This window comes from Odontesthes bonariensis, chromosome 3, assembly GCF_027942865.1.
Source record: "Odontesthes bonariensis isolate fOdoBon6 chromosome 3, fOdoBon6.hap1, whole genome shotgun sequence".
Taxonomy (NCBI): Eukaryota; Metazoa; Chordata; class Actinopteri; order Atheriniformes; family Atherinopsidae; genus Odontesthes; species Odontesthes bonariensis.
This window is the reverse complement of record NC_134508.1, coordinates 3110994-3183082: the sequence shown is the minus strand read 5'-3', so window position 1 is coordinate 3183082 and position 72089 is coordinate 3110994. Positions and strand designations below refer to the sequence as shown.

Genomic DNA, 72089 nt, shown 5'->3' with positions numbered 1-72089 from the left:
ATCTACAGAGATCCTGTTGTTCTGTCATGTAGCCACAGCTTCTGTAGAGACTGTCTGAGGAGCTGGTGGAAGGACAAACCAGCACAAGAGTGTCCAGTTTGTAAGAGAAGATCTTCAAAGAACAGCCCACCTATAAATCTGTTGTTGAAGAATCTGTGTGAGTCCTTCGTACAGGACAGAGATCACAGAGCTTCAGAGGCTCTCTGCAGTCTGCACTCTGAGAAACTCAAACTCTTCTGTCTGGACCATCAGCAGCCGGTTTGTCTCATCTGCAGAGATTCAGAAAAACACTCAAACCACAGATTCAGACCCATCGATGAAGCTGCACAGCAACACAAGGAGGAACTTCAGAAATCTCTGGAACCCTTAAAGGAGAAACTGGAGCTCCAGAAGGAAGTTACAGAGAAGTTTGATCAAACAGCAGAACACATTAAGGTCCAGGCCCGACACACAGAGAGGCAGATTAAGGAGCAGTTTAAGAAGCTTCAGCAGTTTTTAGCAGAGGAAGAGGAGGCCAGGCTGGCTGCACTGAGGGAGGAAGAGCAGCAGAAGAGTGGGATGATGAAGGAGAAGATGGAGGCTCTGAGCAGAGAGATGGCAGCTCTTTCAGACACAGTCAGAGCCACAGAGGAGGAGCTGAGAGCTGAAGGCGTCTCATTCCTGAACCACTACAAGGCTGCAGTGGAAAGAGTCCAGTGCTGCCCCCTGCTGGATGATCCACAGCTGCCTGCAGGAGCTCTGATAGACCAGGCCAAACACCTGGGCAACCTGGCCTTCAACATCTGGAACAAGATGAAGGACATGGTCCAATACACTCCTCTCATTATGGACCCAAACACTGCTGGTTCAGAGCTCATCCTGTCTGAGGATCTGACCGCTGTGAGTGCAGGAGAGGAACAGAACCTTCCTGATAATCCAGAGAGGTTTGATTATTACTGGTCTGTTCTGAGTTCTGAGGGCTTTAACTCAGGGACTCACAGCTGGGATGTCGAGGTTGGAGACAGTACATTCTGGGCACTTGGTGTGTTAGCGGAGTCTGCTGAGAGGAAGGGAAGAGTATCGACTGGATCGTGGGTGATTGGGCTCTTAGAAGGTAAATACAGAGCATGGTCACCAGCAGCTGAACTCACTGTTCTGTCAGTACCAAAGAAGCTCCGGAGGATCAGAGTGAATCTGGACTGGAACAAAGGAAAGCTGACGTTCTCTGATCTTGATACAAACACACACATACACACCATCACACACACTTTCACTGAGAAGATGTTTCCATATATTGACACTTATAATAAAGCTAAGATGTTACCTCTGAAGGTCTCAGTGACGGTTAAACAGATCTGATGTGTTCAGGATGAAGAACACAGTTCACATGAGACTTTATTGATTTGTTTGAAACTCAGTGTTTTCATCTTCAAACAGGAACATTTTAGATGTATTGATCTTTTGAGCGAACTCGATCGGTGTGCAACAACGTTTGGCTCTCATTACTCTAAAGGAATTCCGGCAAAATCGGAAAAAACAGGAAAATGGTGGATGGGAAAATGCATTAAAAATGAAAAAATAGGGCAGTTTTTTGCAGTTGGCGCAAAAACGACCCTATTTTGGAGGCCTCATAACTCAGGTATACAGCATCACACAGACATCATTAAAAGTTTATATGTGACAGGAGACTCTCGGCTTTAACTGAACAAAAGGGTTTGTTGATACATTATACAGCTTTGACACAATCGTAGTTTATGTTTTAGGAAGAGTAAAGCTCGGCCGAGGTGCTTCTCCCACTTAAATCCTCACTGAAAATTTGATACTGCACCAATTCCTCGAACAAATGCCTCTCATGTCAAAAATATCTGCCCGATCTGGACAAATTTTACTTCAAAACGTAGGAATATTTGTCCTCTTTCACCCAAAGTCACACTCATTGAGCTCTGCCTCACAGATTTCTCACAAATTGCCTCTGAGCAAAGAGAGTCCACCCTCCGGCTCGCATTCCGCCCATTATAAACTCATAAAATTCATGTGAAAACTAATTTGAAAACTGCCATAAAAACGAGCCACAAATAGTAGCCGAATAAAAATTGCACCGCTGGCTTCTGCTATCTCTTTTGAAGCTCACGGTTCAAGAATTATTCGGATATGACTTTTACTTTTCGAACAGCGACTGTTTGTTCGAGACAGTGCAGTCAAAAAAAAAACTCCAAAGTTAAAAACTCATAGTCTGTGTACAAATGTCAGTTGGAACTCACACGAGCCGCAGCTGGTGCCGTATCCGTAGCAACGCCTTGTGAGCCTGCTCTGTTCTAAGACTGCTTATGAGGGAGGAGCCAAGATGGCTGCCCTGTTATAACAGCTTGATGTTATAAATCTGATCTGCTTTTCTCCTTTAAACTGATAGTGAGGGGAATTTTGAAAATACCCACAATGCAATGGGAAAATGCACACTTAACGAGGGCATTTTGAAAATGCCACAAAAACTGTATTATAAACAGGACCTTGATAAAAATGACATAAATGTCTTCAGCAGACATGAATGCAATGGGAAAATTGATTGAAAAGCACTTAACAAGAACATTTTGGGGCTCAACGAGCATTTAAAAAATGACGTAAAAGCTGTATTTTAAACAGGACCTTGATAAAAACGACATAACTCTCTTCAGCAGACCTTTCTTCTGCATTTTGGGCCTCTGAAAGATATTCCAATGGGAAAATTGATTGAAAAGCACTTAACGAGGCCCCAAAATGCATTTTGAAAATGCCATAAAAGCTGTATTTTAAACAGGACCTTGATAAAAATGACATAACTGTTTTCAGCAGACCTGTCTTCTTCATTTTGGGCCTCGCAGATTGAAAAGCACTTAAAGAGCCAAAAATTGCCCTATTTTGGAGGCCTCATAACTCAGCCATACGGCATCATAGAGACATCATTCAAAGTTTATATGTGACTAAAGTAATATATGTGACTGAAGTAAAGGGTTTGTTGATGGGGTGGGCAGTAGATTGGCACCCATCAAAATTTTTTCAGAAATTTTCTAGTTTGTAGTTATTGTGTATTTTTACTGTAATAGCTGCTGGTTCTGAAGGTCAGAGTTCAGATTCAAAGCCTTTATGTCTGTTCTGTATGTCTCATATCTGTCCCAGATTTATAAATAGTTATAAGCGCCTGCCTGTGGCAGTGGTACCACACGATTGAAGAGTTTCACTAATCATTTTGTTTATTATCAATAACTGTTATTGGACATTAATTAATATTTGCTAATGACCAAGTCAGCTGCTTCTTGATCCTAAACACAACCAAAGCAATGACTTTGCCACATTTTCACCAAAATCTTGCGTAATGGGAAATTTGGGTTCTTCGTTCATATGTTGTGTTACTCTTCGTTTCCCTGAACTGTTTTACAACAGAACTGCATGAACTGCTTCAGCTAATAATGTTTAACGTCATATGGTTGATTTTCCAACGTGCTCTGTACTAAAGATGTAATTTGAACTTTCTGGACAAATATGTGTACGTGATGAAGACTGTATAAAAGGACCGATCTTAGCTTCAGTGGGTTGTCCAGACTCCTGAACCCCCGCGGTTGAAAGAGGCTGCACCCTATTGGGCCGAATAGTGAGACTTGGTGTCTGACTCTGATTATTGCTGATTATTGCTGGTTGTTCATTCTGGTTTGATTTATTATTCTGTAATAAATTATTTAAATCTTAGGAGACTTATTGTTGTCTTTGCTTCCTCTCCACAGAGCAAACAGTTGTTGCCTCTACAAACTTGAACATTAGAAAACAATCAATGTCTCCATTTTAGCTAATGGAAACGTTCCACTCACTGTAAAAGTACAACAGGAAAATAAAGACTAGATTTGATCAAACAAACACACTTAGTTTGAAAGAAGTTGAGACCCTCAAAGGGGAAGTTCGTTTTTCTTTAACCTGGACCTTATTTCTGGCATAAACTACGTTCATCTACTCACCGATAACAGTTTGGTGAAAGTCGGCGTCCTTCTGAAGATATTTAGATCACTCGAGATCCGTGTATATCCATATAAAGGGAAATACAGGGCATAGACAATACAGCCTCTAAATAAGGCATTATCTGTCTTTATTTCCCAAATACTTTAAGCCGAATGAATGAATGAACACGTATTATTGCACTGTTAGCTCAGAGCTGCTGTGTTGTTGTTATCTGGGGCTATCGGTGGCTTATAGGAAGCTTTCTACACATGAGTCTAGTGGGATGACTTCAGCAACGTGCCGCATCGTTTAACTTCAGACCTCATGGATGTTGTTAACACATGTTATCTTTCAGGTGTTTGTCCAAAGACTCTAAAAGCAGTGATCAAGCCTTTATTAAATAATTGAAGTGTTTGGACTCCTCATAAAAGAAGGATGTAGCAAAATAAAATCCCCAGAACTTATTTCCAGAGTCAGAATCAGAATCAAGTTTATTGCCAAATAGGTTTGCACTTACAAGGAACTTGACTTGGTGTAGTTGGTGCAGAGTATTAAGTATAGACAATATAGATATATATACAGAATCTCAAAAAATCACAAGCTGTAGTGCAAGCTGGATGCTATAAATACTATAAATGTGCAGATAGACAGGATGAAGTTGTTCCAAATAAATAGACTTGTGCATTAATGTAACGCAAAAGGTCTGAAGATGCTATGTTAATGTAGCTTGTAGGTCTGGAAGGAGAGAGGAAGAGAATCAGTGTCATGGGGGGCTCCCGGCCTTGTTGATAAGGTTGGTAGCGGATGAGAAGAAACCTTTCTTGTGGCGTGAGGTTTTGGTCCTGATGGACCGCAGCCTCCTGCCAGAGGGAAGTGTCTCAAAGAGTTTGTGACCGGGGTGGGACGGATCAGCCACAATCTTCCCTGCACGCCTCAGAGTCCTGGAGGCATACAGGTCCTGGAGAGATGGAAGATTGTAGCCAATTACCTTCTCTGCAGTCTGTCTTGCTTAAGCTTGCTGAGTTCAGCTGCTTATTCTTGTTTTTAACAGTTTAAATGTGAGCTGCATCACAACAAAATGTTTTACATTCATCATAGTGTTTGTTGTTCTTAACTGTGCAGATAAAGTTATGAATGTCATCCTGCTGGCAGGCATGGAATGAAACACACCTTAGTTACAGGTGAGGCAGCAGGTCTAACAGGTTTAAGCTCCACCCGACTGACCTGAGACGGAGCAGGAAACAGTCAGAGATTACACACACAGACGATCAGATTCACCTTCAGACCAAACTCACAGCTTCCTCTAAGGTCATGTGACTGTGGAGGAAAGTCCCGACCCAGGCGTCTCATGTTTTGGCTGTGATGTAACTCTCTCTGACTCTTACAAACATGACACTTTACAAAGTGACCTCAGGAGGATACTGAATTCATGCACATCTCAGAGTGTGTTTACCTTGATAAAATCTGTTCTGCTTCACTCAGCTGTGAACCCCACCTTTGCACGGTGAAGGTCATGACTTGAAGAAGCCAACAGAACCACATCATCTGAATTGAGCAGAGATGCGACCCCAAGGTTACCAAACCAGATGTGCCCGTCCATAAATAAATCTCAAACAGGATCGTTACAAGGGGCCTCATGGAGTCCAGCACCCACCATAAAGAGTTTAATAGCCGGTTTTCAGTCACGTGACTATGATGATGTGCGAAGGTGGCGGCGCGAGTTCAGATGGAGGGCAGGAGGTAAAAATGGAGAATACGTCTATGGAGGAAACAGTTGCAGAGAGTCCGTATTGTACGAAATTAGAGCCAGTTTCGAGACAAAGTTACAAACAATTAACCAACAAATATATCGGACATGACCCGTATCTCATCAAGATGAGTGACTTTTCGACAGAACCTAAAGATTTGCCGACAATTGAGGCTGTTGACGCCAGAAACCAGTCTACAGACTCAACGTCACCCAAAGCGCTAGGGCAGCCTAAAAAGTCCCAATGAAGTCCACATTAGACTACCGGTAACTTCATAGTCATTACTGAGTAAATGAGCATTTAACGACCAACTAATGCTTTAGTTGGTCGTTACACAGCCATAAAAACCAAGTTAGAGAGCTAACATACCTCTGACGAAGTGGTCGCTGCAGACATTAGCAGTCTCTGCTCCTCCCGACCGCAGACGTAGGTTTAAAATCAATAGGTTTATTATTTCAAGGATTATTTCACGAACTTTCCTTCAACTTTCCGGAGTACGAGCTCGGACTGCAGTCGGCTTTTTGTTGTTCCGCCGCTTTGTTTACCTACAAGACAGAGGAGGAAGAAACGAGGTCGACGTGCTGGAGTCCTCGTCCGTACTCGAAAAAGGTACTTCAAACCCACTCCACCAACCATCTTACTTGCCAACGTTCAGTCCATTGACAACAATTCAATTCAATTCAAGTTCAATTCAAAATACTTTATTAATCCCCGAGGGGGAAATTACAAACAGTTCCAGTACACCCATCCAGACAGACAACATAAAAACAAAACAAGGGAGACGGGTGACCGTGGCCATGCAGCTCAGTGATGAGCGCTGCCAGATAGGAGAAAGGAACCACATTAGGTGAGAGGAGGAGAAAAAAATCATATTTCACAATTTACCCTTACCAGGATACAGTTTGAGATTGCAAAACACCTCAGCACAAAAAAAGCAAAACATACACAAAACATCAAGCTTTTGGGACCGGTGAGGAGGTGTGGGAACTGCGTATGTTAATCAATGAGCGTGTGTGTGTGTGCGTGTGTGTGTGTGTGTGTGTGTGTGTGCAAGTAAGTCCATGAAGCACTGTCTCAGAGGCCATTGTCCTTGATAATTCGATGGAAAGTTTATCAGCCAGCCTAAACAGTTTCCACAGGAGTCCTCAGGAAGGGGAGGGAGCACATAGGGCAGAGCGTCTGTTTACAGAACAACCAGGAGAAAAAGTTTGCAGCTGGCAGCCAAGGCCAGCACAGGGAAGCCAGATTGAAATTACAAAAATTGTTTGGGTCAAGCAGACTCTTAATTTTTCCGCCTGCCTTGAAGTCTTAGCTGGTGCGTCTCAATGGCGAATCCAAACAGCCAAATTGTGGGATGTACAACGAAATCCAGGACCTTTCCGCCCGGTCCGAGCGGTCAGTTTTCTCCCAGGTTAATCCATTTCTCTTCTGAGTCCAGGAACCTCAGCCAGCCTGCGAACCTGTGTAAGGGTCGCATCCAGCTTTCAATTCTGCTCACGTAACATCTCAGTCTGAGTGTTGATTTCTCTGCCGACCCCCTCAAACGCTGCCCACGTCTTCTTAATTTCTTGATAAAGAGGGGCTAAAGGGGTAAAGAGAGGCTCCAAAATACAAAACTCAGAAACACTGAAGCAGGGCAGAAAAAAAGGGAGGGTGGGGAGACAGAGAGAAATGCAAAAGAGACTCTCGTACCCCGCAATCCCACAGCACCTCTCACAGAGTCCCTCGGAGAACACAGTCGTAAGCCTGAGAGGCGGAGCTTGAGGGCGGCTGAGCACAAATGGAAAAAAAAAAGTAAACTCCCTGAGGACCTTCTTGCCTTCCACTCTTTGCTTTCCACTTTCTCCTCCACTTTCTCTGCAGCTAAAAATGCCTTCTTCTGTAACAAAATTCAAACTTCTGCTTCCAACTCCAAAAAACTCTTTAAAACTTTCTCGTCCCTCCTCCAACCCCCACCCCCTCTTCCCTCCTCCTCCCTGACGATTTTGCCGACTTCTTTGAGAAGAAGGTTAACGACATCTTCCTTCCCTCCCCCCCAGCTGTCCACACAACCCACACTTGTCACACTCCCACTCCTCCCTCTCTGCCCCACTTCTCTCTGCAGATGAGGTCCTTCCCCTTGTAACATCTGGCCACCCCACCACATGTTCCCTTGACCCAGTCCCTTCCCCTCTCCTTCATTCTGCTGCACCTGATCTTCTTCCTTACCTGACCCACCTCATTAACACATCTTAGACATAAGGCTCTTTTCCTTCTGCTTTCAAGACTGCCAGAGTCACTCCTCTTCTAAAGAAACCAGCTCGTCAAGAGAGATCTACAAGAGATCAAGGACTACTCTTCTACCCTTTCTGTCCAAAACTCTTGAATGTGCTGTCTTTAAACAACTGTCCTCTTACCTCCACCAGAACAACCTTTTGGACCCCCACCAGTCCGGGTTCAAGGTGGGCCACTCAACTCAGACGGTCCTCCTAGCAGTAACTGAGTCACTGAAAACTGCTGGAGCTAACTCTCTCTCCTCTGTCCTGGTTCTCCTGGACCTTTCTGCAGCATTTGACACAGTGAACCACCACATCCTTCTCTCTACCCTGGAGGGAATGGGTGTTTCTGGTGTTGTGGAGAAAATGAGTCGAATCCCGCGTTGGTCAGCCGTCCATTGGGGAGTTTATTGAACAAACTGTCACAGCAAATGTGCATACAGAATGTACAAAATGTCCGACGAGCTCATCTTGTGACACCCTTTTATACCGTTTTATCATAACAAGTGTACGTGGCCCTCTCTGGAGGCGCCTAGCTTTCGCAGTTTATCATAAACACGCTCATTCTAACTATCAACAATATTCATATGAACCAGTCAACAAGGCCCAGGATGTAACTAGGCCAGAAGTCATGAGCATGTCATGACATCCTTCTCCCACACTGGCTCTGCACTCTCCATGTTCTCATCCTACCTGACAGATCGCTCCTACCAGGTAACACTGAGAGGGTCTGTGTCGAAGCCACGTAGGCTCACCACTGGGGTTCCCCAAGGTTCGGTCTTGGGTCCTCTTCTTTTCTCCCTCTACACATCATCTCTTGGTTCTATCATCCACTCCCATAACTTTTCCTACCACTGCTATGCAGATGACACCCAGCTGATTCTGTCTTTTCCCCCTTCTGACACCCAAGTGGACGCATTGCTGCGTGTCTGGCAGACATCTCGGGGTGGATGTCGATGCACCACCTTAAGTTCAACCTGGACAAGACTGAGCTGGTGTTTCTCCCGGGGAAGGGCTGCCCGTTCCGAGACCTGGCCATCACCATGGATAACTCTGTGGTTACGTCAACTCGGACTGCGAGGAATCTGGGTGTGACCGTGGACGACCAACTGTCCTTCTCGGCAAACATGGCATCAGTGACCCATTCCTGCCGATTCCTCCTCTACAACATCCGGAGGATTCGCCCCTTCCTCACCGACGAGGCAGGGCAGGTGCTCATCCAGGCTCTGGTCACCTCCCGCCTGGACTACTGCAACTCCCTCCTTGCTGGCGCCCCGGCTTCTGCCATCAGACCTCTGGAGCTTGTTCAGAAAGCTGCTGCTCGTCTGGTGTTCAAGTTCTCCCACATGACTCCCCTTCTCCGCTCTCTACACTGGCTCCCTGTACCTGCATCATCCAGTTTAAGACTCTGGTGCTGGCCTACAGGGCAGTGGAAGGAACAGCTCCTTCATACCTCCAGGCTGTGGTCCAGCCCTGCACCCCGGCCCGACCACTTCGCTCTGCGGCCTCCAGGTGCCTGGCTGCCCCCTCACTCAGCGGTCCCTGCGCACCATCCACACGGTCACGGCTTTTCTCTGTTCTGGCACCCCGATGGTGGAATGATCTCCGACTGATGTCAGGACAGCTGAGTCACTGCCCATCTTTGGCCGCAGGCTGAAAACTCATCTCTTCAGGAAACACTAACCTGATCCGCCCTCTTAGGACATCACCTGTTTCGTCCCAGCTTCCTACGCACTTATTTGTTTCCTAAATTGTCTTTTTTCCCATTTGTCTAGGTACCTAACTTATTATGGGTGCCAATGCCGAAGGCGTTAGACACACATACTAATCTGTTGCCAGACTCTTATTATTTTCCCGTTTCCGTCATGAATTTTGGCGCGCGCTACTACCACACCGCTACGTGCACAACGACCTCGATCGGTGTGATCTTACGTTTGGGTCTCATTAGTTGAAAGGAATTCCAGCAAAGTGGAAAAAGTGGATGGGAAAATGCATTGAAAATGGAAAAAAATAGGGCAGTTTTATGCAGTTGGAGCAAAAACTACCCTATTTTGGAGACCCCATAACTCAGCCACACAGCATCACAAAGACCTAATTCAAAGTTTATATGTGACAAGAGATTCTCGGCTTTAACTGAACTAAAGGGTTTGTTGATACATTATACAGCTTTGACACAATGGCAGTTTACGTTTTAGGAAGACTACATCTCGGCCAAGGTGTCTCTCCCACTCAAATCCCCACTCTAATTTCGACACTGCACCAATTCCTTGAACAAATGTCTCTCATGTCCAAAATATCTGCCCGATCTGGACAAATTTTACTTCAAAACGTAGGTATTTTTGTCCTCTTTCACCAAAAGTCACACTCATTGACCTCTGCCTCACAGATTTCTCACAATTCACCTCTGAGCACAGAGAGACCACCCTCCAGCTCGCATTCCGCCCATTATAAACGCCTAAAATCATAAAATCCATGTGAAAAATTATTTTAAAACTGCCATAAAAAACGAGCCACACATAGTAGCCCAATGAAAATTACATCGCTGGCTTTTGCTATCTCTTGGGGCGCTGACGGTTCAAGATTTATTCGAATACGACTTTTACTTTTCGAACAGCAACTGTTTGTTCGAGATAGTTGAGTGCAGTCAAAATTAATAGTCTAATTGTAAGAAGCCATAGTGAACATACATGTCAGTGAAACAGACGAGCCGCACCTGCTCCTGTTACCGGGGCAACGCCTTGTTAGCCTTCTCTGTTCTAAGACTGCTTATGAGGGAGGAGCCAAGATGGCTGCCCTGTTTTAAAAGCTTCATGTTATTAATCTGATCTGCTTTTCTCCTTCAAACTGACTGTGAGGGGAATTTTGAAAATACCCACAATGCAATTGGAAAATGCATTGAAAAGCATGTACTGCCTGCCCTTTGTTGAAAGGGCAGGCAGTACATTGGCACCCATCAAAATTTCTTCAGATATTTTCTAGTTGCACTTACTCAAACACAAGTTATGCTCTTAGCTATTTGTTTTTGGAAGGAAATGCACTTAAGATTTCTTGTGACCTGAAGTTTGTTGTGGAGAAATTAGAGTCGAATCCCGCGTTGGTCAGCCGTCCATTGGGGAGTTTATTGAACAAACCGTCACAGCAAATGTGCGTACAGAGTGTACAAAATGTCCACCGTCTTCATACTGTGAACCAACTTTATACTGGTTTAATCATAACATGCATGCGTCATCCGGACTCAATCTCTTCCTGCGACGCCGAGCGTCTGCCCTAAATGTAAACATCCCATACTACCTTTTACCCATATTCATATGAATCAGTCAACAAGGCCCAGGATGTAACTAGGCCAGAAGTCATGAACATGTCATGACATCCTTCTCCCACATAGTCCCCCCTGAAATCACTTATCAGTGATTTAATAAAGAAATAATCTAAAATGAAAGAAAATCATCCCACATAGTTAATTAAGAATTAATTAGCATAATAAACACTAAATTATTCTAATAATTCTACAATATCAATCAACGGGACCATTTTGAATACATGAAAAGGAATATATATATGTGTCTACTCTAATCATATTCAATGATTAACTTAAATTACATGATATTGATTTCAACAACACTACAAGTTTTACATTGCCATCACACTTGTCCACTGTTCGCAGTGCATAGGTGCGAAAAACCCACCGGCTGCTACTTTCGTAACTCATGTTCTTATCTTGGGAAAATTCACCTACGGCCCCCCCCACTGGCGACCGACCACTTTACCAAGGTCGCACTCCGAACAGTTGACTGACACAATTGGCAATGGACATATCAGTGATCAGTTTTGATTGATAATACACATACACTGAATACACCACCTTCAAATCAGTTAATCACCGTTTTGTATCAAGTACAATACATAAAATTATGGATTATCACACAACAATAGTAATAAAATGCAATGTAATGCAGGTCCTCCAGTCCCGTCCCATCTCCTGTGCTCTGGTGTCATCTGCTTCTGGCCGAACATCCGTCCGGCTGGGTCTGGAACCGCTAAGCTAACTCTGGGAGGAGAGGTCGCCAGTACATCACTCCCAATCAAAGAGATCTTCAGCATCTCTTCTCCCTGTCAGACTATACTTGGTTCCACCCTCGAAGAAAGAAACTTGTGAACCGTCCGTTGATAACCTTCATTCGTTGACCAGTTCTTCCCATGCGTTGGTCCTCAGACCTGGTCTCGCATGGTCATCTGCCTCCAGATTCCTTCCGCTGTTTGTTTGAACATCACTTGCAGCAAACACCTTCTCAGAATGGGTATAATGCAACACACCAATAGGGAAACCATCCTCACTATCAACAATATTGCTATTCCCGCCTTAACTGCTATCACTCCCCCTTCTCCCAAAATCCCAAACAGACCAGTCCACCACCGTTCACCTCCACCAGCATCACACGTCAGCTCCTCTCTCCGTTCTCTGAACTCCTTCACGGCCGTTGTAAACGTTCTATCAGCTGCAGTGTTCCCGGGTATAAATGTACAACATTTTCCCCAACCATCTGGCACACACCATTTTCCCTTCTAATATACCTTCTAAAACTTGTCAGTTCTACCAAGCCATCATACTCGTCTCATGTAGTTGTTCTCCAAAGCCTGCAAACCCTTCACTCGTGTAGCTAAGAATTCCCTGTTGGTTGTATTATATGTAATTAGTCCACTCCCCATTTTGTTAATTGTGATTCCCTGCAAACCAGCCTCAAATCCAGCTGCAATCTCCCTGCGTGCTTTGAGCTCAAAAGGAATCCCTTTCGGCTGTAATATAGCATCCAAGTAAACGTGCTTATCCCTGATGTAGCCATCACTAGATCTTTTAACTCTCCCTTTTCCACAACCAAACCTCGCATCTCGTTTACCTTGTCATACACTACCACAACTGATGTGTTCCTCCTCACCAGTGCCCAAAGACCTATCCACCTGTTGGGTAACACATTTAACAAAACATCATCTCCACACATCCAGTAACTCTCAGCTACTGGGTGTGTCTGCTCCCCAAAAACATATAGAGTTAAAATGATCATTTCTATATTTCCACATTTTGATCCAAATAAATAAATCCCAATAAATCTTGTTTTCATTTAACCTTAGTACTACCTACGCGAGTTCCAAAAGCATCCAAACTCACCATCGTAATCTACTCTATAATCAGTGGGAGGCCCCTCCTGTGATGTACTCAGATTAAATTCAGCACAAGAAGACTCCAATTTGTGGCCCTCCCTTATTTTGAAAATTACTATGTAATTTATTTGGCCCAAACATCAATCTGCACTTAATACCACACATAGGAAACAATAACCGTTTATCCTCTTCCGATGTGAACCTACCTTCTCTGCATTCCCGTTGCTGGACCACTGCACAGTCCCTGAAGGTGTGTGGCTCTGGAACAACAACAGGCAATGCTCCTGGAGCGTCTGCACATATGAGACCCTCCGTCGCTGTCAGTTCCCTCGTAGTGTACCATGCCCAACTATACCACATATCCTGTGCTGCCTTAACCCATTTTCCACAGTTACACTGTTTTCCCGACTCCACCTGTGCATGTACACTCCATCTGTTCTTGGATTAACATGATTATTCTGTCCTGTAGTGCTAATGGTATCAAGTCCCCCTAGTCTTTCCCGAAAAATCTTTCTATTCTTACAACCATTGTGAACAACTCCTTCTGACCCAATCTGACATGATCTTACCAGATTGCCCCTTTGTCGTGGCGTCCAGAGGCGGTGCTTTGGTCGTCTCCTCCACCGGACCCATGATCCACCCCTCCTCAAATCGTTTATTCCATGACCTTAAATTCAAGCTTAGCAGATACCTCTTCACGACTAGCTCTCGTGTGTATTGCTGGCAAAGTTTGTGGCGCGGCATGGTCTGAGTGGGTGTGTATTGTTGCATCATACTCATCTGACCCAGGCTGGCTACTTCCCTGCGGGGTGGCTTCATCACGGGACCCTTCCAGCCTCTCCAGTCTGCGGGATCCCGTCCAACATCTCCAGGCTTCGTTCTCCTGAGCCCATGCTGTCGGCCAACACCCACACCTGGATGCTCACAGTGTCAGAAATCTTAACCTCTTCCTTTTGTTCATCCTTTCCCTCGGACTCAACTCCGTCTGTGCCTTTAGTTCGAACCTTAGTGCAGTGATTCAAATGGTACCATGTGTTGCTACCTTCCACTTGAACTGCTGTTGATGTTGCTCGCACCATTGTGTACGGTCCTTTCCGTCTTGGCACAAGCCACTTCCTCCGGAACACTTCGATGTGCACCTGGTCGCCTGGCACCACTGGCCTCTCAACCAGCTGTTTGAGACTCAAGTCTCTGAACTCCTCCTGTAGATAGATTGTTCTGTGGATTGCAGTTAGTTGCCTCATGTAAGCTGTCCACTCTGTTCGCACCTGCTCAAGTGGGAACTGAGGTGCCGGCATGGGTCGACCCATTAGCATTTTATGCGGTGTTAGTGCCTGACTCTATGAGTCTGCATACGAAAGCTCATTAGTGCAAGCGGCAAAGCATCTAGTTAGTTTAGTTGAAGCACAGATTCAATTCAATTTCACTTTCCAGGTTCCATTGATTCTCTCAACCATCCCTTGACTCTGTGGATGATAAACGGCCCCACAGCGCTGCTTGATTCGCAGCTGCTGCAGAATGCCTCTTGCACTTTTCTAAACAAACACTGAACCATTATTTGAGCTAATCTCTGATGGAATGACAAACAGATGAATCAATTCTCTTACCAAAAAAAATTTACGACTATTTATCCAATATGTATGACCAATATCCTTGTGATGGCGCGACATCTGGCTCCAGTAACACCATTGGTGCCAAAACAGCAAGCTGGCACTTTGATGCTACTTTCGCTGCTTCATCAGCCACGATATTACCTTTACCAACCATTTTGTTACCTTTACGATTATTTGACACTGTATCACTGCCAATTTTCAATTTTCATGACTGCAGTCCGCTCCTTCATTTGGACCTCATGTCGCACTGGACTTCCGTCTGACCTCCTGAACCCTCTCTGCTTCACAACTGCTCCAAACGAAGAGAAAATATCATGAGCATATGCAGAATCTGTGTATACATTCGTAACCTTACCTTTCACCAGTCAACATGCTTCCGTTAATGCCTTCAGTTCAGCCAACTGTGCCGAACATGGCCGTTCACACTTCTCAGCTTTCACCGTCACAAAGTTTCCCACCTTCCTGTTTCACAACTGCAAAACCTGCATGATCACCCAAATGATCTCACAACATGAACCATGCACAACATAAGTGACATCAGCCTGAACAAGTGGAGTTGCTTCTACGTCAGGTCTCAGTTTAATGTATCTCACAGCTTCTGACACACGCCCATGTGGTTCTCCTTCAAACTCACGTGGAATGACATCCGCAGATACCGATGTAGTACACTTCTGTATTCTCACATCTGGATGTGTCAAAAGATGCACAACCTGCAAACATCCTGTCCGAGTCACAACATACCTACTCTGATTTATTAGTTCTGAAATCTTATGGTTTTTATTGGAGACATATAAGAAAAATGGCTTCTCATAGACTAGTTTAGGCTGTTTTGGATAACTTTTGCCAATTTCGTTTCAAATTTTCAAAGGCTAAGTTAGCCTCGGTTGTCCTCTCCAGTTGTGCTTTCAACCTTTGATCTTTGGATTTTTCATGATTCCTTCCAGAGGAAGCGCATTTTATTGCATCATCCTCCCAAAAGAAGATCATACTTGTTGTATTTTAATTTTACTTATTTATTCATTAGATATTTATTCATTTATGTTGGACATGGCGCTTTTCTTACTCCCTCCAAGTGGGATGGAGAGATATCAGTAATTCCCTATGGGCTAAATAGATACTCTAATTTAGGCTAACAATGCTAAAATTTAAATTAGAAACTTTGTTCCGTTCAAATTTTAGAACTTCGTAATAGTTTCAATTCAGAAACTTTGTTTTGTTGTGTCCTAGTAACAGTGACCTATTTAAATTCAAGTTTTAGAAACTTAGTAGTCGTGATACATTTAACTTAAAAACTTTGTTTTGTTTTGTAATAATGACACACCTGAGGGCGGTTTTTAAACCCTTTTGAGTACGTCTGATGTAAGTGTACTTCTTACCTCTATATGTCAATGTAAACCAATACTGGGATTCCTCTGCCAGAGGAACGCCTTGGACCTGCCGGGCCACTTGCTCCGCCCCCCAGGGACTGGCCACGGTCCTGCCGAACACTCGGGTTTCTCGGTGCTCTCGGACAGCTGTAAACAAAGTGTCCCCTCTCGCCACAGGCCCAACATGCCCCCGGGGACCTTCGTCCTCCAGGTGCACCTCTTCTTGACCTCCGACAGGGTCGACGATGGACTTGCCCCTGTGATGGCTGTTCAGCGGCCCCCGCTGTCATGGCCTCATTTCGTACCTCTTGCTTCGCTTGCAGTTCTTCTAACTGCAACCGTGCAAGTTCCCTTTGCATATCCTTCTCCTGCTCATTCCGTTTCAGTTCTTTTCTGTATTTGTTTACTGCATGCACCACGTGGTCTCGGAATTGTCCATGTGACATTGAATTCAACCCCACCACATCCTCCAGCCTCCCCTGAACTGGGGCAGGCAGAGCCTCTTTGATGGAAACTCTGAACAATGTCACCCAAGCTGGGCTCTTCTCGATTTCTCCCTCAGACTCTTGTCTCCATTTCTTCAATTGTTGTGCAATGTACACAACCGGACTCTCTGTTCCTGACAGTGGCTCCCCCTTCAATGCTTCGAGGTCCACTCCCACCGGAAACTCAGCTCGTAACGCTCTCCAGAGTGCAGCTCGATATGCATTAAAGTCAGTTCCATCAGCTCGGTGGCTTAACATCCAGTCATCCTCACTGTGTCTCAAAATGCCCTCCATGGTAGAAGTTCCAAAACACAGTGCCCACACTGCCTTAATGTGTCCCACAGACAACAGTTTATGCACAGTCTCTTGTTCAAACGCTCTTATCCATCTACTTGCACCTCTGTGAATGTCCGGCAATCGAGCAACCAGCCCCCCTAGGTCGAGCGTCTGCCACGGCACATACTGTCCCTGCGTCATTTCTATCAAACTCGCTGCTGACGCTGTTGGACTCTTATGTTCTTCAGAAGATGCCTTTTGAACTGGAGATGCCAGTTCGGGTGATTTTTGGTATTGTGGGAGCTGTCCCCTTGCCTGATCTGAATTACAGATGGCGTCCGGCTCAGGAGCTCCATGACTGCTTGATGTAGCTATTTGTAGTTCTGGACGTTCATGAGATATTTTATGATCTTTTATTTCAGAATCTCCTTGTATGTTTGCTGCTCCTGGCAGTGTTAGAAATAGCTCTGCATTTTCAAAGAAATGTAGACCTTTTAATTCAAGCTCTCTCTTTTCCTGTCTCTTTTTGCTTTTGTCCTTTGGTTTGTAAGCTTTAATCCTTTGTTCCATACTCTTACAGGTAGTTACATTGAAAGTGCCCCCTTTGGCCAGGGTGAGACGTTATTTTTTGTTCGTTTTTCCCATTTTAGAGATATCTTTTTAATATCTTTGGAATGTTCAGGATGTTTGGCGCTGATGATTATTGTTGGTGTTACATCCATTGTTTCACCTAGTTAGTTCCCTTCTATTGTCTTTTGACTTTTTCTTTTTCTTTACTCATCTATTTTCTAAATTTTCCTTATTTATTATTCGTATTCCCCCTTTTTTTTTTTTTTTTTTTTGAAAGTCAATTTAAATGAACTAATTATTCAACTCTAATCAATGCTAATTTAATGCTCGGCTAAATTTAGCTTAGATGCAGCTAATTATTGGATTGGATGTTGTCAATGCTAATGTTAAGGTTAGCCTACGTTAGCTTTGAAAGCTTATGCTCTAGGTTGTTTTTTTTTTTTTTTTTTTTAAATTAAACCAATGTTAATTCAATGTTAGGCTAATTTAGCTTTTTGACTTCCGGTTTGGAGTTCGGTTACTATTATTGCTAATGTTAATGTTTGCCAACCAATGCCAATTGATGTTAGCTTCCTAGCTGTTGCTAATAAATGCTAACCTATTGCTAATTAAGATTTAAACCAATATTTGCCTTATTGCTATTGCTAATCAATGCTAATTGTCTTTCTGATCAATGCTAATTATGGCTAATGAAATGCTAACAAATGCTACTAATGCTAACCAATGCTAACTATTGCTAATCAATGCTACTTATTGCTAATCAATACTAGCTTTCTTGTTGACCAATGCTAATTGAATGCTAATTATGCTATTCAACGCTAGTGATTGCTAATCAATGCTAGTTGTTGCTAATCAATACTATTGATTGCTAATCAATGCTAATCAATGCTAAACAATGCTAGTTATTGCTAATCAATACTAATTATTGCTAATCAATACTTGCTGTATTGCTAATGCTACCCAATGTTAATTTATTACTAATCAAAAGCTCAGTTAATGCTTACTCTGTTTGAAGTGACTCAGGCTAAAGGCGTTGCCCCAACTTTTGCTCACATCCGGATGCTTCCGATCCAATCCACACACAATGTCCTCCACCAATCCAGATGATCCAATGTACGTCACAGCTACGTCAATTCTGACCAATGAAATAAAAATATTTTTTGACCAATGAAATCTGAACACACCTCTAAATCTAACTCCAGTGAAACACGTCTGAGACACGTAACATCTAACCAATAAAATATGAACACACCTCTAAGCCTGCCTCCAATGAACCACGTGAATTTCTAACAAATCAAATATGAACACACCATCACCTCTACTTCCTAGACTGTTATTAACTCCTCCCAAGCATAACAATTGAACCAGACATAACAATTGAACCACACCCCAACTCAAAATGGCGTTTGTCACACTTATATTACAAGTTGAGAAAAAGGAGGAAATACAAACTTTCAGCTGGACAGAGAAGAAATACAGTTTAACACAGAAATAACAGTTGCACTATTCTTCACCTCGAAATGGCATTTGTTAAGAAAGAGAGAGAAATACAATTTAACACGCTGTGGACAGGGAAACTACAAATCAAAAGATACAGAAACAATGCATAAGCGAAAAACTTTCTTTATCAGGAATGTCACATTCAACCTGACTAGAGACAGCAACCTCTCCTCTAGAATTGTGAAACCCTCATTACTCGACTGATAACAACTCCGCAATTAGCACATTACCTAAAGAAAACTAATAATTATTACAGTTCAACCATAAATTGCCCCTGGAAGACACAAGGAAAGAAAATGTGATCACACACGAACATTTGCAGCAGCAGAGAACTGTCAAGGACAGAGCACGCGCCCACACACCAGCCGCGGGAGCGCGCAGCACCCTCTGTCCCCCTGAAAGCCAAAACACCTTCACTTGCCTGTTGAGAATAGAACTTTCGAAACTTAACACCAATCACAGCAGTATTCAATAATAACAAGATGCACTCAACGAAAATATAAAGTCTTAAAGAAAGAAACCCACAGCGTTTAAAAATAACAGCACATTACTGCAACAACACCTTATTTCCCCAAGTTATTAATGCGGCAACTATCACAATTAAGCAGATTATACCAATGAAGCAAATTATGACCATAAAGCCAGTTATAATAATGAAGCAAATCTGAGTGTAAATTAAAATACTACGAATACTCAAAAGTCAAGGGATGATATGAGTCAGAACCTTTTCTCTTTTCTTCTCTTTCTTGATTCACACAAACATCAGATTTCACACACACATTGACAGACAACAGAGACCGGTCCCACACACTCAAGTCAGTCGGTCAAAAGTTTTGTGTCAGTCACCGTTCAAATCTTCACATTTTTAAATTATCAATTTCTTTCATTTAGACTTTTAATTTTTCAGGAGATGTGTGTGTCGGCAATATATGGAATACAAAATGTGTTTTCCCTACAAGCCTTGTGATATGGTCTCTGACCAAAGCAACAGATGCTGACGTGTACTTTACCAGCTTCGCTGTGACCTCTCAATAATAATCTCCTGTGGCCAATTTCATAAACGAATTTGAACTTTCTTCTAAATGTCTTTATACTGAGGTCTCGGATAACTCCAAAGAGTTCTAAGCAGATATATAAAATGATATAAACATATATACTTAAAATGTGCTCCTCATAGAACTGGATTTTTTCATTTCAGAGTTTTTTTTGAAAGCCTGATTGATTCAATCGTTGAACTTTAATGTTCGCCAGTCAATCAATTATCAGTATTCGTTTTACTCCTTGACTAGTGAAAATAATTTTCACGTATGTTTAATGCGTCTAGTGTACCCCGTACTCCCGTCAGTGTTCCCCCCCCATGCATTGAAGGATGGCTGATAGAATGCAAGAGGTACTATTGGTGGCCGCTCAACGGCCTACCCGCTTCTCTACAGCTATTAATTAATCCAGTTTGAATTCATCCGATTCACAATTGGCCGGAGCGCAGCGACTATAGTCCTTCTTAATTACCAACAAAAAAAAAATGCAACAACACAATAGCCCGACCAGCTGCTCACAGCTGTCTGCTTCACAAAACACGTCTCACATAAGCTGCTGTTTACCCAATTTTTATCTCAATTAAAACACTTGGCTCCCCTTGGCCCACAATTTCAACAATTTCAACAGCCCCCCTGCGCAGAGGTAACAATGGAAGAGCTTACCGTGTGCAGGATCCGTCTCTCTCCTGTGTTCTTTTAAATTTGGGGAAGCCGGAAGAAGCCGTCAGCTGTGCTCCACTAACCGAGATCAACTGCGTAATGGTAGGAACAAAATCCCACCTGCCGGCTTGTTACAGCTGATGTCGGTTGTCGGGGCACAGAGGACACGCTCCGCCGGGATCCAGATGCAAACTCTCACGAATTCGGGGTCACCATTATGTTGTGGAGAAATTAGAGTCGAATCCCGCGTTGGTCAGCCGTCCATTGGGGAGTTTATTGAACAAACTGTCACAGCAAATGTGCATACAGAGTGTACAAAATGTCCACCGTCTTCATACTGTGAACCAACTTTATACTGGTTTAATCATAACATGCATGCGTCATCCGGACTCAATCTCTTCCTGCGACGCCGAGCGTCTGCCCTAAATGTAAACATCCCATACTACCTTTTACCCATATTCATATGAATCAGTCAACAAGGCCCAGGATGTAACTAGGCCAGAAGTCATGAACATGTCATGACATCCTTCTCCCACAAGTTCTTTTGCCTACCGACGTAGAACACACATGTTGTAAATCGCTTTGGACAAGAGCGGCTGCAAAATTGATCGTAATGTAATGTAATGAAGACAGAGCTGCATCACAACTGAATGTTTTATATTCTTCATAGTGTTTGTTTTTCTGAACTGTGCAGATAAAGTCATGAATGTCATCCTGCTGGCAGGCATGGAATGAAACACACCTTAGTTACAGGTGAGGCAGCAGGTCTAACAGGTTTAAGCTCCACCCGACTGACCTGAGACGGAGCAGGAAACAGTCAGAGATTCTTCTTCACTACAGAGAGACACACAGACGATCAGATTCACCTTCAGACCAAACTCACAGCTTCCTCTGAGCGAGTCCAGCTGCAGGAGAGAGAAGTGGAAACTTCAAGCTGCTCACACTCCACACACTGAAGGTGAGTTTGACCAAAAACACCACAAACAGTCAGTTTGATGAAGTCAGTAGAGCTGGGAGGGGAGCCATGGCTGACTGTATTCTGTCTGCTGTTTTCAGCTTCACTCACAGACTAATGGCGTGTTTCCACTTGCACGCAATACTTGCAACCGGGTTTTCCTATCACCTCAGCCCTGGTTCCAAGCGAGCCGAAGCGTAACTAAAATGTTTTCAATGTTGGCTGAAAGCCAACTTTTCGTGTAAAATGAGTTGCAGGGGGCTAAAATAAAGCTAGATATGATTAGCCACAACCACCTATAGCCGGCTTCAGTCAAGTACAATTAGCTCCATTTTGTGCCACAACATTCACATTGTTTCAGCTGCATCTTGTGATCCCATCACATTGTCATGGCCACACACACATGCTCACAGACACTGATGTTGTATATGGTCATTGGGTATGTTTACTGTGATTAAAAACAGCTGGTTGCAGAAGTCATAACCTCCATGTCTGCTGTTGCTGAGTTTAGCTGCTTATTCTTCTTTTCCACAGAGATGCATCACAACTGAATGTTTTACATTCTTCATAGAGTTTGTTTTTCTGAACTGTGCAGATAAAAATATAAAACCTACTTATCATTAACTTCCAGAGCTGCTGGCAGGTTTCCCTCTCTGGAACAAAACACACCTTAGTTACAGGTGAGGCAGCAGGTCTAACAGCTTTAAGCTCCACCCGACTGACCTGAGACGGAGCAGGAAACAGTCAGAGATTCTTCTTCACTACAGAGAGACACACAGACGATCAGATTCACCTTCAGACCAAACTCACAGCTTCCTCTGAGCGAGTCCAGCTGCAGGAGAGAGAAGTGGAAACTTCAAGCTGCTCACACTCCACACACTGAAGGTGAGTTTGACCAAAAACACCACAAACAGTCAGTTTGATGAAGTCAGTAGAGCTGGGAGGGGAGCCATGGCTGACTGTATTCTGTCTGCTGTTTTCAGCTTCACTCAGAGACTAAATGGCTTCCAGATCAGAGGAAGATTTCTGCTGTTCGGTCTGTCATGACATCTACAGAGATCCTGTTGTTCTGTCATGTAGCCACAGCTTCTGTAGAGACTGTCTGAGGAGCTGGTGGAAGGAGAAACCAGCACAAGAGTGTCCAGTTTGTAGGGAAATATCTGTGACAGAACCACTCTGTAACCTGGCGTTGAAGAATCTGTGTGAGTCCTTCGTACAGGACAGAGATCACAGAGCTTCAGAGGCTCTCTGCAGTCTGCACTCTGAGAAACTCAAACTCTTCTGTCTGGACCATCAGCAGCCGGTTTGTCTCATCTGCAGAGATTCAGAAAAACACTCCAACCACAGATTCAGACCCATCGATGAAGCTGCACAGCAACACAAGAAGGAACTTCAGAAATCTCTGAAACCCTTAAAGAAGAAACTGAAGCTCCAGAAGGAAGTTACAGAGAAGTTTGATCAAACAGCAGAACACATTAAGGTCCAGGCCCGACACACAGAGAGGCAGATTAAGGAGCAGTTTAAGAAGCTTCGGCAGTTTTTAGCAGAGGAAGAGGAGGCCAGGCTGGCTGCACTGAGGGAGGAAGAGCAGCAGAAGAGTGGGATGATGAAGGAGAAGATGGAGGCTCTGAGCAGAGAGATGGCAGCTCTTTCAGACACAGTCAGAGCCACAGAGGAGGAGCTGAGAGCTGAAGGCGTCTCATTCCTGAACCACTACAAGGCTGCAGTGGAAAGAGTCCAGCGCTGCCCCCTGCTGGATGATCCACAGCTGCCTGCAGGAGCTCTGATAGACCAGGCCAAACACCTGGGCAACCTGGCCTTCAACATCTGGAACAAGATGAAGGACATGGTCCAATACACTCCTCTCATTATGGACCCAAACACTGCTGGTCCAGAGCTCATCCTGTCTGAGGATCTGACCGCTGTGAGTGCAGGAGAGGAACAGAACCTTCCTGATAATCCAGAGAGGGTTGATTATCCCTGGTCTGTTCTGAGTTCTGAGGGCTTTAACTCAGGGACTCACAGCTGGGATGTCGAGGTTGGAGAGAGTACATTCTGGGGACTTGGTGTGAAAGCAGAATCTGCTGAGAGGAAGGGAAGCATATTGCCTGGATTGTGGGCGATTGGGCTCTTCGAAGGTAAATACTCAGCATGGTCACCAGCAGCTAAGACCCCTCTTCTGTCAGTACCAAAGAAGCTCCGGAGGATCAGAGTGAATCTGGACTGGAACAAAGGAAAGCTGACGTTCTCTGATCTTGATACGAACACACACATACACACCATCACACACACTTTTACTGAGAAGATGTTTCCATTTATTAACACTGATGATAAAGCTAAGATGTTACCTCTGAAGGTCTCAGTGACGGCGGAACAGATCTGATGTGTTCAGGATGAAGAACACAGTTCACATGAGACTTTATTGATCTGTGTGAAACTCAGTGTTTTCATCTTCAAACAGGAACATTTTAGATGTATTGATCTGATCTGTCAGCAGAGCTGCTGTTTGGCTTTAAACTCTGATCAGTTCAGTTTGATCAGCTTCATATCTGCTTAATAATCTGTACTGATGAAACGTCACATGAAGTCGATGACCTGAAGTTTAGTTTTGCTGTGGCAGCGGCTTCACCTTTAAATTTAGTTGCTGACGTTTTCAAACGTGTTCATTAATATGTTTAACATCCATGTTCTCAGCAGCGATCAATAATCTGTATTTTCACTGTGTTCCAGGTACATTTACATGTTTTTATGACTCATCACAGACAGGAAGTAATGCTCCACTCTCAGTAAGGTTCATTTGAGTTAAGTTAATGTTTCCTATGATCTTGGATGCAAACTAACTATCTTCCTTTGTTCACCTGGCACCTTAAACATGAATCACACGCTAACATTTGAAGTCTTTGTTAACCAGGACCAACCAGCAGTAATTTGAACATCCCACTCTGTAAAGGTTTCCTTTGTCTTGCTGTAGCTTGCACATTCTGGCCCACATGTCTACAGAGACAAAGAGCCCAACATCTTCAGTCAACATGTGGACTACATGTCCGCCTTTGTTGTAGCTTCTTCAGCTAACACGTGATCCCAGCCACCATCCTTTGACCTTACCGACCAAATGGTCACAGTCACCATTTTGTTTAGTGATTCTTCCTCTTCTCTGATACACACACAGATTATCTGTCTTTTACTGTTTCTATATGTTGTATATAGTGTTTTGAAGACAATCGTGTTTATTAATAAAAGTATCATTGATTAAAGGGCACCATGCTAACTTGAATAAACTCGTTTATTGAACTGAATGACGTTTGGCTCTCATTAGTCGAAAGGAATTCCGTCAAAATTGGAAAAAACTGGAAAATGCTGGATGGGCAGTATTTTGCAGTTGGCGCAAAAAACTACCCTATTTTGGAGGCCTCATAACTCAGCCATAAAGCATCACACAGACATCATTCAAAGTTTATATGTGACAGGAAACTCTCAGCTTTAACTGAACAAAAGGGTTTGTTGATACATTATACAGCTTTGACACAACCGCAGTTTACGTTTTAGGAAGAGTAAAGCTCGGCCGAGGTGCTTCTCCCACTTAAATCCTCACTCAAAATTTGATATTGCACCAATTCCTCAAACAAATGCCTCTCATGTCCAAAATATCTGCCTGATCTGGACAAATTTTACTTCAAAACGTAGGTATTTTTGTCCTCTTTCACCCAAAGTCACACTCATTGAGCTCTGCCTCACAGATTTCTCACAAATCGCGTCTGAGCACAGAGAGTCCGCCCTCCGGCTCGCATTCCGCCCATTATAAAAGCCTAAAATCATAAAATTCATGTGAAAACTTATTTTAAAACTGCCAAAAAAAACGAGCCACACATAGTAGCCGAATAAAAATTACACCGCTGGCTTCTGCTATCTTTTGTGAAGCTCACGGTTTGAGAATTATTTGGATACGACTTTTACTTTTCGAACAGCGATCGTTTGTTCGAGACAGTGCGGTTAAAAAAAACCCTCCAAACTCATAGTCTGTGTACAAATGTCAGTTGGAACTCACACCAGCCGCAGCTGGTGCCGTATCCGTAGCAACGCCTTGTTAGCCTGCTCTGTTCTAAGACTGCTTATGAGGGAGGAGCCAAGATGGATGCCCTGTTATAACAGCTTGATGTTATAAATCTGATCTGCTTTTCTCCTTTAAACTCATAGTGAGGGGAATTTTGAAAATGCCCACAATGCAATGGGGAAATGCATTGAAAAGCACTTAACGAGGGCTTTTTGAAAATGCCACAAAAGCTGTATTTTAAACAGGACCGTGATAAAAATGACATAAATGTCTTCAGCAGACCTTCATTTTCCAAAATGTAATGGGAAAATCGATTGAAAAGCACTTAACAAGGCCCCAAAATGCATTTTGAAAATGCCATAAAAGCTGTATTTTAAACAGGACCTTGATAAAAATGACATAACTGTCTCTTCTTCATTTTGGGCCTCGCAGATTGAAAAGCAATTAAAGAGCCAAAAAATGCCCTTTTTTGGAGGCCTCATAACTCAGCCATACAGCATCACACAGACATCATTCAAAGTTTTTATGTGACAGGAGACTCTCAACTTCAACTGAAGTAAAGGGTTTGTTGATGGGATGGGCAGTAGATTGGCACCCATCAAAATTTCTTCAGAAATGTTCTAGTTTGTAGTTATTGTGTATTTTTACTGTAATAGCTGCTGGTTGTGAAGGTCAGAGCTCAGATTCAAAGCCTTTATGTCTGTTCTGTATGTCTCATATCTGTACCACATGATTGAAGAGTTTCACTAATCATTTTGTTTATTGTCACTAACTGTCATTGGACATTAATTAATATTTGCTGATGACCAAGCCAGCAGCTTCTTGATCCCAAACACAACCAAAGCAATGACTTTTCCACATTTTCACCAAAATCTTGTGTAATAGGAAATTCAGGTTCTTTGTTCATGTGTTGTGTTTCTCTTGGTTTCCCTGAACTGTTTTACAACAGAACTGCATGAACTGCTTTCGCTAATAATGTTTAACGTCATATGGTTGATTTTCCAACGTGCTCTGTACTAAAGATGGAATTTGAACTGTCTGAACAAATATGTGTACGTGATGAAGACTGTATGAAAGGACTGATCTTAGCATCAGTGGGTTGTTCAGACTCCTGAACCCCCGCGGTTGAAAGAGGCTGCACCCTATTGGGCCGAATAGTGAGATTTGGTGTCTGACTGATTATTGCTGACTGTTGCTGGTTGTTCATTCTGGTTTGATATATTATTCTGTAATAAATTATTAAAATCTTAGGAGACTTATTGTTGTCTTTGCTTCCTCTTCACAGAGCAAACAGTTGTTGCCTCTACAAACTTGAACATTAGACAAACAATCAATGTCTCCAATTCAGCTAATGGAAATGCAACGTTCAGCTCTGCAAAAGTAAAACAGTAAAAATAAAGACAAGGTTTTAAAATTAAAAAAAAAATCTGACTTTGAAACATTACAAAGAAGCTGAGACCCTTAAAGGGGAAGTTCGTTTTTTTTTGGCATTAAATACGTTCATCTTCTCACCGATAACAGTTTGGTCAAAGTCGGCGACCTTCGGAAGATATTTAGATCACTCGATATCCGCGTATATCAGAGCATGTGAACGGAGCGGACGGTGGAGCGGAGCGGTGAAATATGGTGAGAGAGGAGAGCGGTTTTCAGTTCAAAATCCGGAGGGAGGATTTCGCTCCGCTCCAGTTCGCTCCGATGCGCTCACGTCAATTAAAAATGTCGGATTATAAAATTTGTAAAATAAAATTTTTGATTGAATGTAGTCTAGTGTAATAAATTAATAATTAAATAGGAAACGCAGGGCAACATGAAAGGAGCGAGATGTTACGTTCACAGCTGGGGACAAGCAGCCACGCGGGCCTTGTCACCCGTAGTAAATGAAGTGAGCAATTCAAGTCGAGGGCGCAACGGTGTGTTCTATGTGTGGCGGAGCTAGCATTAGCTGCAGAGAGAGTGTGGATAATAAACAGGGAAACGCCCGAACTGTAGGGCCTACAAACGCTATCGAGCGTGGATTGTGTATTTCGTCTGGAGTTTTGGGACACGGGAACGCTCGGAACAGGTCAGGTACCGTGAAGACATATTCCCCTTTCTGATTGTCTGAATTAAGCTGACTGCTCAGGTGCTAGTTCTAACCGTGACCCTCGTTTCCTCTGCTTTGCTTCCGTTTCTGCTGATGCTCTCGCGGCCACACACACACACACACACACACGCACACACACACACACACACACACACACACACACACACACGCACACACACACACACACACACGCACACACACGCACGCCTCTCCCTCCTCCTGCTTAGCCCAGCCCGGGCTCTCTCTTTGCTGTGTCGTGTGATGCATATTTAAGCTGAGTAATCTGGTGGGCTTCGTCCTGACGTGGTAGTTTTCTACCTGGCGCCCAACATTTTCTAAACATTATTTTTTGTACGTCAGAGCCACCGTTACAGTGGCGATAATTTAACAGCCAGTTAAATAAGACAATTCACCGGTCACATCATTAAATCAAACGCCGTGTGTCCCAGGGCCCTGTCATAATTACATGAAGTAAAAATGTCAGAAAATTCCTTCTCCTGAAAATTTGAGCGAGCGTGGAGCGATTTCACCTGAGCAGCAGGAAAATTAAGGTGAGCGCGGAGCGAGTTTTGAGCGGAGCGTCCTGGCACAACTTTGAGCGGGGAGCGAATGAGCGAACATCCTCCTGAGCGGGGAGCGGGAATTGCGCTGCGCTCCGCTCCGTTCACATGCTCTGGTTGGAACTCACACGAGCCGCAGCTGGTGCCGTATCCGTAGCAACGCCTTGTTTGCCTGCTTTGTTCTAACGGTGCGTTCACACCAGACGCGGTCGGGCGACGCGATTACATACAAAGTCAATGCAAAGACGCGATTAGACGCGGATTCGAGCCGGCGGCGCGATGAGGCGCGGTGAGGAGCGGTGAGGCGGTGCGGTGATGCGGTGGCCGCCGCGCGAGTGAAAATATGGGATTCGCGCGAGTTCAAAAAATCCAACTTTGGCGAAATATTCGCGCCAGACAGCCTATCAGCGTTGAGATTCTGGACGACAGTGACGTGGAGACAGATGGACAGGCGCTCCGCAGCTGAAATGGAGTCGTGTCTGTGACATGCAGATGGGACTGCAGATGGAAATTAGCTTCTAAGCTACAATCTGGTGCAGGTCATCTCTTTACTTTGTAATTAATGTACTTTGCACATGGTCCCTGACTAAATAAAAAATAAATAAATAAATCACCGCCTTCTCCATGAGTTCCGTCTGGATGACGGCCGCCTCCAGCGGCACCCCAGGCCCACCAGGACCCAGCCCGACGACCCGCTCAGGAGGACCGGCGCCGCGATCTCTCGGCAGGACACCAACCACAGGCGCCCCGCAGCTGAAACGGAGCCGCGGCCCAGCTGCGGAGCGCCTGCAGCCGGCGTCCCGCCGAGAGATCACGGCACCGATCCTCCCGAGCAGGCCACCAAACTGGGTCCCGGCGAGCCCGAAACACCGCTGGAAGCGGCCGCCACGGGAGGATCGGTGCCGTGATCTCTCGGCGGGACGCCGGCTGCAGGCGCTCCGCAGCTGGGCCGCAGCTCCGTTTCAGCTGCGGGGCGCCTGTGGTTGGTGTCCTGCCGAGAGATCGCGGCGCCGGTCCTCCCGAGCGGGTCGTCGGGCTGGGTCCTGGTGGGCCTGGGGTGCCGCTGAAGGCGGCCGTCATCCAGACGGAACTCATGGAGAAGGCGGTGAAATTATCCGAGCTGAATGCACCACCGGATGATGTCACTGACGGCGTGTGCGTTTCAGACGAATCTCGGACTGCCACAGCAGGGACAAGGACGCGATGGTACTTATATCAGCCATGGATAGCCCCTTGAGCTATTCACTCGTTTTTTACTCGCGCGATTGAATTTAATTTACACCTGCGGCAACGATCGCGCGAGTAAGGCGGTGCGAATATTCGCATCGCGTTTGGTGTGAACGCACCGTAAGATTGCTTATGAGGGAGGAGCCAAGATGGATGCCCTGTTATAACAGCTTGATGTTATAAATCTGATCTGCTTTTCTCCTTTAAACTGATAGTGAGGGGAATTTTGAAAATCCCACAATGCAATGGGAAAATGCATTGAAAAGCACTTAACGAGGGCATTTTGAAAATGCGATAAAAACTGTATTTTAAACAGGATCTTGATAAAAAATTACTTAACTGTCTTTAGCAGACCTGTCTTCGTCATTTTGGGCCTTGCAGATTGAAAGGCACTTAAAGAGCCAAAAACTGCCCTATTTTGGAGGCCTCATAACTCAGCCACACAGCATCACACAGACCTAATTCAAAGTTTATATGTGACAGGAGATTCTCGGCTTTCACTGAACTAAAGGGTTTGTTGATACATTATACAGCTTTGACACAACGGCAGTTTACGTTTTAGGAAGACGACATCTCGGCCAAGGTGTCTCTCCCACTCAAATCCCCACTCTAATTTCGATACTGCACCAATTCCTTGAACAAATGTCTCTCATGTCCGAAATATCTGCCCGACCTGGACAAATTTTACTTCAAAACGTAGGCATTTTTGTCCTCTTTCACCCAAAGTCACACTCATTGAGCTCTGCCACACATATTTCTTACTAATTGCCTCTGAGCCCAGACGTTGCCTCTCCATTTCCATTATAAAGGCCTAGTCATAAAATCCATGTGAAAAATTATTTTAAAACTGCCATAAAAAACGACCCACACATAGTAGCCGAATGAAAATTACACCGCTGGCTTCTGCCGTCTCTTGGGGCGCTGACGGTTCAAGAATTATTCGGATACGACTTTTACTTTTCGAACAGCGACCGTTTGTTCGAGACAGTTGAGTGCAGTCAAAATTATAGTGCGATTTTAAGAAGCCATAGTGAGCGTACATGTCAGAGACACAGACGAGCCGCACCTGCTTCTGTTACCGGGGCAACGAGCCGCTCCTGTTACCGGGGCAACGAGCCACAGCTGCTCCTGTTACCAGGGCAACGCCTTGTTAGCCTGCTCTGTTCTAAGACTGCTTATGAGGGAGGAGCCAAGATGGATGCCCTGTTATAACAGCTTCATGTTATTAATCTGATCTGCTTTTCTCCTTCAAACTGATTATGAGGGGAAGTTTGAAAATACCCACAATGCAATGGGAAAATGCATTGAAAAGCACTTAACGAGGCCATTTTGAAAATGCCATAAAAGCTGTATGGGAAAATGCCAAAAACTGCCCTATTTTTGAGGCCTCATAACTCAGCCATACAACATCACAGAGACCTCATTCAAAGTTTATATGTGACAGGAGACTCTCAACTTTAACTGAAGTAAAGGGTTTGTTGAAAGGGCAGGCAGTACATTGGCACCCATCAAAATTTCTTCAGAAATTTTCTAGTTGCACTTACTCCAGCACAAGTTATGCTCTTAGCTATTTGTTTTTGGAAGGAAATGCACTTAAGATTTCTTGTGACCTGAAGTTCTTTTGCCTACCAATGTTAAACACATTTATTGTAAATCGCTTTGGACAAGAGCGTCTGCAAAAATTGATCGTAATATAATGTAATGAAGACAGAGCTGCATCACAACTGAATGTTTTATATTCTTCATAGTGTTTGTTTTTCTGAACTGTGCAGATAAAGTCATGAATGTCATCCTGCTGGCAGGCATGGAATGAAACACACCTTAGTTACAGGTGAGGCAGCAGGTCTAACAGGTTTAAGCTCCACCCGACTCAACTGAGACCGAACAGGAAACAGTCAGAAGCCCCTTTCACACTGCCGAATAACCCGCGTTTAATTCGCGAATTTAGCGTGTCCGCTGTTGCGTTCACACTGCCGACCCGGGCTGCCGCGTCAACTCGACTCGCCTTTCGACCCGCGTCGGACCCTAGTCTTTTTGCCGAGCCGAGTTTGATGTGAACACAATCGACGCGGGTCGGACGTGGGCGTGACGTGAAGAGTTTAAAAGACAGAATGGACAGCTGATTCAGAACAACAGCGACAGGTGAGGACAAGTTTCACTCTGTTTTAGCCTACATCAAGTTGGAGACATTTTTTAATATGGCCAACTGGGGAGACAAGGAGGTCCGCGAGCTCCTCAGCCCCCGAACAGAGGACGTTATTTTCCGCCACATTTCGGGGACGGTGAAAGATGGACCTCTGCTGGAAGGGCTGGCGAGAAAGATGGGAGAGCGCGGTTTCCCACGCAGCAAGACGCACCGTAAAGTAACATCTCCATGAACTGCATATACAATTGCATAAACGATATCTCAAGGTGTCCCGCCATCGTTTGTTTGAAAAATTGGATGCAGACAGGTGTATTTAACCCTACCTCCAACGCATGGCTTGTGCCTACGTCAGTACACGCCCAGCATTTTATGTGTTTCGTGTGACGCTCTGCCACTAGGCAACGCCCCCTGAACTCGGCTTCAGGCGACACGGGTCACCCTGACACACCAAGCGTTCACATTGCTCGACGCGGGTCGAAGGTGCAATTTGGACCCGCTAAGGTAGCGGGTCGCAGTGTGAAAGGGGCTATAGTTTCCTCTTCACTACAGAGAGACACACAGACGATCAGATTCACCTTCAGACCAAACTCACAGCTTCCTCTGAGCGAGTCCAGCTGCAGGAGAGAGAAGTGGAAACTTCAAGCTGCTCACACTCCACACACTGAAGGTGAGTTTGACCAAAAACACCACAAACAGTCAGTTTGATGAAGTCAGTAGAGCTGGGAGGGGAGCCATGGCTGACTGTATTCTGTCTGCTGTTTTCAGCTTCACTCACAGACTAAATGGCTTCCAGATCAGAGGAAGATTTCTGCTGTTCGGTCTGTCATGACATCTACAGAGATCCTGTTGTTCTGTCATGTAGCCACAGCTTCTGTAGAGACTGTCTGAGGAGCTGGTGGAAGGAGAACCCAACACAACGGTATCCAGTTTGTAGGGAAATATCTGTGACAGAACCACTCTGTAACCTGGTGTTGAAGAATCTGTGTGAGTCCTTTGTACAGGACAGAGATCACAGAGCTTCAGAGGCTCTCTGCAGTCTGCACTCTGAGAAACTCAAACTCTTCTGTCTGGACCATCAGCAGCCGGTTTGTATCATCTGCAGAGATTCAGAAAAACACTCCGACCACAGATTCAGACCCATCGATGAAGCTGCACAGCAACACAAGAAGGAACTTCAGAAATCTCTGGAACCCTTAAAGGTGAAACTGGAGCTCCAGAAGAAAGTTACAGAGAAGTTTGATCAAACAGCAGAACACATTAAGGTCCAGGCCCGACACACAGAGAGGCAGATTAAGGAGCAGTTTAAGAAGCTTCGGCAGTTTTTAGCAGAGGAAGAGGAGGCCAGGCTGGCTGCACTGAGGGAGGAAGAGCAGCAGAAGAGTGGGATGATGAAGGAGAAGATGGAGGCTCTGAGCAGAGAGATGGCAGCTCTTTCAGACACAGTCAGAGCCACAGAGGAGGAGCTGAGAGCTGAAGGCGTCTCATTCCTGAACCACTACAAGGCTGCAGTGGAAAGAGTCCAGCGCTGCCCCCTGCTGGATGATCCACAGCTGCCTGCAGGAGCTCTGATAGACCAGGCCAAACACCTGGGCAACCTGGCCTTCAAAATCTGGCACAAGATGAAGGACATGGTCTGCTACACTCCTCTCATTATGGACCCAAACACTGCTGATTCAAAGGTCATCCTGTCTGAGGATCTGACCGCTGTGAGTGCAGGAGAGAAACAGAACCTTCCTGATAATCCAGAGAGGTTTGATTATTTCAGGTCTGTTCTGAGTTCTGAGGACTTTAACTCAGGGACTCACAGCTGGGATGTCGAGGTTGGAGACAGTACATTCTGGGTACTTGGTGTGAAAGCAGAGTCTGCTGAGAGGAAGGGAGACATATCGACTGGATTGTGTGTGATTGTTCTCTATGAAGGTAAATACATAGCATGGTCACCAGCAGCTAAGACCCCTCTTCTGTCAGTACCAAAGAAGCTCCGGAGGATCAGAGTGAATCTGGACTGGAACAAAGGAAAGCTGACGTTCTCTGATCTTGATACAAACACACACATACACACCATCACACACACTTTCACTGAGAAGATGTTTCCATTTATTAACACTGTGAATAAAGCTAAGATGTTACCTCTGAAGGTCTCAGTGACGGTGGAACAGATCTGATGTGTTCAGGATGAAGAACACAGTTCACATGAGACTTTATTGATCTGTGTGAAACTCAGTGTTTCCATCTTCAAACAGGAACATTTTAGATGTATTGATCTGATCTGTCAGCAGAGCTGCTGTTTGGCTTTAAACTCTGATCAGTTCAGTTTGATCAGCTTCATATCTGCTTAATAATCTGTACTGATGAAACGTCACATGAAGTCGATGACCTGAAGTTTAGTTTTGCTGTGGCAGCGGCTTCGCCTTTAATTTTAGTTGCTGACATGTTCAAACGTGTTCATTGATATGTTTAACATCCATGTTCTCAGCAGCGATCAATAATCTGTATTTTCACTGTGTTCCAGGTAAATTTACATGTTTTTATGACTCTTCACAGACAGGAAGTAATGCTCCACTCTCAGTAAGGTTCATTTGAGTTAAAGGGGAACTCCGGGGCATTTGAAGCGCATTTCCATTGCTAGAGGTTGTCAAATACTGATAGTAGGACACAGAGAGGTGCAAATCTGCGCTCCCTGTGTGGAGATAGCGCTGTTCGCTCAGCCTGTCATGCGAGGCTAATACGTGGTGGCTAAGGGGCAAGCGCTAACCCTTCCACGTAAAACAACAACTTGCACACTGCAGAAACGTCACACCACTTTATAAACCATCCGACAATAAAGTCACAAGCCTTACCATCAAAACCATATGCATGGTTCTCACATTACTGGCATGGGGACGTTACAAAACAACTTTATAAACAGCATGTAACTCACCGGTTAGTTGTACGCTCGCGTATGTGAAAGCCCAAAAGAGTCAATGGACGATAATCACATATACAAAACAATTATCTTCTCTAGAAAAACTGCGTTCAAGTATTTAAAACATTACAACAATACATGCCCAGTAATATCTCTCAGCTTTAACTGAACAAAAGGGTTTGTTGATACATTATACAGCTTTGACACAACCGCAGTTTACGTTTTAGGAAGAGTAAAGCTCGGCCGAGGTGCTTCTCCCACTTAAATCCTCACTCAAAATTTGATATTGCACCAATTCCTCAAACAAATGCCTCTCATGTCCAAAATATCTGCCTGATCTGGACAAATTTTACTTCAAAACGTAGGTATTTTTGTCCTCTTTCACCCAAAGTCACACTCATTGAGCTCTGCCTCACAGATTTCTCACAAATCGCGTCTGAGCACAGAGAGTCCGCCCTCTGGCTCGCATTCCGCCCATTATAAAAGCCTAAAATCATAAAATTCATGTGAAAACTTATTTTAAAACTGCCAAAAAAAACGAGCCACACATAGTAGCCGAATAAAAATTACACCGCTGGCTTCTGCTATCTCTTGTGAAGCTCACGGTTTGAGAATTATTTGGATACGACTTTTACTTTTCGAACAGCGACCGTTTGTTCGAGACAATGCGGTTAAAAAAAAACCTCTAAAGTTAAAAACTCATAGTCTGTGTACAAATGTCAGTTGGAACTCACACGAGCCGCAGCTGGTTCCGTATCCGTAGCAACGCCTTGTTAGCCTGCTCTGTTCTAAGACTGCTTATGAGGGAGGAGCCAAGATGGATGCCCTGTTATAACAGCTTGATGTTATAAATCTGATCTGCTTTTCTCCTTTGAACTCATAGTGAGGGGAATTTTGAAAATGCCCACAATGCAATGGGGAAATGCATTGAAAAGCACTTAACGAGGGCATTTTGAAGATGCCACAAAAGCTGTATTTTAAACAGGACCTTGATAAAAATGACATAACTGTCTTCAGCAGACCTGTCTTCTTCATTTTGGGCCTCGCAGATTGAAAAGCAATTAAAGAGCCAAAAAATGCCCTATTTTGGAGGCCTCATAACTCAGCCATACAGCATCACACAGACATCATTCAAAGTTTATATGTGACAGGAGACTCCCATCTTTAACTGAAGTAAAGGGTTTGTTGATGGGGTGGGCAGTAGATTGGCACCCATCAAAATTTCTTCAGAAATTTTCTAGTTTGTAGTTATTGTGTATTTTTACTGTAATAGCTGCTGGTTGTGAAGGTCAGAGCTCAGATTCAAAGCCTTTATGTCTGTTCTGTATGTCTTATATCTGTCCCAGATTTATAAATAGTTATAAGCACCTGCCTGTGGCAGTGGGCAGTGGTACCACAGGATTTAATAGTTTCACTAATCATTTTGTTTTTTATCAATAACTGTCATTGGACATTAATTAATATTTGCTAATGACCAAGCCAGCTGCTTCTTGATCCCAAACACAACCAAAGCAATGACTTTGCCACATTTTCACCAAAATCTTGTGTAATGGGAAATTCGGGTTCTTCGTTCATGTGTTGTGTTTCTCTTGGTTTCCCTGAAATGTTTTACAACAGAACTGCATGAACTGCTTTAGCTAATAATGTTTAACGTCATATGGTTGATTTTCCAACGTGCTCTGTACTAAAGATGGAATTTGAACTGTCTGGACAAATATGTGTACGTGATGAAGACTGTATGAAAGGACTGATCTTAGCTTCAGTGGGTTGTCCAGACTCCTGAACCCCCGCGGTTGAAAGAGGCTGCACCCTATTGGGCCGAATAGTGAGACTTGGTGTCTGAATCTGTTTGATGATTATTGCTGACTATTGCTGGTTGTTCATTCTGGTTCGATTTATTATTCTGTAATAAATTATTTAAATCTTAGTAGACTTATTGTTGTCTTTGCTTCCTCTCCACAGAGCAAACAGTTGTTGCCTCTGCAAACTTGAACATTAGACAAACAATCATTGTCTCCAATGCAGCTAATGGAAATGCAACGTTCCACGCACTGCAAAAGTAAAACAGTAAAAATAAAGATGAGATTCGATCAAACAAACAAACTGACTTTGAAACATTACAAAGAAGCTGAGACCCTTAAAGGGGAAGTTTTTTTTTTTTTCTAAATCTGGACCTTATTTCTGGCATAAAATACGTTCATCTACTCACCGATAACAGTTAGGTGAAAGTCGGCGTCCTTCGGAAGATATTTAGATCACTGAATATCCGCGTATATCCATATAACGGGAGAGAACAGGGCAGAGACAATACAGCCTCTAAATAAGGCTTTATCTGTCTTTATTTCCCCAATACTTTAAGCCGAATGAATGAATCAACGCGTATTATTGCACTGTTAGCTCAGAGCTGCTGTGTTGTTGTTATCCGGGGCTACCAGGGGCTTATAGGAAGCTTTCTACACATGAGTCTAGCAGACATCCCAAGTTCCAAAAACTCATTTCAGGGGGATGCTTCTGCTGTAAAATGAGTCTTATATTTTCGTTTTTTACTCGAGGATTCACCCTCTGCCATTTTGCAGGATGCACAGTTTTGAGTGGTGACTGTCAGAGAGCAAATAGAAGCCCTCCCACAACGAACGTTATTGGCTTATTTTGCTGACTAAACCAATCAGCGCGCCCTCTGACAAGCAGTCGCCTTGAACGCTCGTTGACCAGAGCATCGCTTTGGACAGATACGCACAGGTTTCACAAGCAACCTCTCCCCACACCCCTCTCTCTCTTGTGCCTGTGCAGTCAAAAGGCGCATGGTGCACGAGTTATTGTATTGCCTGCACGCTCTCACTCGCATTGAAAAAAAAAAAAAAAAACACTCCCTCAAATAGTCTAAAATCCGGGATATTTTCTCCGACTCGCGGGCATCCGTGATTAACTATCAATATCAGGAAGACTCCCGGAACTTCCGGGAGACTTGGGATGTCTGGTCTAGTGGGATGACTTCAGCAACATGCACCACTTTGCTTAATTTAAGACCTCATGGATGTTGTTAACACATGTTATCTTTCAGGTGTTTGTCCAAAGGCTCTAAAAGCAGGGATCAAGCCTTTATTAAAGAATTGAAGTGTTTGGACTCCTCATAAAAGAAGGATGTAGCAAAATAAAATCCCCAGAACTTATTTCCAGAGTCAGAATCAGAATCAGAATCAAGTTTATTGCCAAGTAGGTTTGCACTTACAAGGAATTTGACTTGGTGTAGTTGGTGCAGAGTATTAAGTATAGACAATATAGATATATATACAGAATCTTAATAAATAACAAGCAGTAGTGCAAGCTGAATACTATAGATGTGCAGATATACAACAGGATGAAGTCGTACCAAATAAATAGAGACTGTGCGTCAATGTAACGCAAAAGGTCTGGAAGATACTACGTAAATATAGCTTGTAGGTTTGGAAGGGGAGAGGAAGAGAATCAGTGTCATGGGGGGCTCCCGGCCTTGTTGATAAGGTTGGTAGCGGATGAGAAGAAACCTTTCTTGTGGCGTGAGGTTTTGGTCCTGATGGACCGCAGCCTCCTGCCAGAGGGAAGTGTCTCAAAGAGTTTGTGACCGGGGTGGGAGGGATCAGCCCCAATCTTCCCTGCACGCCTCAGAGTCCTGGAGAAGTACGGGTCCTGGAGAGATGGAAGATTGTAGCCAATTACCTCCTCACCAGTCTGTCTTGCTTAAGCTTGCTGAGTTCAGCTGCTTATTCTTGTTTTTAACAGAGTTTAAATGTGAGCTGCATCACAACAAAATGTTTTACATTCATCATAGTGTTTGTTGTGCTGAACTGTGCAGATAAAGTCAGGAATGTCATCCTGCTGGCAGGCATGGAATGAAACACACCTTAGTTACAGGTGAGGCAGCAGGTCTAACAGGTTTAAGCTCCACCCGACTCACCTGAGACGGAGCAGGAAACAGCAGATTCTTCTTCAGACACACACAGACGATCAGATTCACCTTCAGACCAAACTCACAGCTTCCTCTAAGGTCATGTGACTGTGGAGGAAAGTCCCGACCCAGGCGTCTCATGTTTTGGCTGTGATGTAACTCTCTCTGACTCTTCCAAACATGACACTTTACATAGTGACCTCAGGAGGATACTGAATTCATGTAGATCTCAGAGTGTGTTTACCTTTATTAAATCTGTTCTGCTTCACTCAGCTGTGAACCCCACCTTTGCACGGTGAAGGTCATGACTTGAAGAAGCCAACAGAACCACATCATCTGAATTAATCAGAGATGCGACCCCAAGGTTACCAAACCAGATGTGCCCGTCCATAAATAAATCTCAAACAGGATCGTTACAAGGGGCAGGCCTCATGTAGTCCAGCACGCACCATAAAGAGTTTAATAGCCGGGTTTCAGTCACGTGACTATGATGATGTGCGAAGGCGGCGGCGCGAGTTCAGGTGGAGGGCAGGAAGTAAAAATAGAGAATACGTCTATGGAGGAAACAGTTGCAGAGAGTCCGTATTGTACGAATTTAGAGCCAGTTTAGAAACAAAGTTACAAACAATTAACCAACAAATATATCGGACATGACCCGTACCTCATCAAGATGAGTGACTTTGACACTTTAACATAAAACTAAAAACATGGCAAAGTCCCATGAGTGTGACACCAACATAACCACACAGAACCACTGGAGTACGAGCTCGGACTGCAGTGGGCTCTTTGTTGTTCCGCCGCTTTGTTTACCTACAAGACAGAGGAGGAAGAAACGAGGTCGACGTGCTGGAGTCCTCGTCTGTACTCGAAAAAGGTACTTCAAACCCACTCCACCAACCATCTTACTTGCCAACGTTCAGTCCATTGACAACAAGATGGATGAACTAAATGCACGGACCAAAGTTCAACAAACTGCGATTTTGCCAACTTTCCCCAGGCTCTTTTACTTCTGGTTTCAAGACTGCCAGAGTCTTCGAACAAATGTCTCTCATGTCCAAAATATCTGCCCGATCTGGACAAATTTTACTTCAAAACGTAGGCATTTTTGTCCTCTTTCACCCAAAGTCACACTCTGTGACCTTTGCCTCACAGATTTCTCACAATTCACCTCTGAGCAAAGAGAGTCCACCCTCCAGCTCGCATTCCGCCCATTATAAACGCCTAAAATCATAAAATCCATGTGAAAAATTATTTTAAAACGGCCATAAAAAACGAGCCACACATAGTAGCCCAATGAAAATTACACCGCTGGCTTCTGCTATCTCTTGGGGCGCTGACGGTTCAAGAATTATTCGGATACGACTTTTACTTTTTGAACAGCGACTGTTTGTTCGAGACAGTTGAGTGCAGACAAAATTACAGTGCGATTTTAAGAAGCCATAGTGAGCGTACATGTCAGAGACACAGACGAGCCGCACCTGCTCCTGTTACCGGGGCAACGCCTTGTTAGCCTGCTCTGTTCTAAGACTGCTTATGAGGGAGGAGCCAAGATGGATGCCCTGTTATATTATTCTCCTTCAAACTGATTGTGAGGGGAAGTTTGAAAATACCCACAATGCAATGGGAAAATGCATTGAAAAGCACTTAACAAGGCCATTTTGAAAATGCCATAAAAGCTGTATGGGAAAATGCCAAAAAACATCCCTATGTTTGAGGCCTCATAACTCAGCCATACAACATCACACAGACCTAATTCAAAGTTTATATGTGACAGGAGACTCTCAACTTCAACTGAAGTAAAGGGTTTGTTGAAAGGGCGGGCAGTACATTGGCACCCATCAAAATTTCTTCAGAAATTTTCTAGTTGCACTTACTCTAGCACAAGTTATGCTCTTAGCTGTTTGGTTTTGGAAGGAAATGCACTTATGATTTCTTGTGACCTGAAGTTCTTTTGCCCGCCGATGTTGAACACACTTATTGTAAATCGCTTTGGACAAAAGCGTCTGCAAAATTGACCGTAATGTAATGTAATGAAGACAGAGCTGCATCACAACTAAATGTTTTATATTCTTCATAGTGTTTGTTTTTCTGAACTGTGCAGATAAAGTCATGAATGTCATCCTGCTGGCAGGAATGGATGAAACACACCTTAGTTACAGGTGAGGCAGCAGGTCTAACAGGTTTAAGCTCCACCCGACTGACCTGAGACGGAGCAGGAAACAGTCAGAGATTCTTCTTCACTACAGAGAGACACACAGACGATCAGATTCACCTTCGGACCAAACTCACAGCTTCCTCTGAGCGAGTCCAGCTGCAGGAGAGAGAAGTGGAAACTTCAAGCTGCTCACACTCCACACACTGAAGGTGAGTTTGACCAAAAACACCACAAACAGTCAGTTTGATGAAGTCAGTAGAGCTGGGAGGGGAGCCATGGCTGACTGTATTCTGTCTGCTGTTTTCAGCTTCACTCACAGACTAAATGGCTTCCAGATCAGAGGAAGATTTCTGCTGTTCGGTCTGTCATGACATCTACAGAGATCCTGTTGTTCTGTCATGTAGCCACAGCTTCTGTAGAGACTGTCTGAGGAGCTGGTGGAAGGACAAACCAGCACAAGAGTGTCCAGTTTGTAGGGAAATATCTGTGACAGAACCACTCTGTAACCTGGCGTTGAAGAATCTGTGTGAGTCTTTCGTACAGGACAGAGATCACAGAGCTTCAGAGGCTCTCTGCAGTCTGCACTCTGAGAAACTCAAACTCTTCTGTCTGGACCATCAGCAGCCAGTTTGTCTCATCTGCAGAGATTCAGAAAAACACTCCAACCACAGATTCAGACCCATCGATGAAGCTGCACAGCAACACAAGAAGGAACTTCAGAAATCTCTGAAACCCTTAAAGAAGAAACTGAAGCTCCAGAAGAAAGTTACAGAGAAGTTTGATCAAACAGCAGAACACATTAAGGTCCAGGCCCGACACACAGAGAGGCAGATTAAGGAGCAGTTTAAGAAGCTTCGGCAGTTTTTAGCAGAGGAAGAGGAGGCCAGGCTGGCTGCACTGAGGGAGGAAGAGCAGCAGAAGAGTGGGATGATGAAGGAGAAGATGGAGGCTCCGAGCAGAGAGATGGCAGCTCTTTCAGACACAGTCAGAGCCACAGAGGAGGAGCTGAGAGCTGAAGGCGTCTCATTCCTGAACCACTACAAGGCTGCAGTGGAAAGAGTCCAGCGCTGCCCCCTGCTGGATGATCCACAGCTGCCTGCAGGAGCTCTGATAGAACAGGCCAAACACCTGGGCAACCTGGCCTTCAACATCTGGAACAAGATGAAGGACATGGTCTGCTACACTCCTCTCATTATGGACCCCAACACTGCTGGTTCAAAGCTCATCCTGTCTGAGGATCTGACCGCTGTGAGTGTAGGAGAGAAACAGAACCTTCCTGATAATCCAGAGAGGTTCAGAAGATTGGCTGTCCTCAGTTCTGAGGGCTTTAACTCAGGGACTCACAGTTGGGATGTCGAGGTTGGAGACAGTACAATCTGGGGACTTGGTGTGAAAGCAGAGTCTGCTAAAAGGAAGGAAGACATAGACTCTGGATCCTGGATGATTGTGCTCTTCGAAGGTAAATACATAGCGTCATCACCACCAGCTGAACTCACTCTTCTGTCAGTACCAAAGAAGCTCCGGAGGATCAGAGTGAATCTGGACTGGAACAAAGGAAAGCTGACGTTCTCCGATCTGGATACAAACACACACATACACACCTTCACACACACTTTCACTGAGAAGATGTTTCCATATATTTCCACTAATAATAAAGCTAAGATGTTACCTCTGAAGGTCTCAGTGACGGTGGAACAGATCTGATGTGTTCAGGATGAAGAACACAGTTCACATGAGACTTTATTGATTTGTTTGAAACTCAGTGTTTTCATCTTCAAACAGGAACATTTTAGATGTATTGATCTTTTGAGCGAACTCGATCGGTGTGCAACAACGTTTGGCTCTCATTACTCTAAAGGAATTCCGGCAAAATCGGAAAAAACAGGAAAATGGTGGATGGGAAAATGCATTAAAAATGAAAAAATAGGGCAGTTTTTTGCAGTTGGCGCAAAAACGACCCTATTTTGGAGGCCTCATAACTCAGGTATACAGCATCACACAGACATCATTAAAAGTTTATATGTGACAGGAGACTCTCGGCTTTAACTGAACAAAAGGGTTTGTTGATACATTATACAGCTTTGACACAACCGCAGTTTATGTTTTAGGAAGAGTAAAGCTCGGCCGAGGTGCTTCTCCCACTTAAATCCTCACTGAAAATTTGATACTGCACCAATTCCTCGAACAAATGCCTCTCATGTCAAAAATATCTGCCCGATCTGGACAAATTTTACTTCAAAACGTAGGAATATTTGTCCTCTTTCACCCAAAGTCACACTCATTGAGCTCTGCCTCACAGTTTTCTCACAAATTGCCTCTGAGCAAAGAGAGTCCGCCCTCCGGCTCGCATTCCGCCCATTATAAACTCATAAAATTCATGTGAAAACTAATTTGAAAACTGCCATAAAAACGAGCCACAAATAGTAGCCGAATAAAAATTGCACCGCTGGCTTCTGCTATCTCTTTTGAAGCTCACGGTTCAAGAATTATTCGGATATGACTTTTACTTTTCGAACAGCGACTGTTTGTTCGAGACAGTGCAGTCAAAAAAAAAACTCCAAAGTTAAAAACTCATAAGCCCTTTTTCCATCAACGACATGATTCGCTTTAATTTGATGCGCATCAGAAGTTAGTGCGATACATGTGATGGAAAAACGGTTAAATCGCTAGAACGCCTGTTTTGTCGCATTAAATCAATTCGCTCGAAATAGGTGGTTCAGGGCTAAGTTGTATCGCTACAGAAGTGATGGAAAAGGTTAATGCGATTCAGACTAGCCACGCATGCGCAGATGGTATTGGTAAAGTGCGAGGATTCGAATGTTGTTGTTGAGCCGCTCAGCCGCCCCATTTCACCTATCCTGTCGGTATCAAAACAGCAGCAACAACTAGTAACAACAATGTCCGATGATAAAAGAAACAACTGGTCGAGAGCAGAGACTCTGCTTTTTATAAACACAATTCGGGTGGTCCTGAAGCAGCATAATTAATTCTCCCCTCGCTCTCATCCTCCTTCTTAAATTTCTGACGGCTATTATAAGCTGACAGCAGCACTAGCAGCATGTTTAGTCCTATCCTACGGTCCATAACTCTAAATAAGTAACTAGCCTAATAAATAAAACGAAAGCCGGTGGTGAAAAGGTACGTATAGCCTTGAAAGTTATAGCAACTGTTATAACAGGAGGCTGGCTGACAATAACAGCGCGAGCAATTAAATTCCCGCTACCGAGCATTCTAATTCGCTACAATTTGCCACTTTTGTAATGGAAAATCATCTGGTCGAGTCAGAATAATGCGCATCAGCACGTTCCGGTGATGTCATTTTATTTCGCTAGAATCGTCCTGTTTGATGGAAAACCAACCGAACGCATCTTATATCGCAACAAAGTAATGCGATATAACTTTTAATTCGCTACAGAATCTGATGGAAAAAGGGCTATAGTCTGTGTACAAATGTCAGTTGGAACTCACACGAGCCGCAGCTGGTGCCGTATCCGTAGCAACGCCTTGTGAGCCTGCTCTGTTCTAAGACTGCTTATGAGGGAGGAGCCAAGATGGCTGCCCTGTTATAACAGCTTGATGTTATAAATCTGATCTGCTTTTCTCCTTTAAACTGATAATGAGGGGAATTTTGAAAATACCCACAATGCAATGGGAAAATGCACACTTAACGAGGGCATTTTGAAAATGCCACAAAAACTGTATTATAAACAGGACCTTGATAAAAATGACATAAATGTCTTCAGCAGACATGAATGCAATGGGAAAATCGATTGAAAAGCACTTAACAAGAACATTTTGGGGCTCAACGAGCATTTAAAAAATGACATAAAAGCTGTATTTTAAACAGGACCTTGATAAAAACGACATAACTCTCTTCAGCAGACCTTTCTTCTGCATTTTGGGCCTCTGAAAGATATTCCAATGGGAAAATTGATTGAAAAGCACTTAACGAGGCCCCAAAATGCATTTTGAAAATGCCATAAAAGCTGTATTTTAAACAGGACCTTGATAAAAATGACATAACTGTTTTCAGCAGACCTGTCTTCTTCATTTTGGGCCTCGCAGATTGAAAAGCACTTAAAGAGCCAAAAATTGCCCTATTTTGGAGGCCTCATAACTCAGCCATACAGCATCACAGAGACATCATTCAAAGTTTATATGTGACTAAAGTAATATATGTGACTGAAGTAAAGGGTTTGTTGATGGGGTGGGCAGTAGATTGGCACCCATCAAAATTTTTTCAGAAATTTTCTAGTTTGTAGTTATTGTGTATTTTTACTGTAATAGCTGCTGGTTCTGAAGGTCAGAGTTCAGATTCAAAGCCTTTATGTCTGTTCTGTATGTCTCATATCTGTCCCAGATTTATAAATAGTTATAAGCGCCTGCCTGTGGCAGTGGTACCACACGATTGAAGAGTTTCACTAATCATTTTGTTTATTATCAATAACTGTTATTGGACATTAATTAATATTTGCTAATGACCAAGTCAGCTGCTTCTTGATCCCAAACACAACCAAAGCAATGACTTTGCCACATTTTCACCAAAATCTTGCGTAATGGGAAATTTGGGTTCTTCGTTCATATGTTGTGTTACTCTTCGTTTCCCTGAACTGTTTTACAACAGAACTGCATGAACTGCTTCAGCTAATAATGTTTAACGTCATATGGTTGATTTTCCAACGTGCTCTGTACTAAAGATGTAATTTGAACTTTCTGAACAAATATGTGTACGTGATGAAGACTGTATGAAAGGACCGATCTTAGCTTCAGTGGGTTGTCCAGACTCCTGAACCCCCGCGGTTGAAAGAGGCTGCACCCTATTGGGCCGAATAGTGAGACTTGGTGTCTGACTCTGATTATTGCTGATTATTGCTGGTTGTTCATTCTGGTTTGATTTATTATTCTGTAATAAATTATTTAAATCTTAGGAGACTTATTGTTGTCTTTGCTTCCTCTCCACAGAGCAAACAGTTGTTGCCTCTACAAACTTGAACATTAGAAAACAATCAATGTCTCCATTTTAGCTAATGGAAACGTTCCGCTCACTGTAAAAGTACAACAGGAAAATAAAGACTAGATTTGATCAAACAAACAAACTTAGTTTGAAAGAAGTTGAGACCCTCAAAGGGGAAGTTCGTTTTTCTTTAACCTGGACCTTATTTCTGGCATAAACTACGTTCATCTACTCACCGATAACAGTTTGGTGAAAGTCGGCGTCCTTCTGAAGATATTTAGATCACTCGAGATCCGCGTATATCCATATAAAGGGAAATACAGGGCATAGACAATACAGCCTCTAAATAAGGCATTATCTGTCTTTATTTCCCAAATACTTTAAGCCGAATGAATGAATGAACACGTATTATTGCACTGTTAGCTCAGAGCTGCTGTGTTGTTGTTATCTGGGGCTACCGGGGGCTTATAGGAAGCTTTCTACACATGAGTCTAGTGGGATGACTTCAGCGACGTGCCGCATTGTTTAACTTCAGACCTCATGGATGTTGTTAACACATGTTATCTTTCAGGTGTTTGTCCAAAGACTCTAAAAGCAGTGATCAAGCCTTTATTAAAGAATTGAAGTGTTTGGACTCCTCATAAAAGAAGGATGTAGCAAAATAAAATCCCCAGAACTCATTTCCAGAGTCAGAATCAGAATCAAGTTTATTGACAAGTAGGTTTGCACTTACAAGGAACTTGACTTGGTGTAGTTGGTGCAGAGTATTAAGTATAGACAATATAGATATATATACAGAATCTCAAAAAATCACAAGCTGTAGTGCAAGCTGGATGCTATAAATACTATAAATGTGCAGATAGACAGGATGAAGTTGTTCCAAATAAATACACTTGTGCATTAATGTAACGCAAAAGGTCTGAAGATGCTATGTTAATGTAGCTTGTAGGTCTGGAAGGAGAGAGGAAGAGAATCAGTGTCATGGGGGGCTCCCGGCCTTGTTGATAAGGTTGGTAGCGGATGAGAAGAAACCTTTCTTGTGGCGTGAGGTTTTGGTCCTGATGGACCGCAGCCTCCTGCCAGAGGGAAGTGTCTCAAAGAGTTTGTGACCGGGGTGGGACGGATCAGCCACAATCTTCCCTGCACGCCTCAGAGTCCTGGAGGCATACAGGTCCTGGAGAGATGGAAGATTGTAGCCAATTACCTTCTCTGCAGTCTGTCTTGCTTAAGCTTGCTGAGTTCAGCTGCTTATTCTTGTTTTTAACAGTTTAAATGTGAGCTGCATCACAACAAAATGTTTTACATTCATCATAGTGTTTGTTGTTCTTAACTGTGCAGATAAAGTTATGAATGTCATCCTGCTGGCAGGCATGGAATGAAACACACCTTAGTTACAGGTGAGGCAGCAGGTCTAACAGGTTTAAGCTCCACCCGACTGACCTGAGACGGAGCAGGAAACAGTCAGAGATTACACACACAGACGATCAGATTCACCTTCAGACCAAACTCACAGCTTCCTCTAAGGTCATGTGACTGTGGAGGAAAGTCCCGACCCAGGCGTCTCATGTTTTGGCTGTGATGTAACTCTCTCTGACTCTTACAAACATGACACTTTACAAAGTGACCTCAGGAGGATACTGAATTCATGCAGGTCTCAGAGTGTGTTTACCTTGATAAAATCTGTTCTGCTTCACTCAGCTGTGAACCCCACCTTTGCACGGTGAAGGTCATGACTTGAAGAAGGCAACAGAACCACATCATCTGAATTAAGCAGAGATGCGACCCCAAGGTTACCAAACCAGATGTGCCCGTCCATAAATAAATCTCAAACAGGATCGTTACAAGGGGCCTCATGGAGTCCAGCACCCACCATAAAGAGTTTAATAGCCGGGTTTCAGTCACGTGACTATGATGATGTGCGAAGGTGGCGGCGCGAGTTCAGATGGAGGGCAGGAAGTAAAAATGGAGAATACGTCTATGGAGGAAACAGTTGCAGAGAGTCCGTATTGTACGAAATTAGAGCCAGTTTCGAGACAAAGTTACAAACAATTAACCAACAAATATATCGGACATGACCCGCATCTCATCAAGATGAGTGACTTTTCGACAGAACCTAAAGATTTGCCGACAATTGAGGCTGTTGACGCCAGAAACCAGTCTACCGACTCAACGTCACCCAAAGCGCTAGGGCAGCCTAAAAAGTCCCAATGAAGTCCACATTAGACTACCGGTAACTTCATAGTCATTACTGAGTAAATGAGCATTTAACGACCAACTAATGCTTTAGTTGGTCGTTACACAGCCATAAAAACCAAGTTAGAGAGCTAACATACCTCTGACGAAGTGGTCGCTGCAGACATTAGCAGTCTCTGCTCCTCCCGACCGCAGACGTAGGTTTAAAATCAATAGGTTTATTATTTCAAGGATTATTTCACGAACTTTCCTTCAACTTTCCGGAGTACGAGCTCGGACTGCAGTCGGCTTTTTGTTGTTCCGCCGCTTTGTTTACCTACAAGACAGAGGAGGAAGAAACGAGGTCGACGTGCTGGAGTCCTCGTCCGTACTCGAAAAAGGTACTTCAAACCCACTCCACCAACCATCTTACTTGCCAACGTTCAGTCCATTGACAACAATTCAATTCAATTCAAGTTCAATTCAAAATACTTTATTAATCCCCGAGGGGGAAATTACAAACAGTTCCAGTACAACCCATCCAGACAGACAACATAAAAACAAAACAAGGGAGACGGGTGACCGTGGCCATGCAGCTCAGTGATGAGCACTGCCAGATAGGAGAAAGGAACCACATTAGGTGAGAGGAGGAGAAAAAAATCATATTTCACAATTTACCCTTACCAGGATACAGTTTGAGATTGCAAAACACCTCAGCACAAAAAAAGCAAAACATACACAAAACATCAAGCTTTTGGGACCGGTGAGGAGGTGTGGGAACTGCGTATGTTAATCAATGAGCGTGTGTGTGTGTGTGTGTGTGTGTGTGTGTGTGTGTGTGTGCAAGTAAGTCCATGAAGCACTGTCTCAGAGGCCATTGTCCTTGATAGTGCGATGGAAAGTTTATCAACCAGTCTAAACAGTTTCCACAGGAGTCCTCAGGAAGGGGAGGGAGCACATAGGGCAGAGCGTCTGTTTACATAACAACAGGGAGAAGTTGCAGCTGGCAGCCAAGGCCAGCACAGGGAAGCCAGATTGAGATAACAAAAATTGTTTGGGTCAAGCAGACTCTTAATTTTTCCGCCTGCCTTGAAGTCTTAGCTGGTGCGTCTCAATGGCGAATCCAAACAGCCAAATTGTGGGATGTACAACGAAATCCAGGACCTTTCCGCCCGGTCCGAGCGGTCAGTTTTCTCCCAGGTTAATCCATTTCTCTTCTGAGTCCAGGAACCTCAGCCAGCCTGCGAACCTGTGTAAGGGTCGCATCCAGCTTTCAATTCTGCTCACGTAACATCTCAGTCTGAGTGTTGATTGCTCTGCCGACCCCCTCAAACGCTGCCCACATTTTCTTGATAAAGAGGGGCTAAAGGGGTAAAGAGAGGCTCCAAAATACAAAACTCAGAAACACTGAAGCAGGGCAGAAAAAAAGGGAGGGTGGGGAGACAGAGAGAAATGCAAAAGAGACTCTCGTACCCCGCAATCCCACAGCACCTCTCACAGAGTCCCTCGGAGAACACAGTCGTAAGCCTGAGGCGGAGCTTGAGGGCGGCTGAGCACAAATGGAAAAAAAAAAGTAAACTCCCTGAGGACCTTCTTGCCTTCCAGTCTTTGCTTTCCACTTTCTCCTCCTCTCTCTCTGCTGCTAAAACTGCCTTCTTCAGCAACAAAATTCAAGCTTCTGCTTCCAACTCCAAAAAACTCTTTAAAACTTTCTCGTCCCTCCTCCAACTCCCACCCTGACGATTTCGCCGACTTCTTTGAGAAGAAAGTTAACAATATCTTCCTTCCCTCACCCCCAGCTGTCCACACAACCCACACTTGTCGCACTCCCACTCCTCCCTCTCTGCCCCACTTCTCTCTGCAGATGAGGTCCTTCCCCTTGTAACATCCAGACGCCCCACCACATGTTCCCTTGACCCAGTCCCTTCCCCTCTCCTTCATTCTGCTGCACCTGATCTTCTTCCTTACCTGACCCACCTCATTAACACATCTTAGACATCAGGCTCTTTTCCTTCTGCTTTCAAGACTGCCAGAGTCACTCCTCTTCTAAAGAAACCAGCTCGTCAAGAGAAATCAAGGACTACCCTTCCTGTCCAAAACTCTTGAACGTGCTGTCTTTAAACAACTGTCCTCTTACCTCCACCAGAACAACCTCTTGGACCCCCACCAGTCCGGGTTCAAGGTGGGCAACTCAACTGAGACGGCCCTCCTAGCAGTAACTGAGTCACTCCAAACTGCTCCAGCCAACTCTCTCTCCTCTGTCCTGGTTCTCCTGGACCTTTCGGCAGCATCTGACCCAGTGAACCATCACATCCTTCTCTCTACCCTGGAGGGAATGGGTGTTTCTGGCTCTGCACTCTCCATGTTCTCATCCTACCTGACAGGTCGCTCCTACCAGGTAACACTGAGAGGGTCTGTGTCGAAGCCACGTAGGCTCACCACTGGGGTTCCCCAAGGTTCGGTCTTGGGTCCTCTTCTTTTCTCCCTCTACACATCATCTCTTGGTTCTATCATCCACTCCCATAACTTTTCCTACCACTGCTATGCAGATGACACCCAGCTGATTCTGTCTTTTCCCCCTTCTGACACCCAAGTGGAGGCACGCATTGCTGCGTGTCTGGCAGACATCTCGGGGTGGATGTCGATGCACCACCTTAAGTTCAACTTGGACAAGACTGATCTGGTGTTTCTCCCGGGGAAGGGGTGCCGGTTCAGAGATCTGGCCATCACCATGGATGACTCCGTGGTGAAGCCAGCTCGGACTGCGAGGAATCTGGGTGTGACCCTGGACGACCAACTGTCGTTCTCGGCAAACATGGCATCAGTGACCCGTTCCTGCCGATTCCTCCTCTACAACATCCGGAGGATTCGCCCCTTCCTCACCGACAAGGCAGCTCAGGTGCTCATCCAGGCTCTGGTCATCTCCCGCCTGGACTACTGCAACTCGCTCCTTGCTGGCGCCCCGGCTTCTGCCATCAGACCTCTGGAGCTTGGTCAGAAAGCTGCTGCTCGTCTGGTGTTCAAGTTCTCCCACACCACTCCCCTTCTCCGCTCTCTACATTGGCTCCCTGTAGCTGCTCGCATCCAGTTTAAGACTCTGGTGCTGGCCTACAGGGCAGTGGAAGGAACAGCTCCTTCATACCTCCAGGCTGTGGTCCAGCCCTACGCCCCGGCCCAACCACTTCGCTCTGCGGCCTCCAGGCGGCCGGCTGCCCCCTCACTCAGCGGTCCCTGCGCACGATCGACACGGTCACGGCTTTTCTCTGTTCTGGCACCCCGATGGTGGAACGATCTCCCGACTGATGTTAGGACAGCTGAGTCACTGCCCATCTCTTCAGGAAACACTACCCAGATCCGCCCTCTTAGGACATCACCTGTTTCGTCCAAGCTTCCTAAGCACTTATTTGTTTCCTAAATTGTCTTTGTTTTCTAAATTGTCTTTTTTCCCATTTGTCTAGGTAGCTAACTTATTATGGGTACCAATGCCGAAGGCATTAGACACACATACTAATCTGTTGCCAGACTCTTATCATTTTCCCGTTTCCGTCATGAATTTCGGCGCACGCTACTAGCACACCGCTACGTGCGCAACGACCTCGATTGGTGTGATATTACGTTTGGCTCTCAGTAGTCGAAAGGAATTCTGGCAAAATGGGAAAATGTGGATGGGAAATTGCATTGAAAATGAAAAAATAGGGCAGTTTTATGCAGTTGGAGCAAAAACTAGCCTATTTTGGAGACCCCATAACTCAGCCACACAGCATCACACAGACCTAATTCAAAGTTTATATGTGACAGGAGATTCTCGGCTTTAACTGAACTAAAGGGTTTGTTGATACATTATACAGCTTTGACACAACGGCAGTTTACGTTTTAGGAAGACGACATCTTGGCCAAGGTGTCTCTCCCACTCAGATCCACACTCTAATTTCGATACTGCACCAATTCCTTGAACAAATGTCTCTCATGTCCGAAATATCTGCCCGACCTGGACAAATTTTACTTCAAAACGTAGGCATTTTTGTCCTCTTTCACCCAAAGTCACACTCATTGAGCTCTGCCACACATATGTCTTACTAATTGCCTCTGAGCCCAGACATCACCTCTATATTTTCCATTATAAAGGCCTAAAGTCATAAAATCCATGTGAAAAATTATTTTAAAACCGCCATAAAAAAACGAGCCACACATAGTAGTCAAATGAAAATTACACCGCTGGCTTCTGCCGTCTCTTGGGGCGCTGACGGTTCAAGAATTATTCGGATACGACTTTTACTTTTCGAACAGCGACCGTTTGTTCGAGACAGTTGAGTGCAGTCAAATATACAGTGCGATTTTAAGAAGCCATAGTGAGCGTACATATCAGAGACACAGACGAGCCGCACCTGCTCCTGTTACCGGGGCCACCCCTTGTTAGCCTGCTCTGTTCTAAGACTGCTTATGAGGGAGGAGCCAAGATGGATGCCCTGTTATAACAGCTTTATGTTATTAATCTGATCTGCTTTTCTCCTTCAAACTGATTGTGAGGGGAAGTTTGAAAATACCCACAATGCAATGGGGAAATGCATTGAAAAGCACTTAACGAGGCCATTTTGAAAATGCCATAAAAGCTGTATGGGAAAATGCCAAAAAACATCCCTATGTTTGAGGCCTCATAACTCAGCCATACAACATCACACAGACCTAATTCAAAGTTTATATGTGACAGGAGACTCTCAACTTTAACTGAAGTAAAGGGCTTGTTGATAGGGCGGGCAGTACATTGGCACCCATCAAAATTTCTTCAGAAATTTTCTAGTTGCACTTACTCCAGCACAAGTTATGCTCTTGGCTGTTTGGTTTTGGAAGGAAATGCACTTAAGATTTCTTGTGACCTGAAGTTCTTTTGCCTACCGATGTTGAACACACTTATTGTAAATCGCTTTGGACAAGAGCGTCTGCAAAATTGATCGTAATGTAATGTAATGAAGACAGAGCTGCATCACAACTAAATGTTTTATATTCTTCATAGTGTTTGTTTTTCTGAACTGTGCAGATAAAGTCATGAATGTCATCCTGCTGGCAGGCATGGAATGAAACACACCTTAGTTACAGGTGAGGCAGCAGGTCTAACAGGTTTAAGCTCCACCCGACTGACCTGAGACGGAGCAGGAAACAGTCAGAGATCCTTCTTCACTACAGAGAGACACACAGACGATCAGATTCACCTTCAGACCAAACTCACAGCTTCCTCTGAGCGAGTCCAGCTGCAGGAGAGAGAAGTGGAAACTTCAAGCTGCTCACACTCCACACACTGAAGGTGAGTTTGACCAAAAACACCACAAACAGTCAGTTTGATGAAGTCAGTAGAGCTGGGAGGGGAGCCATGGCTGACTGTATTCTGTCTGCTGTTTTCAGCTTCACTCAAAGACTAAATGGCTTCCAGATCAGAGGAAGATTTCTGCTGTTCGGTCTGTCATGAGATCTACAGAGATCCTGTTGTTCTGTCATGTAGCCACAGCTTCTGTAGAGACTGTCTGAGGAGCTGGTGGAAGGAGAAACCAGCACAAGAGTGTCCAGTTTGTAAGAGAAGATCTGTGACAGAACCACTCTGTAACCTGGTGTTGAAGAATCTGTGTGAGTCCTTCGTACAGGACAGAGATCACAGAGCTTCAGAGGCTCTCTGCAGTCTGCACTCTGAGAAACTCAAACTCTTCTGTCTGGACCATCAGCAGCCGGTTTGTATCATCTGCAGAGATTCAGAAAAACACTCCAACCACAGATTCAGACCCATCGATGAAGCTGCACAGCAACACAAGAAGGAACTTCAGAAATCTCTGGAACCCTTAAAGGAGAAACTGGAGCTCCAGAGGAAAGTTACAGAGAAGTTTGATCAAACAGCAGAACACATTAAGGTCCAGGCCCGACACACAGAGAGGCAGATTAAGGAGCAGTTTAAGAAGCTTCAGCAGTTTTTAGCAGAGGAAGAGGAGGCCAGGCTGGCTGCACTGAGGGAGGAAGAGCAGCAGAAGAGTGGGATGATGAAGGAGAAGATGGAGGCTCTGAGCAGAGAGATGGCAGCTCTTTCAGACACAGTCAGAGCCACAGAGGAGGAGCTGAGAGCTGAAGGCGTCTCAGTCCTGAACCACTACAAGGCTGCAGTGGAAAGAGTCCAGCGCTGCCCCCTGCTGGATGATCCACAGCTGCCTGCAGGAGCTCTGATAGACCAGGCCAAACACCTGGGCAACCTGGCCTTCAACATCTGGAACAAGATGAAGGACATGGTCTGCTACACTCCTCTCATTATGGACCCAAACACTGCTGGTCCAAAGCTCATCCTGTCTGAGGATCTGACCGCTGTGAGTGCAGGAGAGAAACAGAACCTTCCTGATAATCCAGAGAGGCTTGTTTTTTACGGCTGTGTTCTGAGTTCTGAGGGCTTTAACTCAGGGACTCACAGCTGGGATGTCGAGGTTGGAGACAGTACAATCTGGGAACTTGGTGTGAAAGCAGAGTCTGCTGATAGGAAGGAAGACATATTGCCTGGATTATGGATGATTGAGCTCTATGAAGGTAAATACAAAGCATGGTCACCAGCAGCTGAACCCACTCTTCTGTCAGTACCAAAGAAGCTCCGGAGGATCAGAGTGAATCTGGACTGGAACAAAGGAAAGCTGACGTTCTCTGATCTTGATACAAACACACACATACACACCTTCACACACACTTTCACTGAGAAGATGTTTCCATATATTGATGCCGATAATGAAGTGAAGATTTTACCTCTGAAGGTCTCAGTGATGGTGGAACAGATCTGATGTGTTCAGGATGAAGAACACAGTTCACATGAGACTTTATTGATCCGTGTGAAACTCAGTGTTTTTTTAGTGACAGGAGACTCTCAACTTTAACTGAAGTAAAGGGTTTGTTGATAGGGCGGGCAGTAGATTGGCACCCATCAAAATTTCTTCAGAAATTTTCTAGTTTGTAGTTATTGTGTATTTTTACTGTAATAGTTGCTGGTTCTGAAGGTCAGAGCTCAGATTCAAAGCCTTTATGTCTGTTCTGTATGTCTCATATCTGTCCCAGATTTATAAATAGTTATAAGCGCCTGCCTGTGGCAGTGGTACCATACGATTGAAGAGTTTCACTTATCATTTTGTTTATTATCAATAACTGTCATTGGAAATTAATTAATATTTGCTCATGACCAAGCCAGCTGCTTCTTGATCCCAAACACAACCAAAGCAATGACTTTGCTACATTTTCACCAAAATCTTGCGTAATGGGAAAATCGGGTTCTTCGTTCATATGTTGTGTTTTTCTTGGTTTCCCTGAAATGTTTTACAACAGAACTGCATGAACTGCTTCAGCTAATAATGTTTAACGTCATATGGTTGATTTTCCAACGTGCTCTGTACTAAAGATGGAATTTGAACTGTCTGGACAAATATGTGTATGTGATGAAGACTGTATGAAAGGACCGATCTTAGCCTCAGTGGGTTGTCCAGACTCCTGAACCCCCGCGGTTGAAAGAGGCTGCACCCTATTGGGCCGAATAGTGAGACTTGGTGTCTGAATCTGTTTGATGATTATTGCTGACTATTGCTGGTTGTTCATTCTGATTTGATTTATTATTCTGTAATAAATTATTAAAATCTTAATTGTTGTCTTTGCTTCCTCTCCACAGAGCAAACAGTTGTTGCCTCTGCAAACTTGAACATTAGACAAACAATCAATGTCTCCAATGCAGCTAATGGAAATGCAACTGTAAAAGTACAACAGGAAAATAAAGACAAGGTTTTAAAATTAAAAAAAAAAAATCTGACTTTGAAACATTACAAAGAAGCTGAGACCCTTAAAGGGGAAGTTCGTTTTTTTTTTTAAACCTGGACCTTATTTTTGGCATTAAATACGTTCATCTACTCACCGATAACAGTTTGGTGAAAGTCGGCGTCCTTCGGAAGATATTTAGATCACTCGATATCCGCGTATATCCATATAACTGAAAAAACAGGGCAGAGACAATACAGCCTCTAAATAAGGCATTATCTGTCTTTATTTCACCAATACTTTAAGCCGAATGAATGAATTAACGTGTACTATTGCACTGTTAGCTCAGAGCTGCCCTGTTGTTGTTATTCGGGGCTACCGGGGGCTTATAGGAAGCTTTCTACACATGAGTCTAGTGGGATGACTTCATCGACGCGCCGCTTTCCTTAACTACAGAACTCCTGGATGTTGTTAACACATGTTATCTTTCAGGTGTTTGTCCAAAGGCTCTAAAAGCAGTGATCAAGCCTTTATTAAAGAATTGAAGTGTTTGGACTCCTCATAAAAGAAGGATGTAGCAGAATCAAACCCCCAGAACTCATTTCCAGAGTCAGAATGAGAATCAAGTTTATTGCCAAATAGGTTTGCACTTACAAGGAATTTGACTTGGTGTAGTTGGTGCAGAGTATTAAGTATAGACAATATAGATATATATACAGAATCTCAAAAAATACCAAGCTGTAGTGCAAGCTGGATGCTATAAATACTATAAATGTGCAGCTATACAACAGGATGAAGTCGTACCAAATAAATAGAGACTTGTGCGTTAATGTAACGCAAAAGGTCTGAAGATACTACGTAAATATAGCTTGTAGGTCTGGAAGGAGAGAGGAAGAGAATCAGTGTCATGGGGGGCTCCCGGCCTTGTTGATAAGGCTAGTAGCGGATGAGAAGAAACCTTTCTTGTGGCGTGAGGTTTTGGTCCTGATGGACCGCAGCCTCCTGCCAGAGGTAAGTGTCTCAAAGAGTTTGTGACCGGGGTGGGAGGGATCAGCCCCAATCTTCCGTGCATGCCTAAGAGTCCTGGAGGCGTACAGGTCTGTGAATGAAATAAATTATTCTGATGACTGTTTGTCAGATTTTATTCAGTCAGACAGTGACTGTGAATAAAGCTAAGATGTTACCTCTGAAGGTCTCAGTGACGGTGGAACAGATCTGATGTGTTCAGGATGAAGAACACAGTTCACATGAGACTTTATTGATCTGTTTGAAACTCAGTGTTTTCATCTTCAAACAGGAACATTTTAGATGTATTGATCTTTTGAGCGACCTCGATCAGTGTGCAATGACATTTGGCTCTCATTAGTCGAAAGGAATTCCGGCAAAATTGGAAAAAACTGGAAAATGGTGGATGGGAAAATGCATTGAAAATGAAAAAATAGGGCAGTTTTTTGCAGTTGGCGCAAAAACTACCCTATTTTGGAGGCCTCATAACTCAGCCACACAGCATCACACATACATCATTCAAAGTTTATATGTGACAGGAGACTCTCAGCTTTAACTGAACAAAAGGGTTTGTTGATACATTATACAGCTTTGACACAACCGCAGTTTAAGTTTTAGGAAGAGTAAAGCTCGGCCGAGGTGCTTCTCCCACTTAAATCCTCACTCAAAATTTGATACTGCACCAATTCCTCGAACAAATGTCTCTCATGTCCAAAATATCTGCCCGATGTGGACAAATTTTACTTAAAAACGTAGGTATATTTGTCCTCTTTCACCCAAAGTCACAGTCATTGAGCTCTGCCTCACAGATTTCTAACAAACCGCCTCTGAGCACAGAAGGTCCACCCTCCGGCTCGCATTCCGCCCATTATAAACGGCTAAACTCATAAAATTCATGTGAAATTTTATTTTAAAACTGCCATAAAAAACGAGCCACACATAGTAGCCAAATAAAAATTACACCGCTGGCTTCTGCCGTCTCTTGTTAAGCTCACGATTCAAGAATTATTCAGATACAACTTTTACTTTTCGAACAGTGAGCGTTTGTTCGAGACAGTAGGTGCGTTTATATGGACACGTTTAATCTGATTAAATGCATGTTTAAACCGATTACACGTGTAAAGAGATTAAATATGCGTCATGTAAACAGTCAAATAATCTCCTTAAATATAAACGGGTTAAATATTTCAACCGATTACACTAGGTGGTTTGGACCGTTCATATAATCCGATTGAAGGAGGAAATTCCCCATATATACAGGCGCACCTGGATAAACCAATTATTAGAACACGTTTCATGTTACTGTACAAGTGTAAGGGCGCGCGAGATAATGTTAATAAAGACTGTGTAGTTCTAGTTAAACGGCAGATAACGGAAAATATCGAAGTTAAAATGACGGCGACGGTGAAGAAGAACAAAAATTGGTCGGGGGAGGAAACGGTGTTTTTATTGAAAACGTTGCAAGAGCAAAATATCATGTCAAAACTGGACGGGATGAAGATGAGGAACTCGGAAATCTTTAATGATGTCCACACAGCCTTGAAAGAGGCAGGGTTTGACCGGTCCGTCTACCAAATTAAGTCAAGATGGAAAGCCCTGAAGGCCGCCTACTGCAATGCCAAAAGGCAAAATGGTATAAGCGGATCAAGCCCGGCCAATTTCGCGTACCAGACGGAAATGGACGACATACTGGGAGGCAGACCCCTTTCGGACGTCAGCCATGGTGTCGATGTCGGATTTGAGGAGGAGATAAATGTTACTAGTAAGTAGCCAAATATCTTTTTTCTATGTGTGTAGCACAGAGGCGGCGCTACAGGGTTGCTTGCAGTTGCTATAGCAACCCCAAGAAATTACTCAGCAACCCTAAAGCAACCCCAGACTTTTTGTCAAAACGATCTATTTAAAACAATAATCCACGCTTTGCTTGACATTTTAGTAAAACGGCATTGAACACGTCCAAATAAACCTCTGGCCGATTGGCATAAGAGACGGCATTTTCACAGCAATGAATGAGATGGACAGGTATGCCTGTCAGTGGTGCGTGTGTGCTTGCGTGCGCGGACTGGGGCTGTCCTGCCCCTTGGCCTTCTATGCAGTTGCACAGTGCGACATGATACATCTGTCTGTTTGTGAGCAGTAAGCTCCGCTGATAACTTCCAAGTTTGCTGTATGCAAGGCTACATTACACTATGCAAGGCTGAATGCATGACTATGGGTCAGTTAATCAAAATCAAATCAAATCAAATTTATTTGTATAGCACATTTCATGTACAAACAGTTCAAAGTGCTTAACATAAAATAAAAGCATTGCAGCAGGGAGTGCAAGAAGCATTAAAAATACATAAAAGAATATAAAGAGAAACAACTAAAATCATTTATTGCTGGTATTTTTAGTGATTATAGGACTGTTTAGGTGAGTTTGTCTGCTGAATCTGCTAGTGTGTCTTGTCCTGCCTCCACCTCTGGCACCTTCTATACTTTCATTACCCCCTACCCGAACCAGGGTTTGAATCCCATTCCCGCTTATCTTACCTCTTTTATTTCTCCCCCTACCCGAACCAGGGTTTGCATCCCCACCCCGCTGTGACTGGTGTGCAGTTGGTGAGAGGCTGAGGTAGCTTGTGGCTGTAAAAAGATGGTTGTTGTGGTGTGAGGAGCAGATCTATATAGGGAGTATAGGGAATTACTCACTGAGTCTGGTCCTTTATTTATTTATTTATTTATTTTTTCGTTAGCACAACTTTCTTGTGTTTACCTTGAATAGGGATGGCTCAGGTAATCCTGAAACATCCCATAGTTAAGCTGCTATAGGCCTAGACTGCTGGGGGGCCTCATCTGTCACACCTTTCCTCACTTTACTCTCTTTATGTATATGTGATATTATTGTGGTCATTAACTCGTGTTTCCCTGTTCCAACAGATATCCTTTGAATGGTGTTACAGTGCCGCCGCAGCCGCGGCCCCCTTCCCCCCCTCCCCCCCTTTCTGTCTTCTCAAACCCCAGCTGGTCGAGGCGGATGGCCACCCTTCCTGAGTCTGGTTCTGCCAGAGGTTTCTTCCTGTTAAAAGGGAGTCGTTTCTCTCCACAGTCGCCTCAGGCACGCCGCTCAGGCCGGGAGATTGGACCGAAAAACAAAACGTTTTCAGTGCAATCTGTTGGTTTTCTTAGCTAGGAAATTGTTTTTGAATTGGCTCTATATGAACGAATTTGATTATTTTATGAATTATTATTATTATTAATTAATTGAATTCCAATTGGCTTGAATTGGACTTACTATCTAAGTGCCTTGAGATGACATTTGTTGTATTTGGCGCTATATAAATAAAAATGAATTGAATTGAATTGAATTGAATTTAAATGAATTAAAAAACAGGCAACAGTCTAGATAAGTTAAAAGATATTTCATGCATAGACACATGAGAAAAGAAATGTCTTTAACCTGGATTTAAAAATGTCTACATTTGGTGAAAGTTTAATCTCCACTGGCAGTTTGTTCCACTTGTTTGCAGCATAACAGCTAAATGCTGCTTCTCCATGTTTAGTCTGGACTCTGGACTGGACCAGCTGACCTGAGTCCTTGGATCTAAGAGCTCTGCTGGCTTTATATTCTCTGAACATATCACAGATGTAAACCATCAGCAGGCTTTTAAAATCTATTCTGTGACTGACTGGAAGCCAGAGTAAAGATTTTAAAGCTGCTGTGATGTGTTCAGATCTCTTAGTCTGGGTTAAAACTCCAGCAGCAGTGTTCTGGATGAGCTGCAGATGTTTAATGCTCTTTTTGGGAAGTCCAGTTAAAAGAGCATTACAGTAATCGAGTCTACTGGAGATGAATGCATGGATGAGTTTTTCCTGGTCTGTTTGGGAGAGGAAACCTTTAATTCTGTTGATGTTTCTGAGATGGTAAAAAGCTGCCTTGGTGACAGCTTTGATGTGGCTGCTGAAAGTCAGATCTGAGTCTATCAACACTCCGAGGTTACGAACTTGGTCAGTGATTGTAAGGTCCAGAGTCTCAAGATATTTACCAACGCTGACCCTCTTCTCTTTGCTCCCAAACAGAATGATCTTAGTTTGGTCTTCATTTAATTGTAGAAAATTCTCTCTCATCCAGGTGTTTACTTCCTCCAGACACTGACACAGTACGTCTGCTGGGCTGCAGTCGTCCGGTGACAGACACACATAAAGTTGTGTATCGTCTGCATAAACTGTGATAATTGATGTTAAAATTCTGCAATATCTGACCCAAAGGGAGCAAATACAAGTTAAACAGAAGAGGTCCAAGAATTGACCCCTGGGGGACTCCACAAGTCATGGCCACTCGCTCAGATTCATAGCTGCCAATTGTAACAAAATAACTCCGGCCTTCTAAGTAGGACCTGAACCAGTTAAGGACCGCTCCAGAAAGTCCAACCCAGTTTTCCAGCCTGTGCAACAGGATTCTGTGATCTACAGTATCAAACGCAGCGCTGAGGTCCAACAGAACCAGGACTGAAACATTACCAGAATCAGTATTCAACCTAATGTCGTTTAACACTTTGACCAGAGCTGTTTCAGTGCTGTGAGGACGTCTGAAGCCTGATTGAAAGTTATCAAGACTTCCAGTTTCATTCAGAAAGTCGTTGAGCTGGTTAAATACAACTTTCTCAATAATCTTGGATATAAAAGAGAGGTTAGAGACAGGTCTGTAGTTGTTCATCATAGAGGCATCTAGAGTTCTCTTCTTTAGGAGTGGCTTAATGGCAGCTGTCTTTAGTGACTTGGGAAAAATGCCTGATGCCAGTGAGCTGTTAAAGGGGAACTCCGGGGCATTTGAAGCGCGTTTCCATTGCTAGAGGTTGTCAAATACTGACAGTAGGACACAGACAGGTGCAAATCTGCGCTCCCTGTGTGGAGATCGCGCTGTTCGCACAGCGTGTCATGCGAGGCTAATACGTGGTGGCTAAGGGGCAACTGCTAACCCTTCCACGTAAAACAACAACTTGCACACAGCAGAAACGTCACACCACTTTATAAACCATCCGACAATAAAGTCACAAGCCTTACCATCAAAACCAAATGCATGGTTCTCACATTACTGGCATGGGGACGTTACAAAACAACTTTATAAACAGCATGTCACTTACCAGTTGTTGGTATGCGCGCGCATGTGAAATCCCAAAAGAGTCAATGGACGATACTCCCATATACGAAGCAATTATCTTCTCTAGAAAAACTGCGTTCAAGTATTTAAAACATTACAACAATACATGCCCAGTAATATTGTTGTAATGTTTTAAATAGGAATCTGATTGGAGGAATCTGAAGAAGACCTGGGCCCTCATTTATCATTAGTGCGTAGAATCCCTTCTAAATCCTGTCGTATGAGTGAAATTTAGAATGTGCCCAAGTACAAAAAAAAAATCGGCATTTATCAAACGTTCTTAGACAGGTCGTACGCACACGGGTAGGTAATCTGCAATGATAAATACCACACCTGCCAGTTCACCTTGCGCGGGCACGAGCAGACTAATTTGCATCATGGAACGCCCCCAAGTAACCATATATGGCACCAACATTCCCTTTAAAAGCCACCGGAACTTGCTTGCTTGCGCTTGACTCAGAGTGCGGATCTCGAAAACACATGAGAAGCAATACAGAATCATACGCGGCGGACAGCACAGCTTTATGCCAATTACGCACACAGGCTCCACACCTCCACACACGCATCGCGTCTGCAATCATAACTCATTAGGGGAAATCACATTTTGCCAATATTTTAGAGACCCCCCAACATTTCCCAAATCATGTTTTCGGGGGGTCTCGTGTCAGTTTCAGGGGGTCTCGGATCCCCCGAGTCCCCCCGTAGTTCGAACACTGAATATAACCAATGTTGCAAACATGCTGCGCAACACTCACCAATAAGCCATCCATCTTCAACAGCTCCTTCTTGTAAACGAAGGCCCACGGAGCTGTTCTGCAAAATAAAGGAATCGTGCGTCCCCCCTGGCCATCGGGCAACGACATTGAGAAGCAGCATATCACTGTCGCATATAAGCTGTACATTAATTCACGAGGTTGTATTCGTGCTGGGATGGTGCTTTTAGTGCGACGTGAGTGCAGTCTATTGCTCCTATGACGTTGGGGAACTGCGCGATACCATAAAACCCTCGCTTAATGTCTGCCTGGCGTGGACCCCCATGAGTGAATCAAATGTAAGTCGGGGCCAAAGAAATAATCGCATCCAACACTGTGGGCAGAATTCGGCTCATGGACGGCTGAGAAATGCCGCATCGATGGCCCCAATTCACGGCAGAGGTCGATCAATATATGTTTTGGAAATCTGAACCTGCTTAGAAGCCACTCACTACTTTCTGCCAATAAATCTGCACGCTCCCTAAACACGCGCTCCCTCCGTAGCGCACGGTTTTCCAGATCCTCAAGCAATGCAAGATGGGCCATGTTGCGTTCTGAATGGCATGTCCTGCGTGTGCCTTTTATACCCATATCAATTAAACTAGGCTGATTATTGTCAGGTCTTCTGGTGAAACAATTATTGTTACACTCTGAATGAAATGCAATGAACGCCAGGTAGGTCTAATGCACCGTGCTTTGGAATTGCATAGGCTACACGGACCCAAATGCCGTCAGACATACTGTAATGCAACAATTGAATGAACATTGTAATATTCCCCTGTGCACCGATCAACACCATTTGCAGTTTCGTAATTCTACCACTAGGCAATGTGCGTAAGCATGGTCAAAACTGTGCGTAGATTTAGGCACATTTCTAAGTTCAAGTACATGTTCATAAATCCCACACTTTGCTCAGGAATGATCGCACGCACGCTTTACGCACAGATCTGTTCCTAAGAACGCTTGATAAATGAGGGCCCTGGACATCAGCGACCTGGACACCAGCCAACTGTCAGTGTCAGCTGACAAAGAGGTGGAACAGACGGTGCAGTGCAGTGCAACAGACAAAGTCCACCCTACTACTACCAATGTCAAAGCCAGCAGAAAGAGTGGGTACACATCTATCTGGTCTATATTAATATCTTTTTTGTAATGTAGAACATTAGTTGTATTTTGCTCTTTTACTGTCTTTGTAGGACCAAGCTCATCTTCATCATCAACATATGAGAGAGCCCTGCGCACCTGGGGCTCTGAGTATCAGAGCTGGGCTGAGCAGCAACAACAGAGAAGACAGGAGAGGGAGGAAATAATGCTGCAAGGTTTTATAGAGGAAAGCAACCGTTCCAATGAACGTTTGGTGGCGCAGATATTCGAAGGATTGCAAAGCATCATCCAACCTCAGCCAATGGCATACCCACCTCCAATGCCCTATCAACACCACCAGGCACACAGTCCAGCACAAATTTCCCAGAGGAACCCTAGTCGTGGTGATTACTCACTTTATGACATGGATGGCTGGAATCCATGAAATACGACATCCATGTCATAAATATATATTATTACACGATTACAGTTATTCAAATATAGAAACATTGTGTAAGAGCCAGTTAATGGGGAATTCAGATTGAGTAATAATTTAGATTAAAAATGTTTAAATATGCATAATTTAATTTTAAGAAATTCATAATGAGTATATTTTCTAGAATGCATAACTTTGTTAGTATAAAAAAATAAATAAAAAAAGATGCTTTTACTGTGAAATGTATTTTTGGCTTCCACTACGTAATGTGTCATTTAAATTTGCCTGTATGCACGTTCAAGGTCAGATTGCAGCTGGATACGATGGAAGCGACACAGTGTTTTGACCGATCTGTACCGAGCCTTTTAATTTCTGCTGTAAATGTAAAAGAAGACTTGGTTTCAGTCGAGTGATTCAAATACTGGTTGTTAGACAAGCTGCAAAGGTGGTACAACAAACTTTGAGGACACAGAGTGCCACTACACATTGAATTAAAATATAGACATTTCCCTTAAATGGGTCCTTGTTTTACTACTAGCCTGGTTCCAATGTAATTGTGCATAATGTACACACTTTACAACAACTAGATGATTGCAGAGGAATGGTTTAATGACTTGTAGAGAAAAAAAACAATTGAGCGCATGTGAAAATGAAGTGCTTTTTAAGCATTAGCTCAGAACAAACATTAACAACAACATTACAATAACAAACATTAATGCTGCTCCGTGCGCAGTGGATAGCACCTAGCCATGTAAGAAGTTAGTGCCTCTCTACTACCACCATCATTACTGGTGTCCCTGGCATTTTCCTGAGTTGTGGGCTGAGGATAGCGGGGGTCAAATGGGTCCTCTATCAAGTTGGTGTGGGGTGCGTCTTTCTCTTTCACACAAAAGTTATGGAGTGCACAGCATGTTGCTATCACTTTTGGTGTGAAGGTGAAATGAAATTCGCTTTGCTTCCGCAGCACCCTCCACCTGGCCTTCAACATTCCAAAAGTGTTCTCTACACCCACCCGAGCAGAACTTAAATGAATATTAAAGGACTCCTGCTCTGGTGTCAAGCGTTGGGAGTGCTTGTAGCCCTTCACTAGCCACCTCAGCAATGGATAGGTACAGTATATTATAATACGGTGAACCATCTGTTATATTGATCCACTCTCTCATATAACACAGTGTGTAATTTTGCTATTGGTGGTTGACATGAGTGACCTGAGTGCTAAAGTAGGCTTAAATACAAAGATACATGGATGTTTTTTTGTCATATACATAGAGACACTGTCGTGTCACATGTAATGAAATGAATGGCCGGTGCAAAACAAGTGTGCAGATGAAAGGTGTGTGTGTGTGTTCAGATGTAGGCCATGAAATATTATATCCTCAGTGGTCAACGATTTGATTACAAATGCCACAAGAGCTGGGAGCTTCAAAGTAAGATGAGGGTTGATCTACTACTGTAGACAACAAAGTATATGCTATATTCTACATGTTTTTTTTTAAAGAATTTTTATGTTGTAGAGTTGTGAATTTATTTTATCAATGGAGAAATTGAGCAGCCTTGCTTTGTTGTCTACAGTAGTAGATCAACCCTCATCTTACTTTGAAGCTCCCAGCTCCAGAAGTGACGTCGACGCAGCTTTAGCAGCAGAAAAGCTATTAGGCTTGTGTTGATAATAATAAACTCCTGGACTATTTTAAAACTTCCAAATGCATCGTTTTGTGAGTACAGACCATATTTGTACTACTGTAGAAGTTTGGTGTCATGGCATGTGATTTTAGTGTGGTAATTTTGGAGCTATGGACCAGGTCCCATTAACGCTTGTACGAAGCTATTCGGAATAACTCAGTAACTCAGCTGTCTGCGACTGTTCTCGTTAGCATATTATGACATGTCACTACTTTCTTTGCGGTGTGGTTTTAACACCATAGCAATGAATATGATTGAGATGTTCTGCTATTTGGCAGGTTTTAGTGATCCTGGGTGTTTTGGAGCATTTGTTGGGATTGAATTTAGGCTATCAGTAACATCTAGCATGGCTTCTTGACTTGTTGTGGACTAGCAGCTAGTGTGTGTGTGTGTGTGTGTGTGTGGGTCGGAAAGGAAGGGGTAGATTACCTTCTAGCGATGTCTGATGCCTCTTCGTCCGTCGGTACTCGAATCAGCTCTTTTATTGGACCCTCAACCATGCCGACACAAAACTGATAAACAAATTTTTTGACCGTAGACTTGTCAATTCCGAATTGATTGGCGACAAGGCGATACTCCCCACAGCTACCCAATTTATAAAGTACCACTGCTACTCGCATTATCAGTGGAATGGGTGCCCTGATGTGGTCGTTGCTGGTGCCATGTAAGGAGCCATAATATCGCATAGCTTCATGAATGACCTCCTGGTCATCCTGAAGTTCTCCACCCACTCGCTGTCAGTAAATTCGTGAAGAACAATTGTTTGCCACCAATGTTGGCTTCGTACCCTCATCCACAATGACCTGGTCCTTGGTTGAGGAAGGGGTATTGCAGGTGATGGCATTGCCTCTTCAGTATGTAAAATGTACCACAGCGCCACGAACCTCCGAAAATGTATTACATGTAACAAATTAATCAACAGACAAAAAAGAGAAACTGAAATCAAATCCATATTTGCGATAAAACAAACGAGGGCAGGTACTAAAACGTACACGACCAAACTTGTGTATCCTAGGCTACTCCAGTGTATGAAACGGTTAGAAAAACAAACCGACAGCCTCGCGCGACCAAATAGACATCTTTGCGTGCGAGTTCGAGTCGGGATTTTAAATGTTATTTTATTTTTTTAAAGAAAAAAAAACAGAGCACCTCATTTTTTCATGTAACACAAAGCAAAGAAACAGCTCAGACATACTGCAACATTTGTTAAAACATCGTCCTATTGGATTAAATTGCTGTAACATGTAAACTCGGAAGAAATTTAATCTCTTTATTTGTGGCTCATGTATACAGTTCGGTCGAATTCTAATAAACCGATTACATGTAATCTCTTCAAACGAAACGTGTCCATATAAACGCACCTATAGTCTGTGTACAAATGTCAGTTGGAACTCACACGAGCCGCAGCTGGTGCCGTATCCGTAGCAACCCCTTGTTAGCCTGCTCTGTTCTAAGACTGCTTATGAGGGAGGAGCCAAGATGGATGCCCTGTTATAACAGCTTGATGTTATAAATCTGATCTGCTTTTCTCCTTTAAACTGATAGTGAGGGGAATTTTAAAAATGCCCACAATGCAATGGGAAAATGCATTGAAAAGCACTTAACGAGGGCATTTTGAAAATGCGATAAAAACTGTATTTTAAACAGGATCTTGATAAAAATGACTTAACTGTCTTCAGCAGACCTGTCTTCTTCATTTTGGGCCTTGCAGATTGAAAGGCACTTAAAGAGCCAAAAACTGCCCTATTTTGGAGGCCTCATAACTCAGCCACACAGCATCACACAGACCTAATTCAAAGTTTATATGTGACAGGAGATTCTCGGCTTTAACTGAACTAAAGGGTTTGTTGATACATTATACAGCTTTGACACAACGGCAGTTTACGTTTTAGGAAGACGACATCTCGGCCAAGGTGCTTCTCCCACTTAAATCCCCACTCTAATTTCGATACTGCACCAATTCCTTGAACAAATGTCTCTCATGTCCGAAATATCTGCCCGACCTGGACAAATTTTACTTCAGAACGTAGGCATTTTTGTCCTCTTTCACCCAAAGTCACACTCATTGAGCTCTGCCACACATATTTCATACTAATTGCCTCTGAGCCTAGACATCGCCTCTCCATTTCCATTATAAAGGCCTAAAGTCATAAAATCCATGTGAAAAATTATTTTAAAACTGCCATAAAAAACGAGCCACACATAGTAGCCCAATGAAAATTACACCGCTGGCTTCTGCCGTCTCTTGGGGCGCTGACGGTTCAAGAATTATTCGGATACGACTTTTACTTTTCGAACAGCAACCGTTTGTTCGAGACAGTTGAGTGCAGTCAAAATTATAGTGCGATTTTAAGAAGCCATAGTGAGCGTACATGTCAGAGACACAGACGAGCCGCACCTGCTCCTGTTACCGGGGCAACGCCTTGTTAGCCTGCTCTGTTCTAAGACTGCTTATGAGGGAGGAGCCAAGATGGCTGCCCTGTTATAACAGCTTCATGTTATTAATCTGATCTGCTTTTCTCCTTCAAACTGATTGTGAGGGGAAGTTTGAAAATACCCACAATGCAATGGGAAAATGCATTGAAAAGCACTTAACGAGGCCATTTTGAAAATGCCATAAAAGCTGTATGGGAAAATGCCAAAAACTGCCCTATTTTTGAGGCCTCATAACTCAGCCATACAGCATCACAGAGACCTCTTTCAAAGTTTATATGTGACAGGAGACTCTCAACCTTAACTGAAGTAAAGGGTTTGTTGAAAGGGCGGGCAGTAGATTGGCACCCATTAAAATTTCTTCAGAAATTTTCTAGTTGCACTTACTCTAGCACAAGTTATGCTCTTAGCTGTTTGGTTTTGGAAGGAAATGCACTTAAGATTTCTTGTGACCTGAAGTTCTTTTGCCTACCGATGTTGAACACACTTATTGTAAATCGCTTTGGACAAGAGCGTCTGCAAAATTGATCGTAATGTAATGTAATGAAGACAGAGCTGCATCACAACTGAATGTTTTATATTCTTCATAGTGTTTGTTGTTCTGAACTGTGCAGATAAAGTCATGAATGTCATCCTGCTGGCAGGCATGGAATGAAACACACCTTAGTTACAGGTGAGGCAGCAGGTCTAACAGGTTTAAGCTCCACCCGACTCACCTGAGACGGAGCAGGAAACAGTCAGAGATTCTTCTTCACTACAGAGAGACACACAGACGATCAGATTCACCTTCAGACCAAACTCACAGCTTCCTCTGAGCGAGTCCAGCTGCAGGAGAGAGAAGTGGAAACTTCAAGCTGCTCACACTCCACACACTGAAGGTGAGTTTGACCAAAAACACCACAAACAGTCAGTTTGATGAAGTCAGTAGAGCTGGGAGGGGAGCCATGGCTGACTGTATTCTGTCTGCTGTTTTCAGCTTCACTCAGAGACTTAATGGCTTCCAGATCAGAGGAAGATTTCTGCTGTTCGGTCTGTCATGAGATCTACAGAGATCCTGTTGTTCTGTCATGTAGCCACAGCTTCTGTAGAGACTGTCTGAGGAGCTGGTGGAAGGACAAACCAGCACAAGAGTGTCCAGTTTGTAAGAGAAGATCTTCAAAGGAAAACCCACCCTTTACCCTGGCGTTGAAGAATCTGTGTGAGTCCTTCGTACAGGACAGAGATCACAGAGCTTCAGAGGCTCTCTGCAGTCTGCACTCTGAGAAACTCAAACTCTTCTGTCTGGACCATCAGCAGCCGGTTTGTATCATCTGCAGAGATTCAGAAAAACACTCCAACCACAGATTCAGACCCATCGATGAAACTGCACAGCAACACAAGGAGGAACTTCAGAAATCTCTGGAACCATTAAAGAAGAAACTGGAGCTCCAGAGGAAAGTTACAGAGAAGTTTGATCAAACAGCAGAACACATTAAGGTCCAGGCCCGACACACAGAGAGGCAGATTAAGGAGCAGTTTAAGAAGCTTCGGCAGTTTTTAGCAGAGGAAGAGGAGGCCAGGCTGGCTGCACTGAGGGAGGAAGAGCAGCAGAAGAGTGGGATGATGAAGGAGAAGATGGAGGCTCTGAGCAGAGAGATGGCAGCTCTTTCAGACACAGTCAGAGCCACAGAGGAGGAGCTGAGAGCTGAAGGCGTCTCATTCCTGAACCACTACAAGGCTGCAGTGGAAAGAGTCCAGCGCTGCCCCCTGCTGGATGATCCACAGCTGCCTGCAGGAGCTCTGATAGACCAGGCCAAACACCTGGGCAACCTGGCCTTCAACATCTGGAACAAGATGAAGGACACGGTCTGCTACACTCCTCTCATTATGGACCCAAACACTGCTGGTCCAGAGCTCATCCTGTCTGAGGATCTGACCGCTGTGAGTGCAGGAGAGGAACAGAACCTTCCTGATAATCCAGAGAGGTTTGATTATTACGGCTGTGTTCTGAGTTCTGAGGGCTTTAACTCAGGGACTCACAGCTGGGATGTCGAGGTTGGAGACAGTACAATCTGGGGACTTGGTGTGTTATCAGAATCTGTTCAAAGGAAGGGAAGCATATTGCCTGGATCATGGATGATTGTGTTCTCAGAAGGTAAATACAAAGCATGGTCACCAGCAGCTGAACCCACTCTTCTGTCAGTACCAAAGAAGCTCCGGAGGATCAGAGTGAATCTGGACTGGAACAAAGGAAAGCTGACGTTCTCTGATCTTGATACAAACACACACATACACACCATCACACACACTTTCACCGAGAAGATGTTTCCATATATTGACGCCGATAATGAAGTGAAGATTTTACCTCTGAAGGTCTCAGTGACGGTGGAACAGATCTGATGTGTTCAGGATGAAGAACACAGTTCACATGAGACTTTATTGATCTGTGTGAAACTCAGTGTTTTCATCTTCAAACAGGAACATTTTAGATGTATTGATCTTTTGAGCGACCTCGATCGGTGTGCTATTATGTTTGGCTCTCTTTAGTCGAAATGAATAGGAGGGTTTCACTTGACGTCACTTCTGTATTTTCTAAGCGCGCGAACCTAAGTGGTGGGCAACCTGAGCTGGAGCCTATTGAAAACACTGTGTTTTGTCTGCCACTTTTTGCCCAAAATGCCTCAGTTTTGTGCCGTTTTTGGATGTAGCAATCGGTCTAACCGAGAGAAGGGAAAGGGTTACTATCGAGGACCTAAGGTAATCGCCCATAGAGGTGAGAAATGGAAAAAAACTCACAGAACAACGCCGCCAAAAGTGGATAGCTAACCTACGTTTACAGACTGGAGGGGCTGAATCTGCAAATGCTCGTGTCTGCGGTGACCACTTCGTCAAAGGTATGCGCGAAATCTAACTGTTTTGTAGTAGTGCAGTAAAGTATTATGTTGTTAAATGCCAATCAACAGTAATGTAATACGGGCTACGTTTGGGCTTTGTTTTGAAGGCTGCCCCAGCGCGTTGTTAGCTACTGAGTCAGTGGACTGGGCTCCGACGGTCAAGCTGGGTTACCAAAACACAGAGCTGAGACACCGTCATCGGTGTTTCATGCGATCTCTGAGAGTGGCTGATCTAAACAAAACAAATTTGTCACGTCGTCACAATCTTCACGTTTCAGTAGTATCCACGAAGTGCTTAAGTGCTAACAGGGCACATTAGCTCCCAAGTACATGACAACAGAATCGCTCTCTCTCTGCCTTGTGCATTAGGCTAACAAAGACACAATGTCAGCATTTGGATATTTGGATCTCTGTATTTTATGAAAACATGAATGCCAACATTCACAGCTCGGCATTCAACATGTTAAGTTCTGCTTTACTGCCCAGCCCTGCACTACACACTGCATTTTCCATTGGGATAATGCACCATAAACAACACAGAAAACAAACTTACCCTGGTGAACACCAAAACACAATCATTCTGTAGACGTTTTACTCCGAGTTTACTGATCCATCCGCTGTGGTAATAGTTGTATGCTTCCAAACTTTTGTGGGCCTTCATCTGTTGCTTGGTGTAGTAAGACGTCTGGAGAACCAGGTAGCTCGTGATGTCCACAGCCTCTATTTTCGGCAAATCGTTCCGGTTTTGCGAAAATTCAGACATTTTCATTAAGTATGTGTCACGCCCAATGTATTTCTCAACTAACGCCAAATACCTTTCCCTATGTGCCGGCTACAAACCACTACAATATTCACTCATCTCCATATTCTCCATGTTGTTGCTATGCTCTAGTCAAGCTTCCTGCCCACCAACTCAAATTCGCGTGCTCCCGTGATAAGGTAACTGAAACCCTCCTATTCCGGCAAAATTGGACAAATGGGAAAATGGTGGATGGGAAAATGCATTGAAAATGAAAAAGTAGGGGATGTATTTTGCAGTTGGCTCAAACACTACCCTATTTTGGAGGCCTCATAACTCAGCCATACAGCATCACACAGACATCATTCAAAGTGTATAAGTGACAGGAGACTCTCAGCTTTAATTGAACTAAAGGGTTTGTTGATACATTATACAGCTTTGACACAACTG

At 43.9% G+C, this 72089-nt stretch overlaps 6 protein-coding genes across 6 annotated transcripts in view; all 6 read left to right on the top strand.

Annotated features, from left to right (window-relative positions):
• LOC142377666 (nuclear factor 7, ovary-like) overlaps nucleotides 1-1359 on the top strand; it is a 1407-nt gene extending 48 nt beyond the window's left edge. Inside the window, exon 1 of the mRNA XM_075461977.1 lies at nucleotides 1-1359. This exon is cut by the window's left edge and continues 48 nt beyond it. Coding sequence (XP_075318092.1) covers nucleotides 1-1338 — 1338 coding nt within the window. The 3' untranslated portion in view covers nucleotides 1339-1359.
• A 21206-nt stretch (nucleotides 1360-22565) lies between these two features.
• LOC142377665 (nuclear factor 7, brain-like) lies at nucleotides 22566-23948 on the top strand. Its single transcript, XM_075461976.1, has one exon. The coding sequence runs from the start codon at nucleotides 22566-22568 to the stop codon at nucleotides 23946-23948; it is 1383 nt and encodes a 460-aa protein (XP_075318091.1).
• An 8466-nt stretch (nucleotides 23949-32414) lies between these two features.
• Nucleotides 32415-33797, top strand: LOC142377979 (nuclear factor 7, brain-like). The gene has a single exon (XM_075462315.1). The coding sequence runs from the start codon at nucleotides 32415-32417 to the stop codon at nucleotides 33795-33797; it is 1383 nt and encodes a 460-aa protein (XP_075318430.1).
• Nucleotides 33798-40941: 7144 nt separating this feature from the next.
• LOC142377664 (nuclear factor 7, brain-like) lies at nucleotides 40942-42321 on the top strand. The gene is made up of 2 exons (XM_075461974.1): nucleotides 40942-42076; nucleotides 42125-42321. The coding sequence occupies exons 1-2, from the start codon at nucleotides 40942-40944 to the stop codon at nucleotides 42319-42321; spliced, it is 1332 nt and encodes a 443-aa protein (XP_075318089.1).
• A 10836-nt stretch (nucleotides 42322-53157) lies between these two features.
• On the top strand, nucleotides 53158-54540 carry LOC142377663 (E3 ubiquitin-protein ligase TRIM39-like). The gene has a single exon (XM_075461973.1). The coding sequence runs from the start codon at nucleotides 53158-53160 to the stop codon at nucleotides 54538-54540; it is 1383 nt and encodes a 460-aa protein (XP_075318088.1).
• Nucleotides 54541-69020: 14480 nt separating this feature from the next.
• On the top strand, nucleotides 69021-70493 carry LOC142377662 (E3 ubiquitin-protein ligase TRIM35-like). The gene has a single exon (XM_075461972.1). It carries the CDS (start codon nucleotides 69021-69023, stop codon nucleotides 70404-70406), a length of 1386 nt encoding a protein of 461 aa, XP_075318087.1. The 3' UTR covers nucleotides 70407-70493.
• The last annotated feature ends 1596 nt before the right edge of the window (nucleotides 70494-72089 follow it).

Coding starts and splice junctions, on each gene's coding strand:
- LOC142377664 (XM_075461974.1), top strand. CDS start 40,942: ATGGCTTCCAGATCAGAGGAAGATTTCTGCTGTTCGGTCTGTCATGAC. Junction 42,077..42,124: donor GATGATTGTGCTCTTCGAAG/GTAAATACATAG, acceptor CTCTTCTGTCAG/TACCAAAGAAGCTCCGGAGG.
- LOC142377663 (XM_075461973.1), top strand. CDS start 53,158: ATGGCTTCCAGATCAGAGGAAGATTTCTGCTGTTCGGTCTGTCATGAG.
- LOC142377662 (XM_075461972.1), top strand. CDS start 69,021: ATGGCTTCCAGATCAGAGGAAGATTTCTGCTGTTCGGTCTGTCATGAG.
- LOC142377665 (XM_075461976.1), top strand. CDS start 22,566: ATGGCTTCCAGATCAGAGGAAGATTTCTGCTGTTCGGTCTGTCATGAC.
- LOC142377979 (XM_075462315.1), top strand. CDS start 32,415: ATGGCTTCCAGATCAGAGGAAGATTTCTGCTGTTCGGTCTGTCATGAC.